This window comes from Ranitomeya imitator, chromosome 6 (genome assembly GCF_032444005.1).
Source record: "Ranitomeya imitator isolate aRanImi1 chromosome 6, aRanImi1.pri, whole genome shotgun sequence".
NCBI classification, from domain to species: domain Eukaryota; kingdom Metazoa; phylum Chordata; class Amphibia; order Anura; family Dendrobatidae; genus Ranitomeya; species Ranitomeya imitator.
In genome coordinates this window covers 230643693-230715781 of record NC_091287.1, presented here as the reverse complement: position 1 = coordinate 230715781, position 72089 = coordinate 230643693, and positions in this window count along the sequence as shown.

The following is a 72089-nucleotide window of genomic DNA, read 5'->3' as shown; positions in this document are numbered from 1 at the left end:
ACTATCTGACTGATATACAACCACCTAGATAACTAGCTAAAGTCTTGCAGCTAACAGTGTCAGCATCAGAAGCAGCCTCACTGTGCTGTTACAGTGTCAAAATGGTGCTTAAACCCTTAGTGATGGACCCAATTTGCAGCTTAATGACCAGGCCAATTTTTACAATTCTGACCACTGTCATTTTATGAGGTTATAACTATGGAATTCTTCAACAGATCCTGCTAATTCTTAATTTTTTTGGCAACATATTGTGCTTCATGTTAGTGGTAAAATTTGTGCTATATTACTTGTGTTTATTTATAAAAAATGGAAATACGGTGAAATTTTTTTAAATTTTGCAATTTTCAAATTTTGAATTTTTATGCCCTTAAATCAGAGAGTCATGTCGCACAAAATAGTTAATAAATAACATTTCCCACATATCTACTTTACATCAGCACAATTTTGGAAACAATTTTTTTTTTTTATAGGAAGCTATAATGGTTTAAATTGAACAGCGATTTCTCATTTTTACAACAAAATTTACAAAACCATTTTTTTGGGGACCATCTAACATTTAAAGGCATTTTGAGGGGTGTAAAAGGCCAGAAATAGCCAAAAAGTGACGCCATTCTAAAAACTACACCCCTCATGGAGCTCAAAACCACATTCAAGAAGTTTATTAACCCTTTACGTGCTTCACAGGAACTGAAGCAATGTGGAAGGAAAAAAATTACCATTTTACTTTTTTTTACAAACATTTTAATTAAGAACCAATTTTTTTTATTTCAAGTGTAAAAAAAGAAAATAAACCAGAAAATTTGTTGTACAAATTCTCCTGAATACGCTGATATTCCATATGTGGGGGTAACCCACTGTTTGGGCGCACGGCAGAGCTTGGAAGAGAAGGAGTGCCATTTTACTTTTTCAATGCAGAATAGGCTGGAATTGAGATCGGACGCCATGTCGCTTTTAGGGAGCCCCTGATATGCCTAAACAGTGGAAACTCCCCACAAGTGACACCATTTTGGAAACTAGAAACCTTAAGGAACTAATCTAGATGTGTGAGTACTTTGAACCCCCAAATGCTTCACCAAAGTTTATAACGTAGATCCTTAAAAATAAAAAAATGTATTTTTTCCACAAAAATGACTTTTTGCCCCCAAATTTTTATTTTCACAAGGGTTACAGGAGAAACCAGACCACCAAAGATATTGTGCAATTTCTCCTGAGTACGTCGATACCCGATATGTGGGGGTAAACCACTGTTTGGGCACATGGAACAGCTCGGAAGGGAAGGAGCACCGTTGAATATTTTCAATGCAGAATTGGCTGGAATTGAGATTGGACGCCATGTCGCTTTTGGGGAGCCACTGATATGCATAAACAGTGGAAACACTCCACAAGTGACATTTTGGAAACTAGAGTCCTTAAGGAACTTATCTAGATGTGTGGTGAGCACTTTGAACAAGGGTAACAGGAGAAATTGGAGCACGAACATTCTTGTGCAGTTTGTACTGAGTACTCCACTGTTTGGGCGTCTTGCAGAGCTCGGAAGGGAACGAGTGCCATTTTGGAATGCAGACTTTGATAGAATGGTCTGTGGGCATCATGTTGCGGTTGCAGAGCCCTTGATGTGCCTTTTAGCCCTCAATTTTTTATTTTCCCAAGGGTAACAGGAGAAATTGGACCCCAAAAGTTGTTGTGCAATTTGTGCTGTGTACGCTGATGCCCCAAATGTGGGAGAAAACTACTGTTTGGGCACACATCGGGTCTCAGAAAGGAAGTAGTGATGTTTTGGAATGCAGACTTTGATGGAATGGTCTGCGGTCATCATGTTGTGTTTACAGAGCCCTTGATGTGTCTAAACAGTAGAAACCCCCACAAGTGACCACATTTTTGAAACTAGATCCTCCCAAGGAGCTTATCTAGATGTGTGGTGAGCACTTTGAACGCCCAAGTGCTTCACAGAAATTTATAACACAGAGTTGTGAAAATAAAAAAATATTTTTTCCACAAAAATGATTTTTTAGCACCCCATTTTTTTATTTTCACAAAGGTAACAGGAGAAACTGGAACCCAGAAGTTGTTGTCCAATTTGTCCTCAGTACCCTGATGCCCCATATATTAGGGTAAACCACTGTTTGGGCGCACGGCAGAGCTTAGAAGGGAAGGAGCACCATTTGAATTTTTGAATGCAAAATTGGCTGGAATCAACACACCCATAACCTAAATCCCAACCCTAACTACAACCCTAATCACAACCCTAACCCCAACACAACCCTAACCCTAATCTCAACCCTAACCATAACCCTAACCCTAACCCCAGAACACCCCTAACCCTAATCCCAACCCTAACTATAACCCTAATCACAACCCTAACTCCAACACACCCCTAACCCTAACCATATCCCTAGCCACAAACCTAACCCTAATCCCAATACACCCCTAACCCTAATTCCAACCCTAACCATAACCCCAATCCCAACCCTACTCATAACCGTAATCCCAAACTTAACCCTAATCCCAAAAGTAACCCTAATCCCAAACCTAACCCTAACCCTAATCCAAATGCAACACTAATCCCAAACTGAACCCTAACCCTAATCCCAACCCTAACCCTAATCCCATTCCTAACCCTAACTTTAGCCACAACCCTAACCATAACTTTAGCCCCAACCATAACCCTAACTTTAACCCAAACTCACTTTAGCCCAACTCTAACCCTAATTGGACAATGGAAATAAATTCATTTTCTTTATTTTATTATTTTTTCCAAACTAATGAGGTGATAAAGGGGGGTATATTTGCTTTTTTTATTTGGATCACTGTGATAGGGTCTATCACAGTGACCAAAATGATTTAGTAGGAAAAGTCTTCCTATTGTTGCCGGATGCCGACCGGCAAATCTCGGCGGGCGCACTGCGCATGCGCCCACCATTTTCTTCCTGAAAAAAGATGGCGGTGCCCATGGGAGGAAGAAGGAGGGTCGAGGAGCACCGAGAGACACTGGTAAGTATCGGGAGGTGATCAAGGACCCTATTTATCTGTCCTCTGATACCTCTGATGTGCGATCATATTGGAGGCAAGAGAAATTAAATGGCACCTTGGACTTTTTGTTGTTGTTGTTGATGTTGCCGGTATACGGTTAGTACCAGCGATCGCAACCCTGGCAGCTGAGACTCTGAGACCTGCCGGCAGATATCAGTGGGTGCACTGCGTGTGCGCCTGCCATTTTCTTCCCAGATGAAGATGACGACGCCCATGGGGGGAAACATGAGGAGCTCCTGGAGGTACTGGGAGACACAGCAGACTTTTTTTATGCGGTCGCCAGTAAACATCCCGAATCATGGTCTCTGGAGTCTCGGCTACCCCCAGCAGCTGAGATCCTGGAGAAAATCCGACTCTGGGGGGCTCTATACACTTTTTCCACAGCATTGGTAATTAACAGCGCTGTGGTTTATGTACCCTTAATTGCCGCCGTTAAAAGGCATATCGGCAGTCGTTAAGGGGTTATAAAGATGTCCGCAATTTATATGGAGAGGGACATGTGATTTCAGCAGCCAATGACATAAGCCTTTGTGTCACGACATTGTGGGTGCTTCCTACACTCTGATTGGCTACCCTCATTGTGCTCACATAAAGTTATGAAAAAAAATTACTGTTTACAAGAACAATTCACCTGTGAGTTCTGCAAAACCCCTACCCTCATCAAACACGTGCCAAGCGCTCATGATACACACTATTATAATTGCTAAAGTGCTGAACATACTCTTGTGGCAATGCAAATATTTTCCCGCAGTTTTAACAAATGTTACCGATTTTTTCCAATTTTATAAAATTTTGCTCATGTTTCTGATCACAAATTCGAATGTGCCATGTTTGTGCCGAATTTATGTTTAGCGATCGTTTCCCGAACAAATTTGCTCATCACTATTTATGGAGCATAATATTATCTTATTTTTATTTTGCCCTTCTTACTTAATTACTTATGTGAAGTTTTAACTTTACTTACTAATTTCGTGCTGGACCTCACATGTACTTTTCTCATAATTGGGGATCATCTGGCAGCATATGTGTCTCCATGCAGCATCCTTTCTATTGCGGTCCGCATAATTGGCGTTGCATTGGTCTCCTATATCAGGCCTCTCCTGCACCAGAACAATCAGCATTTCCACATTAATATATCTGGCCATGTTGCTGATATCCATGAAGGCGTGCTCCTGGCTTTTTTATAGTTTGCCAGGAAAATATGCCTGCTATGCTTCCTGTTCTTGGCTGATGCAATTTCCTGTCAGTAGGAAAATGTTTGCGTATTTTTCAAAAGCTACATGGATGCTCTGTGTAGCGTCCAAGTTTTTCTCGCACTCATAGGCTTCCATTGGCAAGTCTCAGATGATATACGCGTACAATCGCAGCATGTTGTGATTTTACCCGCACGTCCAATACGCCTGAGAAAATAAATGGTGATGTGAGCTGCCACATAAAATAGCACTGCTCTGAGTGTCATGTGATGCTTTATTGCATAGCACTCGCCCGTATTCTATGGTACTGTGATGCCGGCTTAAGTCCTCATCTCTGTACAGAGGTTAAAGGATGAAGGTCAGGGCTCCACTGGGATCTGATAGTCGGAGTAACTAATGCAAAAATTTTCTGTACAAATCTTATTTGGAGCTATATGGTGACCTCAAAAAGAGCCATGTTATACACTTTATCTGATTATTAAAAAGATATGTCTGCTAGGCTGTTATGATAAAGCAGCTCATAATATGTAACTCAGAGCACTGTCCAATCGTGTGGTATATGTTATTTCTCCCAAAGAAAGAGAATATGAACTGGAAACATAGGAAACAAACATGTTTAGATAGTGGGACACCTAGGAAGTATGCCAGCACTACTTTTAGCATTATTGCTGTCAGCATTGCTATGAAATTTTATGTTCAACAGTTAAATGGTGAGTGCATAAAATGGTTGGTAATTAGATAGTGCATCGTGTATGTAAGCAAAATACCATTGTGCTTCAGGAAACATTCACATTATCATGGGTTTTACAACAAAAGAGTTCACAGAGAAATCAAATACTTTTTTGTCCTTTACTGCGTAATTAATTTTACATGGCATCTAACAAAGGTAAAAGCGATTACATTAATACAATGTCAGCATTCCTGTGTTTATGCAAAATTCGGAATTAAGACTTCATCTTTTCCTCTTTGTTCTCATAAACTAATGAATGAAAAGGTGAATATTTTAAGATCTGCAAGCGAAAAACTGCTGTGAAGACTTTATTATGCGGTTCTACTGTATCGGATTGTTCTGTAACGCTAACATTATATGTAACTATTCATTTTCATCACTTGCCCTTGATTAATCCAGTCATAAGAGGTAGATGCAGACCCAGCAATCTCACACCAGTTAATTAAATTATCAACACATTTACTTCCCTAGGTTCAAATAACCTTTGTAAAATAAGGTATCACAGACCTTTACTAATATATTTATTTAACAGTGACATCTACATTTTCTGCACAAAGGAAACTGTATATGGTACACCTACTATCCAATACCAATGTTTCTCTTTTTGCTTTTGTCTAAAACTATCAGTGATGCATTTACACTAATGTTTTAATTTTCTTCTTATGGTAAGTTATCAGTTATTATAAACTTGTAAAATTAAGGTTCTATCAGCTACAGCAGCTTCTTACATTTTGCAATTTAGGTTCTGTAATACATTGGGTCCAATCGGAGTAATTATTCCCATAGTTTACTATCATTGTATATATTAATACAAATAGTGTCCAAAATATTTTTTGTAATGGGATGGCACTTCAATTAATAATAATAACTCAATTTTGGGCTAACATAAATTACTGCTGAATGAAGAGGACTATACAAATTTAATAGATCTTTACTAAATACAAAATAAAAACAATATATAATAAAATTATATAGAAAGAGTAACACTAGCAGAGTACTCAGTAGGGGGGTATAACTAATATTTCCAAGAAAAAAATGTATAAGAATATAAAAAAAATAAAGAACTAATAAATATATTGTGCAAAGACTATGCAATACCACTGGTAAACATTTATGACTAATGATTAGTGTTGAGCGATACTTTCCGATATTTGAAAGTATCGGTATCGGATGGTATCGGCCGATACCGGCAAAATATCGGTTACCAATACAAGTCAATGGGACACAAATATCGGAATGTATCCTCGATGGTTCCCAGGGTCTGAAGGAGAGGAAACTCTCCTTCAGGCCCTGGGATCCATATTATTGTAAAAAATAAAGAATAAAAATAAAAAATATGGCTATACTCACCCTTCCGAAGGACCCTGGCTGTCACCGCTGCAAGCGTCCGCCTCCGTTCCTGAGAATTGCAGAGAGTGAAGGACCTTCGATGACGTCGCCGTCCGCTCACGTGACTGCTCACCTGACCGCAACGTCATCGAAGGTCCTTCACTCACTACATTCTCAGGAACGGAGGCGGACGCTCGCAGCGGTGACAGCCAGGGTTCATCGGAGGGGTGAGTATAGCCATATTTTTTTTTTCATTCTTTATTTTTTACATTAATATGGATCCCAGGGCCTGAAGGAGAGTTTCATCTCCTCCAGACCCTTGGAACCAAATGCACCGCACACTCGGATACCGATTTCCAATATCACAAAAATATCGGAACTCGGTATCGGAATTCCGATACAGCAAGTATCGGCCGATACCCGATACTTGCAGTATCGGAATGCTCAACACTACTAATGAGTAAGGATTACATAATCCCAAACAGCTAGCAATAGATCACAATAAATATGTAACTATAATATGCAACTATCATTCAAAAGCTGCTTGGAAAAAATGCATGTAGCAAAGATGGCTGTGAACCAAGTGCTATAAAAGTCCACAGAGTCCACAGATATAAATAATTAAACAAATAAGTAAAGTAGTGGAATAGGAATGCCATAGAAATAATTACCTTAGTAAAAAAAATGTGCTGTAGGTTGGAAAAGAATATCCCACCTTCCACCTCAACTGTTATGGACCTGGTGGTTAGGAGCACCCGAAAAGACCTGATGGTTAAACTAACCAAGGACAAGCTCTGGGAAGTGGGAGCTCTGCTGACCGCAACCCCTAATCCTATCACACACTAGAAATTGCCGTGGAGCGCTCCTGACTCTCCCTAGACGCCTCTTCACAGCCTAAGAGCTAACTAGCCCTAGAGATAGAAAATAAAGCCTATCTTGCCTCAGAGAAATTCCCCAAAGGTAAAGGAAGCCCCCCACATATATTGACTGTGAGTTAAGATGAAAGTCACAAACACAGAAATGAAACAGGTTTCAGCAAAGGGAGGCCAGACTTATTAAACAGACTGAGGATCGGAAAGGTATATTTGTGGTCAGCACAAAAAACTACAAAAAGACCACGCAGAGTGTGCAAAAAGACCTCCGCACCGACTCACGGTACGGAGGTGCCACTCTGCATCCCAGAGCTTCCAGCTAGCAAGGCAAAATCATGATAGCAAGCTGGACAAGAAAACAATGAACAAATAGTAAACTAGCAGGGACTTAGCTTCTGCTGGAGTAGACAGGTCACCAGAAAGATCCAAGACTGAACTGAACCAGTACAAGAACATTGACAGCTGGCATAGAGTAACGATCTGAGTGGAGTTAAATAGAGCAGCCAGCCAAAGAATAAACTAAATCACCTGTGGAAGGAACCTCAGAAGCAGCAGCTCCACTTACAGCCACCAGAGGGAGTCCATGGACAGAACTCGCCGAAGTACCATTCATGACCACAGGAGGGAGTTCGATAACAGAATTCACAACACTCAACACGCGTTTCGCAACACCAGTGTCTTCCGAGGACATCCTCTTTTAATAACAGGAGTACTGTTTCAAAAGTGAATAGGCCGCATTTGCATTAGGCCTCTTTATATTCCTATGTTGTGTGCTCTGAGCTCTAATTCCTACACCGTAAAAGAGTAACATGTTGTTCCTTGGCTGCTCCCTAAGTTTTGTTCTGACTTTGATTGACTGGGCAAGCTCATGTAATGTGATAGTTGATGCAATTTATAGGGATGGCTATGCAGCCACACCTGACATTATTAGCCTGCTCTCTGAGTCTTCAGCATTGTCGAAATGGTGTCAGCAAATGAGTACATATACTGTACATATTTTTTTCTAATTCTCTCTAGTCAAATTGCAAATTGTTTGAATTCATGTAAAAGTGTGAATTTCAGAAAATCCAATCAAACCCCATTCTCCACAGATTGATCCACTCTTTTACATGCACTATTTTCTGTACTTGGAGAATTTTAAGTCTATACAGTAGAATGGATTTTCCATTCCTATTTGTTTTGCTTTTCATAAGGCAATTGTGCTGAGGTCTATGTAGATTTTGAGCTAGACAGTGTGGTATCTCTGGACAGAGCAGGACCAATGGCAGTAAATAATTTGAATGGCTGTAAATGATGAACAAGGACAAACTTACCCAGCCCGATATGTGCAGAAGGCAACAAAAATAACTGCAACCTGAGAATAAGGAGAGCTGTGGTACACAAAGAGATACCATGTTACATGCAGCTGCACTAAAGCAAGGAATGAGTGAGTTAGGTTGGAATCACACACAGCGTATAAAAAAACGGTCCATTTTTCACGGCCGAGATTTGCAGAAATGTTCCCCAACAGTGATCCATATATCATCCGTGTGCAATGCGAGGATGCAATTTTTTTCTCATTAACCCCTTTACCCCCAAGGGTGGTTTGCACGTTAATAACCGGGCCAATTTTTACAATTCTGACCACTGTCCATTTATGAGGTTATAACTCTGGAACACTTCAACGGATTCCAGTGATTCTGACATTGTTTTCTCGTGACATATTGTACTTCATGACAATGGTAAAAATTCTTTGATAGTACTTGCGTTTATTTGTGAAAAAAACGGAAATTTGGCGAAAATTATGAAAATTTCGCAATTTTCCAACTTTGAATTTTTATGCAATTAAATCACAGATATATGTCCCACAAAATACTTAATAAGTAACATTTCCCACATGTTTACTTTACATCAGCACAATTTTGGAACCAAAATTTTTTTTTGTTAGGGAGTTATAAGGGTTAAAAGTTGACCAGCAATTTCTCATTTTTACAACACCATTTTTTTTTAGGGACCACATCTCATTTGAAGTCATTTTGAGGGGTCTATATGATAGAAAATACCCAAGTGTGACACCATTCTAAAAACTGCACCCCTCATGGTGCTAAAAACCATATTCAAGAAGTTTATTAACCCTTCTGGTGCTTCACAGGAATTTTTGGAATGTTTAAATAAAAATGAACATTTAATTTTTTTTCACAAAAAATTTAATTCAGCTCCAATTTGTTTTATTTTACCAAGGGTAACAGGAGAAAATGGACCGCAAAAGTTGTTGTACAATTTGTCCTGAGTACACCGATACCCCATATGTGGGGGTAAACCACTGTTTGGGCACATGACAGAGCTCGGAAGCGAAGGAGCGCCATTTGACTTTTCAATGCAAAATTGACTGGAATCGAGATGGGACACCATGTTGCGTTTGGAGAGCCCCTGATGTGCCTAAACATTGAAACCCCCCACAAGTGACACTATTTTGGAAAGTAGACCCCCTAAGGAACTTATCTAGAGGTGTGGTGAGCACTTTTACCGACCAAGTGCTTCACAGAAGTTTATAATGGAGAACCGTAAAAATAAAAAATCATATTTTTTCACAAAAATTATCTTTTCGCCCCCAATTTTTTATTTTCCCAAGGGTAAGAGAAGAAATTGGACCCCAAAAGTTGTTGTACAATTTGTCCTGAGTACGCTGATATCTCATATGTGGGGGTAAACCACTGTTTGGGCGCATGGGAGAGCTCGGAAGGGAAGGAGCGCCGTTTGACTTTTCAATGCAAAATTGACAGGAATTGAGATGGGACGCCATGTTGCGTTTGGAGAGCCACTGATGTGCCTAAACATTGAAACCCCCCACAAGTGACACCATTTTGGAAAGTAGACCCCCTAAGGAACTTATCTAGATGTGTGGTGAGCGCTTTAACCTACCAAGGGCTTCACAGAAGTTTATAATGCAGAGCCGTAAAAATAAAACAAAAATTTTTTCCCACAAAAATTATTTTTTAGCCCCCAGTTTTGTATTTTCCCGAGGGTAAGAGGAGAAATTCGACCCCAAAAGTTGTTGTCCAATTTGTCCTGAGTACGCTGATACCCCATATGTGGAGGGAACCACCGTTTGGGCGCATGGGAGGGCTCGGAAGGGAAGGAGTGCCATTTGGAATGCAGACTTAGATGGAATAGTCTGCAGGCGTCACATTGCGTTTGCAGAGCCCCTAATGTACCTAAACAGTAGAAACCCCCCACAAGTGACCCCATATTGGAAACTAGACCCCCCAGGGAACTCATCTAGATGTGTTGGGAGAACTTTGAACCCCCAAGTGTTTCACTACAGTTTATAACGCAGAGCCGTGAAAATAAAAAATCTTTTTTTTTTTCCCACAAAAATTATTTTTTAGCCCCTAGTTTGTTTTTTCCCAAGGGTAACAGGAGAAATTGGACCCCAAAAGTTGTTGTCCTATTTGTCCTGAGTACGCTGATACCCCATAAGTTGGGGCAAACCCCTGTTTGGGCACACGGGAGAGCTCGGAAGGGAAGGAGCACTGTTTTACTTTTTCAACGCAGAATTGGCTGGAATTGAGATCGGACGCCATGTCGTGTTTGGAGAGCCCCTGATGTGCCTAAACAGTGGAAACCCTCCAATTATAACTGAAGCCCTAATCCAAACACACCCTTAACCCTAATTCCAACGGTAACCCTAACCACACCCCTAACCCTGACACACCCCTAATCCCAACCCTATTCCCAACTGTAAATGTAATCTAAACCCTAACCCTAACTTTAGCCCCAACCCTAACTGTAGCCCCAACCCTAACTGTAGCCCCAACCCTAACCCTAACCCTAACCCTAGCCCTAGCCCTAACCCTAACCCTAGCCCTAACCCTAGCCCTAACCCTAGCCCTAGCCCTAGCCCCAACCCTAACCCTAGCCCTAACCCTAGCCCTAACCCTAGCCCTAACGGGAAAATGGATATAAATACATTTTTTTAGTTTTTCCCTAACTAAGGGGGTGATGAAGGGGGGTTTGATTTACATTTATAGCAGGTTTTTTAGCGGATTTTTATGATTGGCAACCGTCACACACTGAAAGACGCTTTTTATTGCAAAAAATATTTTTTGCGTTACCACATTTTGAGAGCTATAATTTTTCCATATTTTGGTCCACAGAGTCATGTGAGGTCTTGTTTTTTGCGGGACGAGTTGACAATTTTATTGGTAACATTTTCAGGCACGTGACATTTTTTGATCGCTTTTTATTCTGATTTTTGTGAGGAAGAATGACCAAAAAACAGCTATTCATGAATTTCTTTTGGGGGAGGCGTTTATACCGTTCCGCGTTTGGTAAAATTGATAAAGCAGTTTTATTCTTCGGGCCAGTACGATTACAGCGACATCTCATTTATATCATTTTTTTATGTTTTGGCGCTTTTATACGATAAAAACTATTTTACGGAAAAAATAATTATTTTTGCATCGCTTTATTCTCAGGACTATAACTTTTTTATTTTTTTGCTGATGTTGCTGTATGGCAGATCGTTTTTTGCGGGACAAGATGAGGCTTTCAGCGGTACCATGGTTATTTATATCCATCTTTTTGATCGCGTGTTATTCCACTTTTTGTTCGGCGGTATGATAATAAAGCGTTGTTTTTTGCCTCGTTTTTTTTTTTTTTTTTTTACGGTGTTTACTGAAGGGGTTAACTAGTGGGCCATTTTTATAGGTCGGGCCGTTACGGACGCGGTGATACTAAATATGTGTACTTTTATTGTTTTGTTTTTTTTATTTAGATAAAGAAATGTATTTATGGGAATAATATTTTTTTTTTTTTTTCATTATTTTGGAATATTTTTTTAAATTTTTTTTTACACATTAGAAATTTTTTTTTTAACTTTTTTACTTTGTCCCAGGGGGGGACATCACAGATCGATGATCTGACAGTTTGCACAGCACTCTGTCAGATCACCGATCTGATAGGAGTGCAGGCTGCTTCACAGTGCCTGCTTTGAGCAGGCTCTGTGAAGCCACCTCCCTCCCTGCAGGACCCGGATCCGCGGCCATCTTGGATCCGGGCCTGGAGCAGGGAGGGAGGGAGGTGAGACCCTCGCAGCAACGCGATCACATCGCGTTGCTGCGAGGGGCTCAGGGAAGCCCGCAGGGAGCCCCCTCCCTGCGCGGTGCTTCCCTGCACCGCCGGCACATCGCGATCATCTTTGATCGCGGTGTGCCGGGGGTTAATGTGCCGTGACCGCTCCTGGCACATAGTGCCGGATGTCAGCTGCGATAGGCAGCTGACACCCGGCCGCGATCGGCGGCGCTCCCCCCGTGAGCGCTGCCGATCGCATATGACGTACTATTGCGTCCTTGGGAAGTAAAGCCCACCCCACATGGACGCAATAGTACGTCTTATGGCAGAAAGGGGTTAAAGTATCCGTGTGACATCCATATGTCATCCGTATTGCATCCGTATGGCGAGATTTTCTAGCCGGCTTGCAAAATGGACATATAATGGATCCATGGCATCAAATATTCATGCAAAAATATATATATATATATATATATATATTTATATCACTGAGACAAATATATATATATATATATATATATATATATATATATATACAGTACAGACCAAAAGTTTGGACACACCTTCTCATTTAAAGATTTTTCTGTATCTCCATGACTATGAAAATTGTAAATTCACAAAGAAGGAATCAAAACTATGAATTAACACTTGTGGAATTATATACTTAAAGGGACTCTGTCACCTGAATTTGGAGGGAACAATCTTCAGCCATGGAGGCGGGGTTTTGGGGTTTTTGATTCACCCTTTCCTTACCCGCTGGCTGCATGCTGGCTGCAATATTGGATTGAAGTTCATTCTCTGTCCTCCATAGTACACGCCTGCGCAAGGTAAGATTGCCTTGCGCAGGTGTGTACTATGGAGGACAGAGAATGAACTTCAATCCAATATTGCAGCCAGCATGCAGCCAGCGGGTAAGGAAAGGGTGAATCAAAAACCCCAAAACCCCACCTCCATGGCTGAAGATTGTTCCCTCCAAATTCAGGTGACAGTGTCCCATTAACAAAAAAGTGTGAAACAACTGAAAATATGTCTTATATTCTAGGTTCTTCAAAGTAGCTACATTTTGCTTTGATGTCTGCTTTGCAAACTCTTGGCATTCTCTTGATGAGCTTCAAGAGGTAGTCACCGGGAATGGTCTTCCAACAATCTTGAAGGAGTTCCCAGAGATGCTTAGCACTTGTTGGCCCTTTTGCCTTCACTCTGCGGTCCAGCTCACCCCAAAACATCTCGATTGGGTTCCGGACTGGCCAGGTCATCTGGCGTAGCACCCCATCACTCTCCTTCTTGGTCAAATAGCCCTTACACAGCCTGGAGGTGTGTTTGGGTCATTGTCCTGTTGAAAAATAAATGATGGTCCACCTAAACGCACACGGGATGGAATAGCATGCCACTGCAAGATGTTGTGGTAGCCATGCTGGTTCAGTATGCCTTCAATTTTAAATAAATCCCCAACAGCAAAGCACCCACACACCATTACACCTCCTCCTCCATGCTTCACGGTGGGAACCAGGCATGTAGAGTCCATCCGTTCACCTTTTCTGCGTCACACAAAGACACGGTGGTTGGAACCAAAGATCTCAAATTTGGACTCATCAGACCAAAGCACAGATTTCCACTGGTCTAATGTCCATTCCTTGTGTTCTTTAGCCCAAACAAGTCTCTTCTGCTTGTTGCCTGTCCTTAGCAATGGTTTCCTAGCAGCTATTTTACCATGAAGGCCTGCTGCACAAAGTCTCCTCTTAACAGTTGTTGTAGAGATGCGTCTGCTGCTAGAACTCTGTGTGGCATTGACCTGGTCTCTAATCTGAGCTGCTGTTAACCTGCGATTTCTGAGGCTGGTGACTTTGTAGTGCTTGATGGTTTTTGCAACTGCACTTGGGGACACTTTCAAAGTTTTCCCAATTTTTCGGACTGACTGACCTTCATTTCATAAAGTAATGATGGTCACTCGTTTTTCTTAACTTAGCTGCATTTTTCTTGCCATAATACAAATTCTAACAGTCTATTCAGTAGGACTATCAGCTGTGTATCCACCAGACTCCTGCTCAACACAACTAATGGTCCCAACTCCATTTATAAGGCAAGAAATTCCACTTATCAAACCTGAGAGGGCACACCTGTGAAGTGAAAACCATTCCCGGTGACTACCTCTTGAAGCTCATCAAGACAATGCCAAGAGTGTGCAAAGCAGTCATCAAAGCAAAAGGTGGCTACTTTGAAGAACCTAGAATGTAAGACATATTTTCTGTTGTTTCACACTTTTTTGTTAAGTATATAATTCCACATGTGTTAATTCATAGTTTTGATGCATTCAGTGTGAATTTACAATTATCATAGTCATGAAAATACAGAAAAATCTTTAAATGAGAAGGTGTGTCCAAACTTTTGGTCTGTACTGTATATATATATATATATATATATATATATATATATATATATATCTTTATATTTCATACAGAGCTAGATAGCAGAATAGTCGATAATTCAATTGTTGGCATCCGTGAAATCATTACAGAACCCAACAGGATATGAGACATGGTTTACATACAGTAATAATGACTAATAATGTTAGGTGTGTGTGTGTGTGTTTGTTTGTGTGTGTGTGTGCATGTGTGTAAAGTTTTGGAGCTGTAGGTGTTAAATTAAAGGATTAATTCATGGAAAAATCGTGCGTGGGCTCCCGCATCATTTTCTCCTCCAGAGAGGGAAAGCCAGTGACTGAGGGCAGATATTAATAGCCTAGAGAGGGACCATGGTTATTGGTCCCCTGGCTAAAAAAATCTGCCCCAGCCACCCCAAAAAAGGCACATCTGTAAATACACACCTATTCCGACACTTAGCCTCTCTATTCCCATTGCCCTGTAGTGGTGGCATATGGGGAAATAAGCGGTTAATGGCACCTTGCTATTGGTGACATTAAGCTTGGTTAATAATGGAAAGGTGTCAAAAAGACACCTATCCATTATTAATCCAATAGTATGAAAGGGTTAAAAATAAACACACATTAAGAATAAAGTCTTTTAATGAAATAATGAAACAGACAGGTTGAAAATCTTAATTACACTCCAAGCGAGGCCCTCGTATATACAGTACAGACCAAAAGTTTGGACACACCTTCTCATTTAACCCCTTCATGACCCAGCCTATTTTGACCTTAAAGACCTTGCCGTTTTTTGCAATTCTGACCAGTGTCCCTTTATGAGGTAATAACTCAGGAACGCTTCAACGGATCCTAGCGGTTCTGAGATTGTTTTTTCGTGACATATTGGGCTTCATGTTAGTGGTAAATTTAGGTCAATAAATTCTGCGTTTATTTGTGATAAAAACGGAAATTTGGCGAAAATTTTGAAAATTTCGCAATTTTCACATTTTGAATTTTTATTCTGTTAAACCAGAGAGATATGTGACACAAAATAGTTAATAAATAACATTTCCCACATGTTTACTTTACATCAGCACAATTTTGGAAACAAAATTTTTTTTTGTTAGGAAGTTATAAGGGTTAAAATTTGACCAGCGATTTGTCATTTTTACAACGAAATTTACAAAACCATTTTTTTTAGGGACCACCTCACATTTGAAGTCAGTTTGAGGGGTCTATATGGCTGAAAATACCCAAAAGTGACACCATTCTAAAAACTGCACCCCTCAAGGTACTCAAAACCACCTTCAAGAAGTTTATTAACCCTTCAGGTGCTTCACAGCAGCAGAAGCAACATGGAAGGAAAAAATGAACATTTAACTTTTTAGTCACAAAAATTATCTTTTAGCAACAATTTTTTTATTTTCCCAATGGTAAAAGGAGAAACTGAACCACGAAAGTTGTTGTCCAATTTGTCCTGAGTACGCTGATACCTCATATGTGGGGGTAAACCACTGTTTGGGCGCACGGCAGGGCTTGGAAGGGAAGGAGCGCCATTTGACTTTTTGAATCAAAAATTGGCTCCACTCTTTAGCGGACACCATGTCGCGTTTGGAGAGCCCCCGTGTGCCTAAAAATTGGAGCTCCCCCACAAGTGACCCCATTTTGGAAACTAGACGCCCCAAGGAACTTATCTAGATGCATAGTGAGCACTTTGAACCCCCAGGTGCTTCACAAATTGATCCGTAAAAATGAAAAAGTACTTTTTTTTCACAAAAAAATTCTTTTAGCCTCAATTTTTTCATTTTCACATCGGCAACAGGATAAAATGGATCCTAAAATGTGTTGGGCAATTTCTCCTGAGTACACCAATACCTCACATGTGGGGGTAAACCACTGTTTGGGCACATGGTAAGGCTCGGAAGGGAAGGAGCGCCATTTGACTTTTTGAATGAAAAATTATTTCCATCGTTAGCGGACACCATGTCGCGTTTGGATAGCTCCTGTGTGCCTAAACATTGGCGCTCCCCCACAAGTGACCCCATTTTGGAAACTAGACCCCCCAAGGAACTTATTTAGATGCCTAGTGAGCACTTTAAACCCTCAGGTGCTTCACAAATTGATCTGTAAAAATGAAAAAGTACTTTTTTTTCACAAAAAAATTCTTTTCGCCTCAATTTTTTCATTTTCACATGGACAGTAGGATCAAATGGATCATAAAATTTGTTGGGCAATTTCTCCCCAGTACGTCGATACCTCATATGTGGGGGTAAACCACTGTTTGGGCACTCGGCAGGGCTCGGAAGGGAAGGCGTGCCATTTGACTTTTTGAATGGAAAATTAGCTCCAATTGTTAGCGGACACCATGTTGCGTTTGGAGAGCCCCTGTGTGCCTAAACATTGGAGCTCCCCCACAAGTGACCTCATTTTGGAAACTAGACCCCCCAAGGAACTTATCTAGATGCATATTGAGCACTTTAAACCCCCAGGTGCTTCACAGAAGTTTATAACGCAGAGCCATGAAAATAAAAAATAATTTTTCTTTCCTCAAAAATGATATTTTAGCCTGGAATTTCCTATTTTGCCAAGGATAATAGGAGAAATTGGACCCCATATATTGTTGTCCAGTTTGTCCTGAGTACGCTGATACCCCATATGTGGGGGTAAACCACTGTTTGGGCGCACGGCAGGGCTCGGAAGGGATGGCACGCCATTTGGCTTTTTAAATGGAAAATTAGCTCCAATCATTAGCGGACACCATGTCACGTTTGGAGAGCCCCTGTGTGCCTAAACATTGGAGATCCCCCAGAAATGACACCATTTTGGAAACTAGACCCCCAAAGGAACTAATCTAGATGTGTGGTGAGGACTTTGAACCCCCAAGTGCTTCACAGAAATTTATAACGCAGAGCCATGAAAATAAAAATAAAAAATTATTTTCTCAAAAATGATCTTTTAGCCTGCAATTTTTTATTTTCCCAAGGGTAACAGGAGAAATTTGACCCCAAAAGTTGTTGTCCAGTTTCTCCTGAGTACGCTGATACCCCATATGTGGGGGTAAATCACTGTTTGGGCACATGCCGGGGCTCGGAAGTGAAGTAGTGACGTTTTGAAATGCAGACTTTGATGGAATGCTCTGTGGGCGTCACGTTGCGTTTGCAGAGCCCCTGATGTGGCTTAACAGTAGAAACCCCCCACAAGTGACCCCATTTTGGAAACTAGACCCCCAAAGGAACTTATCTAGATGTGTGGTGAGCACTTTGAACCCCCAAGTGCTTCATAGAAGTTTATAATGCAGAGCCGTGAAAATAATAAATACGTTTTCTTTCCTCAAAAATAATTATTTAGCCCAGAATTTTTTATTTTCCCAAGGGTTACAGAAGAAATTGGACCCCAAAAGTTGTTGTCCAGTTTCTCCTGAGTACGCTGATACCCCATATGTGGGGGTAAACCACTGTTTGGGCACATGCCGATGCTCGGAAGTGAAGTAGTGACGTTTTGAAATGCAGACTTTGATGGAATGCTCTGTGGGCGTCACGTTGCGTTTGCAGAGCCCCTGATGTGGCTTAACAGTAGAAACCCCCCACAAGTGACCACATTTTGGAAACTAGACCCCGAAAGGAACTTATCTAGATGTGTGGTGAGCACTTTGAACCCCCAAGCGCTTCATAGAAGTTTATAATGCAGAGCCGTGAAAATAATAAATACGTTTTCTTTCCTCAAAAATAATTATTTAGCCCATAATTTTTTAATTTTCCCAAGGGTAACAGGAGAAATTTGACCCCAATATTTGTTGTCCAGTTTCTCCTGAGTACGCTGATACCCCATATGTGGGGGTAAATCACTGTTTGGGCACATGCCGGGGCTCGGAGTGAAGTAGTGACGTTTTGAAATGCAGACTTTGATGGAATGCTCTGTGGGCGTCACGTTGCGTTTGCAGAGCCCCTGATGTGGCTTAACAGTAGAAACCCCCCACAAGTGACCCCATTTTGGAAACTAGACCCCCAAAGGAACTTATCTAGATGTGTGGTGAGCACTTTGAACCCCCAAGTGCTTCATAGAAGTTTATAATGCAGAGCCGTGAAAATAATAAATACGTTTTCTTTCCTCAAAAATAATTATTTAGCCCAGAATTTTTTATTTTCCCAAGGGTTACAGAAGAAATTGGACCACAAAAGTTGTTGTCCAGTTTCTCCTGAGTACGCTGATACCCCATATGTGGGGGTAAACCACTGTTTGGGCACATGCCGATGCTCGGAAGTGAAGTAGTGACGTTTTGAAATGCAGACTTTGATGGAATGCTCTGTGGGCGTCACGTTGCGTTTGCAGAGCCCCTGATGTGGCTTAACAGTAGAAACCCCCCACAAGTGACCACATTTTGGAAACTAGACCCCGAAAGGAACTTATCTAGATGTGTGGTGAGCACTTTGAACCCCCAAGCGCTTCATAGAAGTTTATAATGCAGAGCCGTGAAAATAATAAATACGTTTTCTTTCCTCAAAAATAATTATTTAGCCCATAATTTTTTAATTTTCCCAAGGGTAACAGGAGAAATTTGACCCCAATATTTGTTGTCCAGTTTCTCCTGAGTACGGTGATACCCTATATGTGGGTTTAAACTACTGTTTGGGCACATGCCGGGGCTTGGAATTGAAGTAGTGACGTTTTGAAATGCAGACTTTGATGGAATGCTCTGCGGGCGTCACGTTGCGTTTGCAGAGCCCCTGATGTGCCTAAACAGTAGAAACCCCCCACAAGTGACCCCATTTTGGAAACTAGACCCCCAAAGGAACTTATCTAGATGTGTGGTGAGCACTTTGAACCCCCAAGTGCTTCATAGAAGTTTATAATGCAGAGCCGTGAAAATAATAAATACGTTTTCTTTCCTCAAAAATAATTATTTAGCCCAGAATTTTTTATTTTCCCAAGGGTTACAGAAGAAATTGGACCCCAAAAGTTGTTGTCCAGTTTCTCCTGAGTACGCTGATACCCCATATGTGGGGGTAAACCACTGTTTGGGCACATGCCGAGGCTCGGAAGTGAAGTAGTGACGTTTTGAAATGCAGACTTTGATGGAATGCTCTGTGGGCGTCACGTTGCGTTTGCAGAGCCCCTGATGTGGCTTAACAGTAGAAACCCCCCACAAGTGACCGCATTTTGGAAACTAGACCCCGAAAGGAACTTATCTAGATGTGTGGTGAGCACTTTGAACCCCCAAGCGCTTCATAGAAGTTTATAATGCAGAGCCGTGAAAATAATAAATACGTTTTCTTTCCTCAAAAATAATTATTTAACCCATAATTTTTTAATTTTCCCAAGGGTAACAGGAGAAATTTGACCCCAATATTTGTTGTCCAGTTTCTCCTGAGTACGGTGATACCCTATATGTGGGTTTAAACTACTGTTTGGGCACATGCCGGGGCTTGGAATTGAAGTAGTGACGTTTTGAAATGCAGACTTTGATGGAATGCTCTGCGGGCGTCACGTTGCGTTTGCAGAGCCCCTGATGTGCCTAAACAGTAGAAACCCCCCACAAGTGACCCCATTTTGGAAACTAGACCCCGAAAGGAACTTATGTAGATGTGTGGTGAGCACTTTGAACCCCTAAGTGCTTCATAGAAGTTTATAATGCAGAGCCGTGAAAATAATAAATACGTTTTCTTTCCTCAAAAATAATTATTTAGCCCAGAATTTTTTATTTTCCCAAGGGTTACAGGAGAAACTGGACCCCAAAAGTTGTTGTCCAGTTTCTCCTGAGTACGCTGATACCCCATGAGTGGGGGTAAACCACTGTTTGGGCACACGTCGGGGCTCAGAAGGGAAGTAGTGACTTTTGAAATGCAGACTTTGATGGAATGGTCTGCGGGTGTCACGTTGCGTTTGCAGAGCCCCTGGTGTGCCTAAACAGTAGAAACCCCCACAAGTGACCCCATTTTAGAAACTAGACCCCCCAAGGAACTTATCTAGATATGTGGTGAGCACTTTGAACCCCCAAGTGCTTCACAGACGTTTACAACGCAGAGCCGTGAAAATAAAAAATCATTTTTCTTTCCTCAAAAATTATGTTTTAGCAAGCATTTTTTTTGATTCACAAGGGTAACAGGAGAAATTGGACCCCAGTAATTGTTGCGCAGTTTGTCCTGAGTATGCTGATACCCCATATGTGGGGGTAAACTACTGTTTGGGCACACGTCGGGGCTCGGAAGTGAGGGAGCACCATTTGACTTTTTGAATACGAGATTGGCTGGAATCAATGGTGGCGCCATGTTGCGTTTGGAGACCCCTGATGTGCCTAAACAGTGGTAACCCCTCAATTCTAACTCCAACACTAACCTCAACACACCCCTAACCCTAATCCCAACTGTAGCCATAACCCTAATCACAACCCTAACCACAACCCTAATTCCAACCCTAACCCTAAGGCTATGTGCCCACGTTGCGGATTCGTGTGAGATATTTCCGCACCATTTTTGAAAAATCGGCGGGTAAAAGGCACTGCGTTTTACCTGCGGATTTTCCGCGGATTTCCAGTGTTTTTTGTGCGGATTTCACCTGCGGATTCCTATTGAGGAACAGGTGTAAAACGCTGCGGAATCCACACAAAGAATTGACATGCTGCGGAAAATACAACGCAGCGTTTCCGCGCGGTATTTTCCGCACCATGGGCACAGCGGATTTGGTTTTTCATATGTTTACATGGTACTGTAAACCTGATGGAACACTGCTGCGAATCCGCAGCGGCCAATCCGCAGCCAAATCCGCACAGTGTGCACATAGCCTAATTCTAAAGGTATGTGCACACGCTGCGGAAAACGCTGCGGATCCGCAGCAGTTTCCCATGAGTTTACAGTTCAATGTAAACCTACGGGAAACAAAAATCGCTGTGCCCATGCTGCGGAAAAACTGCACGGAAACGCAGCGGTTTACATTCCACAGCATGTCACTTCTTTGTGCGGATTCCGAAGTGGTTTTACAACTGCTCCAATAGAAAATCGCAGTTGTAAAACCGCAGTGAAATGCGCAGAAAAACCGCGGTAAATCCGCCATAAATCCGCAGCGGTTTAGCACTGCGGATTTATCAAATCCGCAGCGGAAAAATCCGCAGAGGACCAGAATACGTGTGCACATACCGAGACCCTAACCCTAGCCCTAACCCTACCCCTAGCCCTAACCCTACCCCTAACCCTACCCCTAACCCTACCCCTAACCCTAACCCTACCCCTAACCCTAACCCTACCCCTAACCCTAACCCTAACCCTATTCTAACATTAGTGGGAAAAAAAAATTTCTTTATTTTTATATTGTCCCTACCTATGGGGGTGACAAAGGGGGGGGTCATTTATTATTTTTTTTATTTTGATCACTGAGATATAATCTATCTCAGTGATCAAAATGCACTTTGGAGCGAATCTGCCGGCCGGCAGATTCGGCGGGCGCACTGCGCATGCGCCCGCCATTTTGGAAGATGGCGGCGCCCAGGGAGAAGACGGACGGTACCCCGGCTGGATCGGTAAGTATGATGGGGTGGGGGGGGACCACGGGGGGGGGATCGGAGCACGGGGGGGGAATCGGAGCGCCGGAGGGGTGGAACGGAGCACGGGGGGCGTGGAACGGAGCACGGGGGGCTGGAATGGAGCACGGGGGGGTGGAACGGAGCACCGGGGGGGTGGATCGGAGTGCAGGGGGGGTAATTGGAGCACGGGGGGGGTGATTGGAGCACGGGGGGAGCGGACAAGAGCACGGGGGGAGCGGAGCACTGGACGGAGGGGAGCCGGAGCAGTGTACCGGCCAGATCGGAGGGCTGGGGGGGCGATCGGTGGGGTGGGGTGGGGGCACATTAGTATTTCCAGCCATGGCCGATGATATTTCAGCATCGGCCATGGCTGGATTGTAATATTTCACCCGTTATAATAGGTGAAATATTACAAATCGCTCTGATTGGCAGTTTCACTTTCAACAGCCAATCAGAGCGATCGTAGCCACGAGGGGGTGAAGCCACCTCCCCTGGGCTAAACTACCACTCCCCCTGTCCCTGCAGATCGGGTGAAATGAGAGTTAACCCTTTCACCGGATCTGCAGGGACGCGATCTTTCCATGACGCCACATAGGCTTTTCCCTCTCCTAGTGTATCCTCACCCACCCCCTGCAGACTGTGAGCCCTCGCGGGCAGGGTCCTCCCTCCTTATGTACTTGTGTGCCTTGTTATCTGCTCATGTTTAATGTATTTGTCTATATTTGCCCCGTATTCACATGTAAAGCGCCATGGAATAAATGGCGCTATAAAAATGTATAATAATAATAATAATAAATAGGCGTCATGGGTCGGATTGGCACCGACTTTCATGACGCCTACGTGGCGTCATGGGTCGGGAAGGGGTTAAAGATTTTTCTGTATTTTCATGACTATGAAAATTGTACATTCACACTGAAGTCATCAAAACTATGAATTAATACATGTGGAATTATAAACTTAACAATAATGTGTGAAACAACTGTAATTATGTCTTATATTCTAGGTTCTTCAAAGTAGCCACCTTTTGCTTTTATGACTGCTTTGCACACTCTTGGTTTCCAAACAACCTGTCCACTGATTGTCCCAAGTCCATACAATTCAAAAAAACAGACAGCACTCCATATCCTTTGAATAATGTGCAGGATTTTTTCAGACCCACATGTCTGGGCAACGTTTCAGCTCCGAATGAGCCTTTCTCAAGCAATGGGTGTATCTCCATAGTGTATATATATATAGGTAATTCAACATTCCTTAATTACAGCCAATCATAAAAATACAATATAAATACAATGATTTCATGTGCAATAATTCCATGTGCATTACAAGTTATTTTCCCTTACTGCGGTTTTTATAAAGTGCATAAGTGCCAATGGTGTCCTGTGTTCATGCGCTCACATAAAAACTAAACTCTTTTATCATACTGATTACTGTCCATCTGTTCATTAAGTTATTAATATACTTTTTCCTTACCCCCAGAGAGGCATGCTGTTAATGGAGGACAATATAATCGCTTCTTGGCATTCTAATGCATCTACTGCGCATGTCGAAGCGCATTATAGTCATGTGTTGGATTGGAGGCCAATCAGAAGCCTTGTGTGGCATCCATAACCGGACGCATGCGCATAAGCGCTGCATATCACCATCTTTGTGTGGCATAATAGTTTACTGCGCTTGTCTAGGCGCGTCATCACTAAGTGATGATAAAAGGAAAAAACACATGCATTGTGTAGCAAACTGTTGTGGATTCTGTTTTTGGGCTCCCTCTGGTGGTTACAGATGGTACTGGGTGACTTGTGTTCTCTGCGGTCTCTGGTGTCCACCTGTTCTATCAGGATATGGGAGTTTCCTATTTAACCTGGCTTTCTTGTCATTTCCTCGCCGGCTATCAATGTAATCAGTGTGTCTTGTTACCTCTGCTTTCCGCTTCTGTAATCTTCAGGACAAGCTAAGTTTTTGATTTTCCTGTTCCACGTTTTGCTTTATTTTTGTTTTAGTCCAGCTTGCAGATATGTGATTCCTTGTTGCTGGTTGCTCTAGTGGGCTGATATTACTCCTCATGTTCCATGAGTTGGCACATGAGTTCAAGTAATTTCAGGATGGTTTTTTGTAGGGTTTTTCGCTGACCGCGCAGTTCACTTTTGTATCCTCTGCTATCTAGCTTTAGCGGGCCTCATTTTGCTGAATCTGTTTTCATAACTACGTATGTGCTTTCCTCTCATTTCACCGTCATTACATGTGGGGGGCTGCTATTTCTGTGGGGTGTTTCTCTGGAGGCAAGAGAGGTCTGTGTTTCTTCTAATAGGGGAAGTTAGTCCTTCGGCTGGCGCGAGACGTCTAGGAATCATCGTAGGCACGTTCCCCGGCTACTGTTAGTTGTGTGAATTAGGTTCAGGATCGCGGTCAACTCAGTTTCCATCACCCTAGAGCTCGTTTTGTTTTTTGTGCTTGTCCTTTTGTGATCCCCTGCCATTGGGATCATGACAGTATAGCCGGACCAAAAAGTGGTAATCATATTGGCTGAAGTAGGAGGAAAAGTAGTCTGACGAAGTTTTTTTTTTTTTTTTTTTTTTTTTTTTTTCTCCCCTCAGAGTTTGCTGCCTAGCCTTAATTTCAGCCTGGCTGCATCTTACCTCCTCTTAATCCTTGAATGGCTCTGACCTCAGCTGTTTATCATGGACGTCCAGAGTTTGGCTTCCAGCCTGAATAATCTTGCTGCTAAGGTTCAAAATATACAAGATTTTGTTGTACATGCTCCTATGTCTGAACCTAGAATTCCTATCCCAGAGTTTTTTTCTGGAGATAGATCTAGTTTTCTGAATTTTAGGAACAATTGCAAGTTGTTTCTTTCTTTGAAATCTCGCTCCTCTGGAGACCCTGCTCAGCAAGTCAAGATTGTTATATCTTTCCTGCGGGGTGACCCTCAGAATTGGGCATTTGCATTGGCACCAGGGAATCCTGCGTTGCTCAATGTAGATGCGTTTTTTCTGGCATTGGGTTTGCTCTATGAGGAACCTAACCTAGAGATTCAGGCTGAAAAAGCTTTATTGGCTCTCTCTCAGGGGCAAGATGAAGCAGAAATATATTGTCAGAAATTTCGGAAATGGTCGGTGCTTACTCAGTGGAATGAGTGCGCCCTGGCTGCAAAATTCAGAGATGGCCTTTCTGAGGCCATTAAAGATGTTATGGTGGGGTTCCCTGCGCCTAAAGGTCTGAATGAGTCTATGACTATGGCTATTCAGATTGATCGGCGTTTACGGGAGCGCAAACCTGTGCACCATTTGGCGGTGTCTTCTGAACAGGCACCTGAGACAATGCAATGTGATAGAATTCAGTCCAGAAGTGAACGGCAAAACTATAGGCGGAAAAATGGGTTGTGTTTTTATTGTGGTGATTCAGCTCATGTTATATCAGCATGCTCTAAACGCACAAAAAAGGTTGATAAGTCTGTTGCCATTAGTACTTTACAGTCTAAGTTCATTCTGTCTGTGACTCTGATTTGTTCATTATCAGCCATTTCCGTCGATGCCTATATGGATTCAGGCGCTGCCCTGAGTCTTATGGATTGGTCATTTGCCAACCGCTGTGGGTTTAGTCTGGAGCCTCTGGAAGTCCCTATTCCTTTGAAAGGAATTGACTCTACACCTTTGCCTATGAATAAACCTCAGTACTGGACACAAGTGACCATGCGTATGACTCCCGTTCATCAGGAGGTGATTCGCTTCCTGGTACTGTATAATTTACATGATGTCTTAGTGCTTGGTCTGCCATGGTTACAAACTCATAACCCAGTCTTGGACTGGAAAACGATGTCTGTGTTAAGCTGGGGATGTCAGGGGGTTCATGATGATGCACCTCCGATTTCTATCGCTTCATCTACTCCTTCTGAAGTTCCTGTATTTTTGTCTGATTATCGGGATGTTTTTGAGGAGCCTAAGCTCAATTCGCTTCCTCCTCACAGGGATTGCGATTGTGCTATAGATTTGATTCCTGGCAGTAAATTTCCTAAAGGTCATTTGTTCAATCTGTCAGTGCCAGAGCATACTGCTATGCGGGATTATGTTAAGGAGTCCTTGGAAAAGGGACATATCCGTCCATCTTCGTCTCCTTTGGGAGCAGGTTTTTTTTCGTGGCCAAAAAAGATGGTTCCTTGAGGCCTTGTATAGATTACCGTCTTTTGAATAAGATTACGGTCAAATATCAGTATCCTTTGCCATTGTTGACTGATTTGTTCGCTCGCATTAAGGGGGCTAAATGGTTCACTAAGATTGATCTTCGGGGTGCGTATAATCTTGTGCGGATAAAGCAGGGTAATGAGTGGAAAACCGCATTTAATACGCCTGAGGGCCATTTTGAGTATTTGGTGATGCCTTTTGGACTTTCTAATGCTCCTTCTGTCTTCTAGTCCTTTATGCACGATATTTTCCGTGAATATCTGGATAAATTTATGATTGTGTATTTGGATGATGTTTTGGTTTTTTCTGATGACTGGGAGTCCCATGTTCAGCAGGTCAGGAAGGTGTTTCAGGTCCTGCGGGCCAATTCTTTGTTTGTAAAAGGTTCAAAGTGTCTCTTTGGAGTCCAGAAGATTTCTTTTTTGGGGTATATTTTTTCCCCTTCTACTATTGAGATGGATCCCGTCAAGGTTCAGGCTATTTGTGACTGGACGCAGCCTACATCTCTTAAGAGTCTACAGAAGTTCTTGGGCTTTGCTAATTTTTATCGTCGTTTCATAACTAATTTTTCTAGTGTTGTTAAGCCTTTGACGGATCTGACTAAGAAGGGTGCTGATGTTGCTGATTGGTCTCCTGCGGCTGTGGAGGCCTTTCAGGAACTTAAGCGCCGGTTTTCTTCTGCTCCTGTGTTGCGTCAGGCAGATGTTTCGCTTCCTTTTCGCTTGATGCTTCCGAGATTGGAGCGGGGGCGGTTTTGTCACAGAGAAGCTCCGATTGCTCAGTGATGTAGCCATGTGCGTTCTTTTCTAGAAAGTTTTCGCCCACTGAGCGGAATTATGATGTTGGTAATCGGGAGCTTTTGGCCATGAAGTGGGCATTTGAGGAGTGGCGTCATTGGCTTGAGGGTGCTAGACATCGTGTGGTGGTCTTTACTGATCACAAAAATCTGATTTTCCTTGAGTCTGCCAAGCGTCTGAATCCTAGACAGGCTCGTTGGTCACTGTTTTTCTCCCGTTTCGATTTTGTGGTTTCATACCTGCCAGGTTCAAAGAATGTGAAGGCGGATGCTCTTTCTAGGAGTTTTGTGCCTGACTCCCCTGGAAATTCTGAGCCCACTGGTGTCCTTAGGGATGGGGTGATTTTGTCGGCTGTCTTCCCAGACTTGCGACGTGCTTTGCAGGAGTTTCAGGCGGATAAACCTGATCGTTGTCCGCCTGAAAGACTGTTTGTTCCGGATAATTGGACCAGTAGAGTCATCTCCGAGGTCCATTCTTCTGCGTTGGCAGGTCATCCTGGAATATTTGGTACTAGAGACTTGGTGGCCAGGTCTTTTTGGTGGCCTTCCTTGTCGAGGGATGTGCGTTCTTTTGTGCAGTCTTGTGAAGTTTGCGCTCGGGCTAAGCCTTGCTGTTCTCGGGCCAGTGGATTGTTGTCACCTTTGCCTATCCCGAAGAGGCCTTGGACTCACATTTACATGGACTTTATTTCGGATCTCCCTGTCTCTCAAAAAATGTCCGTCATCTGGGTTGTGTGTGACCGCTTTTCTAAGATGGTTCATCTGGTACCCTTGCCTAAGTTACCTTCCTCCTCTGAGTTGGTCCCTCTGTTTTTTCAGAACGTGGTTCGTTTGCATGGGATTCCGGAGAACATCGTTTCTGACAGGGGATCCCAGTTTGTGTCTAGATTTTGGCGGACGTTCTGTGCTAAGATGGGCATTGATTTGTCCTTTTCGTCTGCATTCCATCCTCAGACGAATGGCCAGACGGAACGAACTAATCAGACCTTGGAAACTTATTTAAGGTGTTTTGTTTCTGCTGATCAAGATGACTGGGTTACCTTTTTGCCGCTTGCCGAATTTGCCCTTAATAATCGGGCTAGTTCTGCTACCTTGGTTTCTCCTTTCTTTTGTAATTCGGGGTTTCATCCTCGTTTTTCCTCTGGTCAGGTGGAGCCTTCTGATTGTCCTGGAGTGGACATGGTGGTGGATAGGTTGCATCAGATTTGGAGTCATGTGGTGGACAATTTGAAGTTGTCCCAGGAGAGGGCTCAGCAGTTTGCTAATCGCCGTCGCCGCGTGGGTCCTCGACTTCGTGTTGGGGACTTGGTGTGGTTGTCTTCTCGTTTTGTTCCTATGAAGGTCTCTTCTCCTAAGTTCAAGCCTCGGTTCATCGGTCCCTATAGGATCTTGGAAATTCTTAACCCTGTGTCGTTTCGTTTGGATCTCCCGGCATCGTTTGCTATTCATAAAGTGTTCCATCGGTCGTTGTTGCGGAGGTATGAGGTACCTGTTGTTCCTTCGCTTGAGCCTCCTGCTCCGGTGCTGGTGGAGGGAGAATTGGAGTATGTTGTGGACAAGATCTTGGATTCTCGTGTTTCCAGACGGAAACTTCAATATTTGGTCAAGTGGAAGGGTTATGGTCAGGAGGATAATTCTTGGGTGGTTGCCTCTGATGTTCATGCTGCTGATTTGGTCCGTGCATTTCATAGGGCTCATCCTGGTCGCCCTGGTGGTTCTCGTGAGGGTTCGGTGACCCCTCCTCAAGGGGGGGGTACTGTTGTGGATTCTGTTTTTGGGCTCCCTCTGGTGGTTACAGATGGTACTGGGTGACTTGTGTTCTCTGCGGTCTCTGGTGTCCACCTGTTCTATCAGGATATGGGAGTTTCCTATTTAACCTGGCTTTCTTGTCATTTCCTCGCCGGCTATCAATGTAATCAGTGTGTCTTGTTACCTCTGCTTTCCGCTTCTGTAATCTTCAGGACAAGCTAAGTTTTTGATTTTCCTGTTCCACGTTTTGCTTTATTTTTGTTTTAGTCCAGCTTGCAGATATGTGATTCCTTGTTGCTGGTTGCTCTAGTGGGCTGATATTACTCCTCATGTTCCATGAGTTGGCACATGAGTTCAAGTAATTTCAGGATGGTTTTTTGTAGGGTTTTTCGCTGACCGCGCAGTTCACTTTTGTATCCTCTGCTATCTAGCTTTAGTCGGCCTCATTTTGCTGAATCTGTTTTCATAACTACGTATGTGCTTTCCTCTCATTTCACCGTCATTACATGTGGGGGGCTGCTATTTCTGTGGGGTGTTTCTCTGGAGGCAAGAGAGGTCTGTGTTTCTTCTAATAGGGGAAGTTAGTCCTTCGGCTGGCGCGAGACGTCTAGGAATCATCGTAGGCACGTTCCCCGGCTACTGCTAGTTGTGTGAATTAGGTTCAGGATCGCGGTCAGCTCAGTTTCCATCACCCTAGAGCTCGTTTTGTTTTTTGTGCTTGTCCTTTTGTGATCCCCTGCCATTGGGATCATGACAGCAAACACAGAGGGGCGCAAGCGTACTAACACCACACGTCACCATCTTTAATCTAACATACTGATTTGACTCTTATCTTGTAGCGCATACTACCTCTGCCTTGTTCAACCTAAAGCCGCTCTGGGCTGTAAATTTTGTGGAGACTTGGAGGAAACTAAAAGGAATAATTGGAGTAGGGATACTGGAGATTATGAAACTGGTAATGTGTATTCTCGGCAAACTGATAATATAAAAATGCCATGGAAGAAAAGAGGTCAATTTGAAACAGGAGAGTCTAATGTGGGGAATAATGACTGTTTAAATAATAATAAGTTTGTTCATTTCAGATCCAATCAAAGGACTAGAGGAAGGAAGAGGAAGAGGCGATGAGGCAGGCGCGACCACCGGAGGCAGAAAGAAATCAGAAAAAGCCAAACCACAATCACAAAAAACACCGAACCTCAGGAAGAGGGAACAGAACTTGTAGTAAATATTTCACAACAGATAATAACAAATATGCAGATTTCAGTGTTTTGCGTTTTTTCGCTATAAAAACGTGATAAAAACGCAAAAAAAAGCCAACATATGCCTCCTATCATTTGCAGGGTATTCCGCATTTTTTGTGCAAATGTTGCATTTTTTTCAGCAAAAAAATCGCATCGCGGAAAAAAAAGCAACATGTTCATTAAATATGCGGGGATTCCGCACACCTAGGAATGCATTGATCTGCATACTTTCCGCATGGGGCTATGCACACCATGCGGGAAGTAAGCAGATTATGTGCGGTTGGTACCCATGGTGGAGGAGAGGAGACTCTGCTCCACGGACTGGGCACCATATAATTGGTAAAAAAAAAAGAATTAAAATAAAAAATAGTGATATACTCACCCTCTGATGGCCCAAGGAGTGTTCCCGCCTCTCCGGTGCATGCTGCCGGTTCCGTTCCTTTAGATGGTCTGTGTGAAGGACCTGCGATGACGTCGCGGTCTTGTGATTGGTCACGTGACCGCTCATGTGACCGCTCACGCGACCAATCAAAAGCTGCGACGTCATCGAAGGTCCTTCACACACAAACCATCTATAGGAACGGACGCCGCCGAGGAGATCGGCTGTCTGCAGGTAAGTATAACCATTTTTTTCATTTTTTTTATTATTTTTAAACATTTTATCTTTTACTATTGATGCTGCATAGGCAGCATCTATAGTAAAAAGTTGGTCACACTTGTCAACCACTTTGTTTGACAAGTGTGACCAACCTGTCAGTCAGTTTTCCAAGCGATGATACAGATCGCTTGGAAAACTTTAGCATTCTGCAAGCTAATTACGCTTGCAGAATGCTAAAAAAAACGCGAAAAAAACGGAAAAAAAAAACGCAAAAAAAAAATGCGGATTTCTTGCAGAAAATTTCCGGTTTTCTTCAGGAAATTTCTGCAAGAAATCCGGATGTGTGCATATACCCTAAAGGATTGAGTTTTAGCCCTTGCAGCCATGTGAACTGGTTTGAGTTACAGTTAGACCTTGAACGCTTTTTAGACTGATAAAACTCAGGGATTGGTTTAATGATAAGGACATTACTAAGAAGGCTAAAATAAGTGAGTTTGATTTAAATGTAGTGGAATTGAGAAAAAGCAGTAAATTTGTGCCACCAGTGAACTCAGCAGTAATTGAAGCATTTGAAAAAGCTGTTAGAATGGATATTGAACAATTAAGAAATAATGCTACAAAAGGGTATAAGCATCCCAAAATTATGAAAGAAGAATTTGAGGCTTTGCAGGAGCTTGTCCATGACATTATTATAAAACCTGCAGATAAGGGGGGAGCGGTCGTCGTCATGGACAGGCAAATGTATATTACCGAGATAATGAGACAATTAAGTGATAAAAATGTGTACTGTAAAATGGATGGGGATCCAAGATTCAATATAAGTAGAGAAATCAAAACATACTTGAAAGAAGCATTGGATGCATATGTTATAGATCAAGATTTATATGATTTTCTATTTGAAGAGAGCCCACGCACTCCGGTGCTGTATATAATTCCAAAAATCCACAAGACTTTGGTCAACCCTCCTGGGAATAGTCTCAGGTGTAGGTTCAATTTTTAACCAAACTGGTATTTTTCTTGATAAAATATTTAATCATATAGTAAAAAAATGTACATCTTTTGTAAAGGACACAACAGATTTCTTAAAGAAACTAGAGACACTACATTTGGAGGGTAAGGTATTACTTGCATCCTTCGATGTAGTGTCACTGTACACATCCATTGTTCATGAACGTGGTTTGAGTTCTATTGAAAGAATGTTGGACCCAGCAAAGTACGCAGTAGAAGGAAAAATATTCCTATTAAAATTGTTGGAGATTATACTAAAACGTAACTACTTTTTGTTTGGTGACACATTTTACATGCAGAAGCAAGGAACAGCTATGGGGGCCAATATGGCCCGTTCATATGCTAATTTAGTCATGAAAATCCTGGAGGAGGACCTCATCTATGTATCCCACCACTTCCGACATGTATTGGCGTGGTGGAGTTTCATAGATGATGTCTTCCTCCTATGGACACAGAATGAATTAAAAGAATTCCATGAATTCCTTAATACAATTGATCAAACGATTAAGTTCACATTGGTTATGTCCAAAGCAAATATTCAATTCCTTGATGTATTGGTTGGGTTGAGGAAGGGTGAGCTCACCACCACATTGTTTGTAAAAAACACAGACAAGAATAGTTCACTCTTATGTGATAGCCAACATCCATGAAATATGGTGAAGTCCATCCATTTGAGCCAGTTGCTTAGGGTGAGGCGTATAGTTAAGGAGGAAGAGGAAACAGACATAGTGATAGCCTCACTTGTAAAAAATTTTTTGGAAAGAGGGTATCCTAGGAGGCTGTTGGAAACAACTAAAAAGAAAGTGTTGAAACAAAAAAGGATAGAACTAACTAATAAGGAATCAAATGGTAAAAAATCTTTAACCCCTTCCCGACCCATGACGCCACGTAGGCGTCATGAAAGTCGGTGCCAATCCGACCCATGACGCCTATGTGGCGTCATGGAAAGATCGCGTCCCTGCAGATCGGGTGAAAGGGTTAACTCCCATTTCACCCGATCTGCAGGGACAGGGGGAGTGGTAGTTTAGCCCGGGGGGGGTGGCTTCACCCCCCCCGTGGCTACGATCGCTCTGATTGGCTATTGAAAGTGAAACTGCCAATCAGAGCGATTTGTAATATTTCACCTATTATAACGGGTGAAATATTACAATCCAGCCATGGCCGACGCTGCAATATCATCGGCCATGGCTGGAAATACTAATGTGCCCCCACCCCACCCCACCGATCGCCCCCCCAGCCCTCCGATCTGTCCGGTACACTGCCCCGCTCCCCTCCGTCCTGTGCTCCGCTCCCCCCCGTGCTCTTGTCCGCTCACCCCCGTGCTCCAATCACCCCCCCCCGTGCTCAAATCACCCCCCCTGCACTCCGATCCACCCCCCCCGGGCTCCGTTCCACCCCCCGTGCTCCGTTCCACCCCCCCATGCTCCGTTCCACCCCCCGTGCTCTGTTCCACCCCTCCCGCGTTCCGATCCACCCCCCATGCTCCGATCCCCCCCCGTGCTCCCCCCACCCCGTCATACTTACCGATCCTGCCGGGGTCCATCCGTCTTCTCCCTGGGCGCCGCCATCTTCCAAAATGGCGGGCGCATGCGCAGTGCGCCCGCCGAATCTGCCGGCTGGCAGATTCGTTCAAAGTGCATTTTGATCACTGAGATATAATCTATCCCAGTGATCAAAATAAAAAAATGATAAATGACCCCCCCCTTTGTCACCCCCATAGGTAGGGACAATAAAAAAATAAACAATTTTTTTTCCCACTAATGTTAGAATAGGGCTAGGGTTAGGAGTAGGGGTAGGGTTAGGGGTAGGGTTAGGGCTAGGGTTAGGGCTAGGGTTAGGGTTAGGGCTAGGGTTAGGGCTAGGGTTAGGGTTAGGGGTAGGGTTAGGGTTAGGGCTAGGGTTAGGGCTAGGGTTAGGGCTAGGGTTAGGGTTAGGGGTAGGGTTAGGGCTATGGTTAGGGCTAGGGTTAGGGCTAGGGTTAGGGCTAGGGTTAGGGCTAGGGTTAGGGTTAAAGCTAGGGTTAGGGTTAGGGCTAGGGTTAGGGTTTTGGTATGTGCACACGTATTCTGGTCATCTGCGGATTTTTCCGCTGTGGATTTGATAAATCCGCAGTGCTAAACCGCTGCGGATTTATGGCGGATTTACCGTGTTTTTTCTGCGCATTTCACTGCGGTTTTACAACTGCGGTTTTCTATTGGAGCAGTTGTAAAACTGCTGCGGAATCCGCAGAAAGAAGAGACATGCTGCGGAATGTAAACCCCTGCGTTTCCGTGCAGTTTTTCTGCAGCATGTGTACAGCGATTTTTGTTTCCCATAGGTTTACATTGAACTGTAAACTCATGGGAAACTGCTGCGGATCCGCAGCGTTTTCCGCAGCGTGTGCACATACCTTTAGAATTAGGCTATGTGCACACGGTGCGGATTTGGCTGCGGATCCGCAGCGGATTGGCCGCTGCGGATTCGCAGCAGTGTTCCATCAGGTTTACAGTACCAAGTAAACCTATGGAAAACCAAATCCGCTGTGCCCATGGTGCGGAAAATACCATGCGGAATCCGCAGATGAAATCCGCACAAAAAACACTGGAAATCCGCGGAAAATCCGCGGGTAAAACGCAGTGCCTTTTACCCGCGGATTTTTCAAAAATGATGCTGAAAAATCTCACACGAATCCGCAACGTGGGCACATAGCCTTAGGGTTAGGGTTGGAATTAGGATTGTGGTTAGGGTTGTGATTAGTGTTATGGCTACAGTTTGGATTAGGGTTAGGGGTGTGGGGGGTTTAGTGTTGGAGGTAGAATTGAGGGGTTTCCACTGTTTAGGCACATCAGGGGTCTCCAAACGCAACATGGCGCCACCATTGATTCCAGCCAATCTTGTATTCAAAAAGTCAAATGATGCTCCCTCAATTCCAAGCCCCGACGTGTGCCCAAACAGTGGTTTACCCCCACATATGGGGTACCAGCATACTCAGGATAAACTGCGCAACAATTACTGGGGTCCAATTTCTCCTGTTACCCTTGTGAAAATAAAAAAATGCTTGCTAAAACATCATTTTTGAGGAAAGAAAAATGATTTTTTATTTTCACGGCTCTGCGTTGTAAACGTCTGTGAAGCACTTGGGGGTTCAAAGTGCTCAACACATATCTAGATAAGTTCCTTGGGGGGTCTAGTTTCTAAAATGGGGTCACTTGTGGGGGGTTTCTACTGTTTAGGCACACCAGGGGCTCTGCAAACGCAACGTGACGCCCGCAGACCATTCCATCAAAGTCTGCATTTCAAAAGTCACTACTTCCCTTCTGAGCCCCGACGTGTGCCCAAACAGTGGTTTACCCCCACACATAGGGTATCAGCGTACTCAGGAGAAACTGGACAACAACTTTTGCGGTCCAATTTCTCCTGTTATTCTTGGGAAAATAAAAAATTCTGGGCTAAATAATTATTTTTGAGGAAAGAAAACGTATTTATTATTTTCATGGCTCTGCATTATAAACTTCTGTGAAGCACTTGGTGGTTCAAAGTGCTCACCACACATCTAGATAAGTTCCTTTCGGGGTCTAGTTTCCAAAATGGGGTCACTTGTGGGGGGTTTCTACTGTTTAGCCACATCATGGGCTCTGCAAACGCAACGTGACGCCCGCAGAGCATTCCATCAAAATCTGCATTTCAAAACGTCACTACTTCACTTCCGAGCCCCGGCGTGGCCCAAACAGTGGTTTACCCCCACATATGGGGTATCAGCGTACTCAGGAGAAACTGGACAACAAATTTTGGGGTCAAATTTCTCCTGTTACCCTTGGGAAAATAAAAAATTGCAGGCTAAAAGATCATTTTTGAGAAAAATAATTTTTATTTTTTATTTTCATGGCTCTGCGTTATAAACTTCTGTGAAGCACTTGGGGGTTCAAAGTCCTCACCACACATCTAGATAAGTTCCTTTCGGGGTCTAGTTTCCAAAATGGGGTCACTTGTGGGGGGTTTCTACTGTTTAGCCACATCAGGGGCTCTGCAAATGTAACGTGACGCTCACTGTTGTGAATTCTGTGGTCAAGCTCCCTCCTGTGGTCATGAGTGGTACTTCGGCTGGTTCTGTCCATGGGCTTCCTTTGGTGGATGTGAGTGGGGCTGCGGCTTCTCAGTTACCTTCCTCAGGTGACGAGGTTAAGTCGTTAGGTGCTGCTCTATTTAACTCCACCTAGTTCTTTGCTCCTTGCCTCCAGTCAATGTTCCAGTATTGGTCTTGCTCTCTCCTGGATCGTTCTTGTGGCCTGTCTTCCCTGCATAAGCTAAGTTCTGCTTGTGTTTCTTTGTTTGCTATTTTTTGTCCAGCTTGCTATTTTTGGTTTGTCTTGCTTGCTGGAAGCTCTGGGACGCAGAGGAAGCACCTCCGTACCGTTAGTCGGTGCGGAGGGTCTTTTTGCGCCCTCTGCGTGGTTGTTTGTAGGTTTTTGTGCTGACCGCAAAGATATCTTTCCTATCCTCGGTCTATTCAGTAAGTCGGGCCTCACTTTGCTAAAATCTATTTCATCTCTGTGTTTGTATTTTCATCTTTACTCACAGTCATTATATGTGGGGGGCTGCCTTTTCCTTTGGGGAATTTCTCTGAGGCAAGGTAGGCTTATTTTTCTATCTTCAGGGCTAGCTAGTTTCTTAGGCTGTGCCGAGGCGCCTAGGTCTGGTCAGGAGCGCTCCGCGGCTACTTCTAGTGTGGTGTGATAGGATTAGGGATTGTGGTCAGCAGAGTTCTAACGTCTCAGAGCTCGTCCTATGTTATTAGTAACTATCAGGTCATTTTCTGTGCTCTTAACCACCAGGTCCATTGTGGTTCTAAATCACCAGTTCATAACAGTACTGGAGGCCAAAAGTACTAATGCTTCTCAATAGAGGGAAAAGAGAAGTTCTGAGACCATTTTTTTTTCTCTGCACTGTGTTTTGTCTTTCTTTTCCCCTAGACATTTGGGTGGTTCAGGACACAGGTGTAGTGATGGACATTAAAGGTCTGTCTTCTTGTGTGGAGCATCTCACTGCAAGAGTACAAAATATTCAAGACTTTGTGGTTCAGAATTCTATGTTAGAACCTAGAATTCCTATTCCTGATTTGTTTTCTGGAGATAGAGCTAAGTTTCTGAGTTTCAAAAATAATTGTAAACTGTTTCTGGCTTTGAAACCCCGCTCCTCTGGTAACCCAGTTCAACAAGTGAAGATCATTATTTCTTTATTACGTGGCGACCCTCAAGACTGGGCATTTTCCCTTGCGCCAGGAGATCCTGCATTATGTGATATTGATGTGTTTTTTCTGGCGCTCGGATTGCTCTATGATGAACCTAATTCAGTGGATCAGGCAGAGAAAATCTTGCTGGCTCTGTGTCAGGGTCAGGATGAGGTAGAGATATATTGTCAGAAGTTTAGGAAGTGGTCTGTGCTCACTCAATGGAATGAATGTGCTCTGGCAGCAATTTTCAGAAAGGGTCTCTCTGAAGCCCTTAAGGATGTCATGGTGGGATTTCCTATGCCTGCTGGTCTGAATGAGTCTATGTCTTTGGCCATTCAGATCGATCAACGCTTATGTGAGTGTAAAACTGAGCACCATTTGGCGGCATTATCTGAGCATAAACCTGAGCCTATGCAATGTGATAGGACTTTGACCAGAGCTGAACGGCAAGAACACAGACGTCGGAATGGGCTATGTTTTTACTGTGGTGATTCCACTCATGCTATCTCCGATTGTCCTAAGCGCACCAGGCGTTTCGCTAGGTCTGCCACCATTGGTACGGTACAGTCGAAATTTCTTTTGTCCGTTACTTTGATCTGCTCTTTGTCATCCTATTCTGTCATGGCATTTGTGGATTCAGGCGCTGCCCTGAATTTGATGGACTTGGAGTTTGCTAGGCGCTGTGGGTTTTTCTTGGAGCCCTTGCAGTATCCTATTCCATTGAGAGGAATTGATGCTACGCCTTTGGCCAAGAATAAGCCTCAGTACTGGACCCAACTGACCATGTGCATGGCTCCTGCGCATCAGGAGGATATTCGCTTTTTGGTGTTACATAATCTGCACGATGTGGTCGTGTTGGGGTTGAAATGGCTACAGGTCCATAACCCAGTATTGGATTGGAAATCTATGTCTGTGTCCAGCTTGGGTTGTCAGGGGGTACATGGTGATGTTCCATTTCTGTCTATTTCATCATCCACCCCTTCTGAGGTCCCAGAGTTCTTGTCGGATTACCGGGATGTATTTGATGAGCCCAAATCCAGTGCCCTACCTCCGCATAGGGATTGCGATTGTGCTATCAATTTGATTCCTGGTAGTAAATTTCCTAAAGGTCGACTGTTTAATTTGTCTGTGCCTGAGCACGCCGCTATGCAGAGTTATGTAAAGGAATCCTTGGAGAAGGGTCATATTCGCCCGTCGTCGTCGCCTTTGGGAGCGGGGTTCTTTTTTGTGGCCAAGAAGGATGGTTCGTTGAGACCTTGTATTGATTACCGCCTTCTTAATAAAATTACTGTCAAATTTCAGTATCCTTTGCCGTTGCTGTCCGACTTGTTTGCTCGTATTAAGGGGGCTAGTTGGTTCACCAAGATAGATCTTCGTGGTGCGTATAATCTTGTGCGTAGTAAACAGGGCGATGAATGGAAAACAGCATTTAATACGCCCGAGGGCCATTTTGAGTACATGGTTATGCCATTCGGGCTTTCCAATGCTCCATCAGTATTTCAGTCCTTTATGCATGACATCTTCTGAGAGTACCTGGATAAATTCCTGATTGTATACTTGGATGATATTTTGGTCTTCTCGGATGATTGGGAGTCTCACGTGAAGCAGATCAGAATGGTGTTCCAGGTCCTGCGTGCGAAATCTTTGTTTGTGAAGGGGTCAAAGTGTCTCTTTGGTGTTCAGAAGGTTTCATTTTTGGGTTTCATTTTTTCCCCTTCTACTATCGAGATGGACCCTGTTAAAGTTCAGGCCATTTATGATTGGACTCAGCCGACATCTCTGAAGAGTCTGCAAAAGTTCCTGGGCTTTGCTAATTTTTATCGTCGCTTCATCAATAATTTTTCTACTATTTATAACCCGTTGACTGATTTAACCAAGAAGGGTGCTGATGTGGTCAATTGGTCTTCTGCTGCTGTGGAAGCTTTTCAGGAGTTGAAGCGTCATTTTTCTTCTGCCCCTGTGTTGTGCCAGCCAGATGTTTCGCTCCCGTTCCAGGTCGAGGTTGATGCTTCTGAGATTGGAGCAGGGGCTGTTTTGTCGCAAAGAAGTTCTGATGGCTCGGTGATGAAACCATGTGCCTTCTTTTCCAGGAAGTTTTCGCCTGCTGAGCGTAATTATGATGTTGGCAATCGAGAGTTGCTGGCCATGAAGTGGGCATTCGAGGAGTGGCGTCATTGGCTTGAAGGAGCTAAGCATCGCGTGGTGGTCTTGACTGATCACAAGAATTTGACCTATCTCGAGTCTGCCAAACGGTTGAACCCTAGACAGACTCGTTGGTCGCTGTTTTTCTCCCGTTTTGACTTTGTGGTTTCGTACCTTCTGGGCTCTAAGAATGTGAAGGCGGATGCCCTGTCTAGGAGTTTTGTGCCCGACTCTCCGGGTTTGCCTGAGCCGGCGGGTATTCTCAAAGAGGGGGTAATTTTGTCTGCCATCTCCCCTGATTTGCGGCGTTGGGATGGACTGCCCCTTGTTTTTATCATATACCCATCCTGTAGCAGAGCTACATGCGGCTTAGGTCGCGGAATCGCAGTAATGGCTCCTCCGTTTAATCAATCATCAATCAAGACTGCGCCTCTGAGAGGAGGGTTTTGGTCCAGATATGCGCAGCCGCAGATAAGACTATCTGGGCTGCGCATCGGTCTTTGCACACGCCCACTTTATATCTGAGATCCGGGCGACACGTAGCTTAAGCTGCGCAATCGTAGAAAATCATCTCCGTCCAACCAATCAGGACGGCACTTTGGAGAGGAGGTTGTCCTATAGGTGCGCGCAGCCGCAGCAAGGCAAAAGGGCGGTGTTTTTTGCCGTTGTATACGCCCACTCTTGATCAGAGCTCAAACTGGTATGTACGAGCTGCGTAACTGCAGCAATGTTTTTTACGGTCCACCAATCAGGATTGCGCCCCTCAGGGGAGCGCAGGCGCAGGTGACGATACACTTATTGCCAGTATTTGGTACGAGGTGACACGCATATTGCGGTCCACGGTGCGCAACCGCAGAGACAGTTCCCTGCTTCACCAATCAGAGCCGAGCATCCATTCTGCTTCCGGATTTACACAGGAAGTGGAGGGTGGCGCGGTTTTCCGGCGGACTTTGTTTAAAACTGAGGTAATATTCATCAGAACCCTTTAGACATCTTTGCACCATCGAGACACATGATAAGAAATCGGGCCTCCTGATGAGCCAGCGAGGCGAAACGCGTTGAGGCTATTAGGAACAGTGGGCTGACGGCGCAGAATGTTATGATGAGTATCGCTATATATATATGCCTGTATTTGTCAATGGATTTTGGGGCATGAGGCATGATATGTTCATCTGCATTTGTTATGGTGGGGTGGAGTTTTGCAGTGGCATGCCCCCCACAGGTTTGATTGAAGCACAGGCAGTATCATCTGCGCAAGTGTGTGTATTTGTCGCCACATAGGTCACACATCATACGTGAGGGTGGCAACATGCGACTGTTAATAGCCCTCTGCATGTTCTCTTATTGTTTTTAATTCACAGGTGTGGGGTTTGAGGCTTCCCTAGATATAGTTGTTATATGTCTAGCTTCGAGGGGTACCTTCAGTACACCATTGTGTGGGTAGAGGGACCCTTTGGGGATCATTAGGGTTTATCAGGGACCCTAGGGTTCAGCCGACGCGGAGCGGGGGCGCCACATCGTTCCCCATAGGGTGCCAACCCCCGCTGTTAGGTAGGCGTGACCTAGGTATATTCTAGGGATTTGTCTTTTTTCCCCTCCCTAGTTTTTTTCACGGTGTTTTTGTGTTTTTTTGATTTTTCTTGGTGCAGCCACAGGTTGGTGGCATTTTTAATCAAGTTTAATAAAGATTTTTTTCTGGGTCTATATGATTCCTATATTCATAGAAGCCCATTTACATATATTTTTTTGAGAATTTATGTACTTTGGAATTGGGTAGCATGGCTAGCTTTTTGGCAGGCCCAATAAATCAGGAGTTTTGGTTGGAGGATGCTATCCAGGCATTTAATATTGATGGGACACAGGAACAAAATACAGGGACAATCACATTAAAAAACACCTTTAATGAGGTATATGTGGGATACAAGGCTTTTCTTAAATCTTGGTGGGAGATTAGAACCCTGGAGAACTATATTAAAAATAGAATCATCCCAAGAGGTCTCAGAATTAATATAACTCCCTCCCCACGAACAGCCTCTCCAGAATTTCTGGACATCTGGTTAAAAGAGTCAATCGACTCATCAATACAATTCATGCAATTATTATTGGCAGAGGAGAATAAATTTCTTGAAAAATCAACTAGTAATTTGAATAGCCTCATAGAAAAAGTGCTTAAGTTTAAATCAGATCCAGACTTCAATAGGAGAGAGGGACTTTTGCAGACATCGGTCGAGAAATATCAGGCCTTATTGAAAGAAAGGAAACAGATACAGTTCCAGAAGGATCTAAAAAACTTTGCAGATAATAAGGCGTTCGATATTCAGGGAGGAAAATCAGGAGAAATTTCCTCCTCTGATATCGACACCTCAGATACGGAGAGGACAGAAACAGGAGGGAGAGGAGGTTTCTTTAGTAGGGGACAATCTTTCAGACAATCAAAATGGCAACAGGGACGAGTAAGGTATGGAAAGAAGGGGAGGGGGTATCACAAGTACGGAGAGGGTCCATCAAAGACCACATATGCAACTCCAAAAGATACCCCGATGCCTGGCTCCTCGTCTGCTCCATCCTCCTCTTTTTTGGAACAAGGGATGAGAACAGGGTACTTCCTGAGAACAAAGCCCAACTAGAGAGAGGACAAATCATAAACCTATCCACTCATACCCTCACCAGGGAGGAACATCGTATTCTACAGAGAGGCCTCAACTTTGTACCGACCAGTAGCTTTAACTGTTTTGGGTGGGTGAAAGATCTTAACCTTTTCTGTAGAAAGTTAAAGTGGAAAAAATTCTTCCTACATAATGGTAGAGAGGAGTGCCTTCAACAAGTGCTACAGGAAGATGATTTGGATAGCTTTCAAGCTCTAGTTGGGCTTTTAGAGGAGAATGCACAAAGAACAGACACAGGTAAAGGTCCCTTCACAAAGCTAAAAAACAGGAGCGTGAAAATGCCACCACAGAGTGAAACAATGAATATTGATATCTTCTTACAATTGGTTGAGAGGGACCTTAGAAAAATCAAAGCTCATGATGTGAATACTTTGTATAATCTCACCAATATAGAGAGGGAAGCATTGGAGGCTCTCAAAGGGAATGACCAGGTTATAATTAAAGCATCCTATAAGGGTGGTAACCTGGTCATTATGGACCATAAAATATACCGGGAAATGTGCCATAACATCCTACAAGATAGGAGCACGTATGAAATCTTGTGCTCCGATCCAACAGGAGCCTATAAAACGGAATTGAAGGAGATCCTCGATGAGGCCTTGACCAATGGACTTGTGTCTAGATCTGAATTTGATTTTTTGCTCCCTAAGTTTCCCCTACAGGCCACCTTCTATACCCTACCTAAAATACATAAGGGGGTGACCCCCCTGAAGGGACGGCCCATTGTGTCGGGTGTGGACTCCCTTACCCAAAACTGTGGTCTGTATCTGGAGGAGATCCTAAGGCCTTTTGTCACCGCCATTCCCTCATATCTTAGGGACACCACAGATGTATTGCAGAAACTAGAGGGTCTGGAACTTGATGGCAATTTTTTGCTGGGGTCAATTGATGTGGAAGCCCTTTATAGTAGTATCCCACATGAAGTGGGTTTGAGGGGAGTTTCATATTTTCTCCAACAGAGATCGGTGGCCTGTAGGGAACATAACAGCTTTGTGATGTCTCTATTAAAGTACATTCTTACCCACAATGCATTTAAATTTGACGGTAAGTACTACCACCAGCTCAGGGGCACTGCGATGGGGTGCCCCTGTGCCCCGTCGTATGCAAATTTGGCCCTGGGCTAGTGGGAGGAAACTGTCGTCTTCGGGGATGAGAAAAAATGGTGGAATGAATTTGTAGCAATATGGCTCTGATTCATAGACGACGTCTTTGTCATCTGGACGGGCACCATTGATCAGTTCAACAACTTCATCACAGAGCTGAATTGTAATCTGATCAGTCTGAGGTTCACCTCGGAAATTCAAAAAGAGGAATTGGCTTTTTTGGATGTCCTGATAAAGAGGACACCAAATGGAAGTCTAATGACGAGCATATACCGCAAACCAACGAGCACCAATAGTCTGCTGAACTGGAATAGTCATCACCCGATCCCCCTTAAAAAGGGGATCCCTAAGGGCCAGTTCTTTAGACTGAGGCGGAACTGCTCGGAAACTGGGATGTTTCACAGCCAAGCAAAGGATATGTTCAATAGGTTTAGAGAGAAAAATTATCCTCCACATGTGCTGCACACGGCATACACAACCGCGGCTAACATCGATAGACAGAAATTGTTACAAAAAAAGAAAGACCCAATAGAAAACGATATCATCAGGATCATAGGCACCTTCGATTGCCAACATCAGAGGGTGAGAGATGTTCTCAATAAACATTGGGACATCCTGAGAATGGACCCGGACCTGAAGGATCTATTGGGCCCACGTCCAGACATCACCTTTAGGAAGGGGAGATCTTTGAAGGACTCGCTAGTTCATAGCCACTATATGAAACCAAAATTGGGTGGTACATGGCTAGAGAGAAGACCTTGCGGGTTCTATCGGTGTGGTAACTGCCAATTCTGTAAGGTAATGACTCCCAATAAATCCTTTAGTAGTTCCTCCTCAGGGAAGTGCTTCTTTCAACGTGATTTTTCCAACTGCAAATCAACGGGGGTGGTGTACAGGGCTTTGTGCCCTTGCCCCCTGGACTATATCGGGAAAACAAAAAGAGAGTTTCAAAGGCGTGTGGGGGAACATCTGGGGGATGTAAGACATGAGAGGGACACTCCACTGGCTAGACACATGAGATTAAAACATCCACAGGATTTTTTGAATATAAAATTCACTGTAATAGAGGTGGTAAAGCCCAACCCGAGGGGAGGGGACCTCGATAAAATCATTTTACAGAGAGAATGTGAGTGGATTTTTAGGATGGACTCAATTAGCCCAAAAGGCCTTAATGAACAACAATCCTTTGCATGTTTTTTGTAGCACGTCTATGATCTTCTGGTGCCCGCTGTTTGCCTGGATTTGCATTCTTCACAAAAGTATACATTATATATAATTTATTCTGGATAAGGAAAGTATGGGACATTTTCTTTTGCTATAAGTTAGGTGTTTCTCATGTTCTACCCTATTTCTATGCCCCGTGTAGTGGGGGTGGTACACAGATCAGTGTGTGTGATAGTTGGAATAGAAATCCTCAGTTTTTAGCGTTCGCATATTGGAACTAGACCTGTTAGGATTAAATGGAATTTATGTATTTATGTACTTTTTTGATACGCAGAGGTCTCTGAAGAATCCTGTGGGGACCGGGCATTGGGGATGTCCATCCTCTATATGTACTTCAAATGTTCTTGTGGTGGAATGATATGTCCATGTAGGGGGTGTGAGGTTGCTAATCGAGGAGTTGCCTTACACTACTATTTATGGCACCCCACTACATATGACAGAAACTTTTGGATATTGACACAGAGTGCTGGGATCCGGTCTGTATGTATGCAGCAAACGCAGCCTATCTTTAGATATGGATGGACTGCCCCTTGTTTTTATCATATACCCATCCTGTAGCAGAGCTCCGGGTGACACGGAGCATGCGGCTTAGGTCGCGGAATTGCAGTAATGGTTCCTCCGTTTAATCAATCATCAATCAAGACTGCGCCTCTGAGAGGAGGGTTTTGGTCCAGATATGCGCAGCCGCAGATAAGACTATCTGGGCTGCGCGTCGGTCTTTGCACACGCCCACTTTATATCTGAGATCCGGGCGACACGTAGCTTAAGCTGCGCAATCGTAGAAAATCATCTCCGTCCAACCAATCAGGACGGCACTTTGGAGAGGAGGTTGTCCTATAGGTGCGCGCAGCCGCAGCAAGGCAAAAGGGCGGTGTTTTTTGCCGTTGTATACGCCCACTCTTGAACAGAGCTCAAACTGGTATGTAAAAGCTGCGTAACTGCAGCAATGTTTTTCCCGGTCCACCAATCAGGATTGCGCTCCTCAGGGGAGCGCAGGCGCAGGTGACGATACACTTATTGCCAGTATTTGGTATGAGGTGACACGCATATTGCGGTCCACGGTGCGCAACCGCAGAGACAGTTCCCTGCTTCACCAATCAGAGCCGAGCATCCATTCTGCTTCCGGATTTACACAGGAAGTGGAGGGTGGCGCGGTTTTCCGGCGGACTTTGTTTAAAACTGAGGTAATATTCATCAGAACCCTTTAGACATCTTTGCACCATCGAGACACATGATAAGAAATCGGGCCTCCTGATGAGCCAGCGAGGCGAAACGCGTTGAGGCTATTAGGAACAGTGGGCTGACGGCGCAGAATGTTATGATGAGTATCGCTATATATATATGCCTGTATTTGTCAATGGATTTTGGGGCATGAGACATGATATGTTCATCTGCATTTGTTATGGTGGGGTGGAGTTTTGCAGTGGCATGCCCCCCACAGGTTTGATTGAAGCACAGGCAGTATCATCTGCGCAAGTGTGTGTATTTGTCGCCACATAGGTCACACATCATACGTGAGGGTGGCAACATGCGACTGTTAATAGCCCTCTGCATGTTCTCTTATTGTTTTTAATTCACAGGTGTGGGGTTTGAGGCTTCCCTAGATATAGTTCTTATATGTCTAGCTTCGAGGGGTACCTTCAGTACACCATTGTGTGGGTAGAGGGACCCTTTGGGGATCATTAGGGTTTATCAGGGACCCTAGGGTTCAGCCGACGCGGAGCGGGGGCGCCACATCGTTCCCCATAGGGTGCCAACCCCCGCTGTTAGGTAGGCGTGACCTAGGTATATTCTAGGTATTTGTCTTTTTTCCCCTCCCTAGTTTTTTTCACGGTGTTTTTGTGTTTTTTGTTTTTTCTTGGTGCAGCCACAGGTTGGTGGCATTTTTAATCAAGTTTAATAAAGATTTTTTTCTGGGTCTATATGCCTCCATCTCGATAGTAGAAGGGGAAAAAATGAAACCCAAAAATGAAACCTTCTGAACTCCAAAGAGACACTTTGACCCCTTCACAAACAAGGAATTCGCACGAAGGACCTGGAACACCATTCTGACCTGCTTCACATGAGACTCCCAATCATCCGAAAAGACCAAAATGTCATCCAAATATACAATCATGAATCTATCCAGGTACTCTCGGAAGATGTCATGCATAAAGGACTGAAACACAGATGGAGCATTAGAAAGCCCGAATGGCATAACCATGTACTCAAAATGGCCCTCGGGCGTATCAAATGCTGTTTTCCATTCATCGCCCTGTTTAATTCGCACAAGATTATATGCCCCTCGAAGATCTATCTTGGTGAACCAACTAGCCCCCTTAATCCGAGCAAACAAATCAGACGGCAGCGGCAAAGGATACTGAAATTTGACTGTGATCTTATTGAGAAGGCGGTAATCAATACAAGGTCTCAATGAGCCATCCTTCTTGGCCACAAAAAAGAACCTTACATAGTAACATAGTAACATAGTTAGTAAGGCCGAAAAAAGACATTTGTCCATCCAGTTCAGCCTATATTCCATCATAATAAATCCCCAGATCTACGTCCTTCTACAGAACCTAATAATTGTATGATACAATATTGTTCTGCTCCAGGAAGACATCCAGGCCTCTCTTGAACCCCTCGACTGAGTTCGCCATCACCACCTCCTCAGGCAAGCAATTCCAGATTCTCACTGCCCTAACAGTAAAGAATCCTCTTCTATGTTGGTGGAAAAACCTTCTCTCCTCCAGACGCAAAGAATGCCCCCTTGTGCCCGTCACCTTCCTTGGTATAAACAGATCCTCAGCGAGATATTTGTATTGTCCCCTTATATACTTATACATGGTTATTAGATCGCCCCTCAGTCGTCTTTTTTCTAGACTAAATAATCCTAATTTCGCTAATCTATCTGGGTATTGTAGTTCTCCCATCCCCTTTATTAATTTTGTTGCCCTCCTTTGTACTCTCTCTAGTTCCATTATATCCTTCCTGAGCACCGGTGCCCAAAACTGGACACAGTACTCCATGTGCGGTCTAACTAGGGATTTGTACAGAGGCAGTATAATGCTCTCATCATGTGTATCCAGACCTCTTTTAATGCACCCCATGATCCTGTTTGCCTTGGCAGCTGCTGCCTGGCACTGGCTGCTCCAGGTAAGTTTATCATTAACTAGGATCCCCAAGTCCTTCTCCCTGTCAGATTTACCCAGTGGTTTCCCATTCAGTGTGTAATGGTGATATTTATTCCTTCTTCCCATGTGTATAACCTTACATTTATCATTGTTAAACCTCATCTGCCACCTTTCAGCCCAAGTTTCCAACTTATCCAGATCCATCTGTAGCAGAATACTATCTTCTCTTGTATTAACTGCTTTACATAGTTTTGTATCATCTGCAAATATCGATATTTTACTGTGTAAACCTTCTACCAGATCATTAATGAATATGTTGAAGAGAACAGGTCCCAATACTGACCCCTGCGGTACCCCACTGGTCACAGCGACCCAGTTAGAGACTATACCATTTATAACCACCCTCTGCTTTCTATCACTAAGCCAGTTACTAACCCATTTGCACACATTTTCCCCCAGACCAAGCATTCTCATTTTGTGTACCAAACTCCTGTGCGGCACTGTATCAAGCGCTTTGGAAAAATCGAGATATACCACGTCCAATGACTCACCGTGGTCCAGCCTATAGCTTACCTCTTCATAAAAACTGATTAGATTGGTTTGACAGGAGCGATTTCTCATAAACCCATGCTGATATGGAGTTAAACAGTTATTCTCATTGAGATAATCCAGAATAACATCCCTCAGAAACCCTTCAAATAATTTACCAACAATAGAGGTTAGAGTTACTGGCCTATAATTTCCAGGTTCACTTTTAGAGCCCTTTTTGAATATTGGCACCACATTTGCTATGCGCCAGTCCTGCGGAACAGACCCTGTCGCTATAGAGTCCCTAAAAATAAGAAATAATGGTTTATCTATTACATTACTTAGTTCTCTTAGTACTCGTGGGTGTATGCCATCCGGACCCGGAGATTTATCTATTTTAATCTTATTTAGCCGGTTTCGCACCTCTTCTTGGGTTAGATTGGTGACCCTTAATATAGGGTTTTCATTGTTTCTTGGGATTTCACCTGGCATTTCATTTTCCACCGTGAATACCGTGGAGAAGAAGGTCTTTAATATGTTAGCTTTTTCCTCGTCATCTACAACCATTCTTTCCTCACTATTTTTTAAGGGGCCTACATTTTCAGTTTTTATTCTTTTACTATTGATATAGTTGAAGAACAGTTTGGGATTAGTTTTACTCTCCTTAGCAATGTGCTTCTCTGTTTCCTTTTTGGCAGCTTTAATTAGTTTTTTAGATAAAGTATTTTTCTCCCTATAGTTTTTTAGAGCTTCAATTGTGCCATCCTGCTTTAGTAGTGCAAATGCTTTCTTTTTACTGTTAATTGCCCGTCTTACTTCTTTGTTTAGCCACATTGGGTTTTTCCTATTTCTAGTCCTTTTATTCCCACAAGGTATAAACCGCTTACAGTGCCTATTTAGGATGTTCTTAAACATTTCCCATTTATTATCTGTATTCTTATTTCTGAGGATATTGTCCTCAGGATATTGTCCTGCTCCCAATGGTGACGACGACGGGCGAATATGACCCTTCTCCAAGGAATCCTTTATATACTGTAACTCCGCATAGCGGCGTGCTCTGGCACAGATAAATTAAACAGTCGGCCCTTAGGAAACTTACTACCAGGAATCAAATTAATAGCACAATCGCATTCCCTATGAGGAGGTAGGGCACCGGATTTGGGCTCTTCAAATACATCCCAGTAATCTTATAAAAACTCAGGGACCTCAGAAGGAGTGGAAGGTGAAATTGACAACAATGGAACATCACCATGTACCCCCTGACATCCCCAGCCGGACACAGACATAGATCTCCAATCCAACACTGGATTATGGACCTGTAGCCATGGCAACCCCAAAACGACCACATCATGCAGATTATGCAACACCAAAAAGCGAATATCCTCCTGATGTGCAGGAGCCATGCACATGGTCAATTGAGTCCAATACTGAGGCTTATTCTTGGCCAAAGGCGTAGCATCAATTCCTCTCAATGGAATAGGATACTGTAAGGGCTTCAAGAAAAAACCACAGCGCCTGGCAAACTCCAAGTCCATCAAATTCAGGGCAGCGCCTGAATCCACAAATGCCGTAACAGAATAGGACGACAGAGAGCAAATCAGAGTAACGGACAAAAGAAATTTAGACTGTACCGTACCAATGGTGGCAGACCTAGCGAACCGCTTAGTGCGCTTAGGACAATCGGATATAGCATGAGTGGATTCACCGCAGTGTAAACACAGCCCATTCCGACGTCTGTGTTCTTGCCGTTCAGCTCTGGTCAAAGTCCTATCACACTGCATAGGCTCAGGCCCATGCTCAGAGAATACCGCCAAATGGTGCACAGCTTAGCACACACGCAAGCGCCGATCGATCTGAATGGCCAAGGACATAGACTCATTCAGACCAGCAGGCGTGGGAAATCCCACCATGACATCCTTAAGGGCTTCAGAAAGACCCTTTCTAAAAATTGCCGCCAGGGCACACTCATTCCACTGAGTAAGCACAGACCACTTTCTAAATTTCTGACAGTACACCTCCGCTTCATCCTGGCCCTGACACAAAGCCAGCAAGATTTTCTCTGCCTGATCCACTGAATTTGGTTCATCATAAAGCAATCCAAGCGCCAGAAAAAACGCATCAACATCACGCAATGCAGGATCTCCTGGCGCAAGGGAAAATGCCCAGTCTTGAGGGTCATCATGCAACAAAGAAATAATGATTTTTACTTGTTGAACGGGGTCACCAGAGGAGCGGGGTTTCAAAGCTAGAAACAGTTTACAATTATTTTTGAAATTCAAGAACTTAGATCTATACCCAGAAAATAAATCAGGAATAGGAATTCTAGGCTCTAACATCGGATTCTGAACCACAAAATCTTGAATGTTTTGTACCCTTGCAGTGAGATGATCCACACAAGAGGACAGACCTTGAATGTCCATATCTACACCTGTGTCCTGAGCCACCCAAATGTTTAGGGGAAAAGAAAGACAAAACACAGTGCAAAGGAAAAAAAATGGTCTCAGAACTTCTCTTATCCCTCTATTGAGATGCATTAATACTTTGGGCCAGCTGTACTGTTATGGACCTGGTGGTTAGGAGCACCCCGCACGACCTGATAGTTAAACTGACACAGGACAAGCTCTGGGATGTGGGAGCTCTGCTGACCGCAACCCCTAATCCTATCACAACAACTAGAAATAGCCGTGGAGCGTTCCTGACTCTCCCTAGACGCCTCTTCACAGCCTAAGAGCTAGCTAGCCCTAGAGATAGAAAATAAAGCCTACCTTGCCTCAGAGAAATTCCCCAAAGGAAAAGGCAGCCCCCCACATATATTGACTGTGAGTAAAGATGAAAGTCACAAATGCAGAAATGAAACAGGTTTCAGCAAAGGGAGGCCAGACTTACTAAACAGACAGAGGATAGGAAAGGTATCTTTGCGGACAGCACAAAAAACTACAAAAGACCACGCAGAGTGTGCAAAAAGACCTCCGCACCGTCTAACGGTGCGGAGATGCCACTCTGCATCCCAGAGCTTCCAGCTAGTAAGGCAAAATCATGATATCCAGCTGGACAAGGCAACAATGAACAAATAATAACTGGCAGGAACTTAGCTTCTGCTGGAGTAGACAGGTCACCAGAAAGATCCAAGAGCGAACTGAACAAATGCAGGAACATTGACAGCTGGCATGGAGTAACGATCTGAGTGGAGTTAAATAGCGCAGCCAACCAAAGGATAAATCACGTCACCTGTGGAAGGAACCTCAGAAGCAGCAGCTCCACTCACAGCCACCAGAGGGAGTCCATGGACAGAACTCGCCGAAGTACCATTCACGACCACAGGAGGGAGTTCGACAACAGAATTCACAACAAGTAACTCTTAGCACAGAGTCAGACTGAGCTAGACGCTGGGATCGACGTCTCTGCTGAGCAGGTTCCACTGCGGCGGGACAAGAATGGGAGACCGCAGCGGAGATGGCCCGAGATTCCCCCTGTGCAGAGGCAGGAACTGGACCCCTAACAACTTTATTTCGAGGACTATAACTTTTTTATTTTTTGCTGATGACGCTGTATGGTGGCTCGTTTTTTGCGGGACAAGATGACATTTTCAGCTGTACCATGGTTATTTTTATCCTTTTTTTTGCAAAGCACTGTATCAGATCAGCGATCCGACAGGCAGTGCTCCTGGCTTACCAGTGCCTGCTCTCAGCACGCGCTGGTAAGCCAGGAGCACTGCCTGTCGGATCGCTGATCTGATACAGTGATACAGTCTCAGCAGGCGCAGGTAGGCCTCCTTCCTGCAGGACTCAAAATCGTATGAAAAAACCTCAGTTTAAAAAGGTATAATTTTATTAGTAAAAGCAAGGCAGACAGACACGCCTACAAAACCCAACACAAAAATACAACCAAAAAACGTGAACAAATGTGTAACAAATAAATAAAAAACTAATGGGAAAATCTAGATCACCCTACCTAGGCCACTATTATGCCCCTGCCTATCTGCGGAGGTAGGCACCCTAGGGGAGAGCGTTATGGCGGCCACGCTCCTCGATGACTGTCCCTAGGAGCCCTATAAGACCCTTCGGCCACTAGTGTAAACCACTACCCACACACTAAAGGGTCCTGTAGCGCTAGACAGAAAGATACTCTTCTAGGGATGACCTAGTTCCCACTAGTTAAACGCTATATACACACACACATATGGCAATATAAATATCATAGTGGTATAGTACACGTTTTTTGGTTGTATTTTTGTGTTGGGTTTTGTAGGCGTGTCTGTCTGCCTTGCTTTTACTAATAAAATTATACCTTTTTAAACTGAGGTTTTTTCATATGATTTTGAGGACTTTTACCTCGAGTTTTTTGGATCGTTTTTGAGAATAAGGTTGATACTCCTTCCTGCAGGACCCAGAAGCAGTCCCGTGGCCATTTTGGATCTGGGGCCTGCAGGGAGAAGGAGGCAGGAGACCCTCGGTGCAACGCGATCACATTGCGTTGCTCCGAGGGTCTCAGGGAAGCACGCAGGGAGCCCCTCCCTGTGCGATGCTTCCCTATGCCACCGGAATGCTGTGATCATGTTTGATCACAGTGTTCCGGCAGTTAATGTGCCAGGAGCGGTCCGTGAGCACTTCTTGCACATAGTGCCGGATGTCAGCTGTGATAGTCAGCTGACACCTGGCCGCGATCTGCCACGCTCCTCCCATATGATGCACTATCCTGTTGCTGGGCATACGGGCCCACCCCACCTCGACAGGATAGCACATCAGATGTCAGAAAGGGGTTAAGCAAAAAGACCAAAGAGTTTATTTGGATAAAAAATATATATTTTCTTACATAATTAAATACATAACACATAATTAAATACATAACACATCTATGAACAACCTCTTGAATAACTATTTTGTATAGCATTATTATTACTTTGTGAGTAAAAGTTTCAAATATTATTTTTTGATTCAGATAAATTAGCACCTTGTTGTCTGCTGGCGAACATTTGGGTGTATACACACCTACAGTGTGTGTGTATTAGTTTGCTTGTTGACAGATTTTAATATTATTATTTCATATCAATTTAGCTTCATTTTTTTTCTTTTTTGTTTTATTATTATTATATTTTTATTTTTTATTTATTTTTTCATTTTTTTCACTTTATTATTAATTTTTATGTTCATGTTTTATTTTTTTATTTTATTATATTATTTTTATTTCTGTTGTTTAATTGCACTTGAATTTATTTATATGTTATTAATAGTCACTTTATAATATTATTATATGATTCACTATCATTATTGATTATCACTGTGTATTCTGTATTGAGATATATGTATGAACAATTATTATGATTTTATTATTTTAGGTTTTCCTAGCTTCATCCAATCTTGGTTGGTATAGGGTCCAATTATTGGAGTGATGGACCATGCCGTTTTATAGTTTTGCTATATATATGGCTATTTCCATACCTTTTGTCCCTCATTTGTCGCTGAATTCTATATTTAGTCCTCCTGGGTCTCGTGTGCATGCCCGGAACTGAAGATATCTGGCCCTTCCTGATGCACTCCACAAGATTTACATGCAGCCTTGGTTGCTGTGCAACCTGGTCGCGTGCGTTCTGGGAGCGCAAGAGGAAGTGACCTCTTTTGAGCCCGGTCTGCTTCCGTGCATGCGCCATATAAGACCCAGCCCTTTGTTTACTTGTGACATTCATCATTGGACGAATGCCCCTATTTATATCTATACCGGAGCTAGTATAAGCCATGCCTCCTGACGAAGTTGCGATGAAACACGCGTAGGGGCAGCGGGCTTGGGCGAACTCCCTGCCGTTTATATATGTAAGTAAAGGGTCCACTGTTCTATGGTTGTCACAGGACTATACATGTTTATTAGGCACTAATTGCACTTTATTGGTACTCTACCTTTGATGCCCATGAGCTCTTACACTGCACCATGCTATTCATTTGAATTACCTTTTATGGGATCATTAGGTTACTAGCTTATGGTGCTTATTTGCCCATAAAGGGAGTGGTTGGTAGACAGCATATTGCACCAATTGATCTGTTCAATTTTATATACAGTGACCTTTGTGAGCATAATTGAGTAACAATTGTTACAATTTTTCCCCTTGAGAGTTTTTTCGCCTGCTTAGGCTGGTTTCACACTAGCGTTTTTGAACGCATGCGTTTTTTTTAAAAAACGCATGGTACAAAAACGCATGTAAACGCGTGTAAACGCTGCGTTTTTTTGACGCACGCGTTAAACGCGTGCGTCAAAAAAACGCAGCGTTTACACGCGTTTACATGCGTTTTTGCATGCGTTTGCGTTTTTTGTGCATTTTTGGGAAAAAAAAAAAAAAAAAAAAAAAGGTTACAATAACCAACCAATGAGAATAGAGTGGGCTAGAGAGGGCGTACATGATTGGGACTCAATATATAGACCCTAGGGGTACATAAAGTTTCAGAGCTTGCTACTGTTTTCGGTGTCACGATGGATCTTTCAATAGCGAACTTTAATTTCCAACTGGAGTTCAGCTTCAAGATTTTCCTTGCCTGTGTTTTTGCTTGGGAGCAAGACCGAAACCGCCAAAGATGGAGAAGGAGACAGCGTCGGCGTTTTTGGAGGCACCCCATCATTGAAGTGCGTGAGACCCGCGGAGCATATCACACCCTGTATGCGGAGCTGAATGCCAACCCGGAGAAATTCCAGGATTACACCAGAATGTCGCAAGATTCTTTCCGTGAATTACTGTCTCGTGTCGAAGGTTCCATACGGCGACAGGACACACGGCTCCGTAGAGCAATTCCACCCGAGGAACGTCTGTTGGTGACATTACGGTACGTTCCAAAAATAAACCAATGATAGTCAAATTTTGGGGTTATGACATGTATTTTTGGTTGTTTTTTTAAAATTTTTCTTATTGAAAAACAACATAAAATAAGAGCCGTTTTATAATGTTTTTTTTGGTTTCTTTTCCTTCTAGATTTCTGGCCACAGGAGAGAGTTTATCTTCCCTGCACTTCCAATACCGCCTTGGAATCTCAACCCTGTCCGGAATTGTTGTGGACACCTGTCGTGCGTTATGGAATGTACTCCGTGAGGAGTTTATACCCGTACCCACCGTGGACATGTGGCGGGAAATATCCAAAACATTTTTGAACGTGTGTGATTTTCCAAACTGTTTAGGGGCGGTGGATGGGAAGCACATCCGCATTGTTAAACCTGCAAGAACCGGATCTGAGTTTTTTAATTATAAAAAATATTTTTCGATAGTGCTCATGGCAATAGCGGATGCGGAGTGTCGCTTCATCGCCGTGGACGTTGGAGCTTTTGGCCGTGGCAATGATTCCCAGACCTTCAAGAGCTCTGATATGGGCCGCCGTGTGTATGGCAACAATTTTAATTTCCCACCTCCACAGCCTCTCCCCAACACTCAAGGGTCACCGCTGCCATTTGTTATGGTTGGGGATGAGGCCTTCCAGATGTGTGAAAATCTCCTGAAGCCATATTCTAGTAGGGACTTGGACCATACTCGCAGAATATTCAACTACAGACTGACAAGGGCAAGAAGAACCGTAGAGTGCAGCTTTGGCATTCTGGTTGCAAAATGGCGCATTCTCGCAACAGCCATCAATCTAAAAGTGGAAACAGTGGACGAGGTGGTCAAAGCCTGTGTGGTTCTACACAATTATATAATGGCTAAGGAGCGACCCCACATTGAACTTGATGAACCAATTTCACACCCATTGCCCGATTTTCATCATCACCCGATGAGGTCAACTGCAGCCGTTGGTCTTATGCGTGACCAATTTGCGGCCTATTTTGTGTCCGATATTGGACGGGTTTCATGGCAGGACAATGTTGTTTAAATGTCCTGTTGTATGTTAATGTTTACCAAATATTAAATACTGATACCAATTTTTCAAATTAATAAACTTTTTTGTGTTCACCAGGTCTCCTGTCTTTTTCCCCTCTAAAGGTTGAACAAAGATGGGCAGTAGTAGTATATCATAATTTGTAATCCAAAACAAGGAGTGGGTGAGTTGATGAGGTAATAATTTGATTTTTTTAATCATAATTGACCTCTGTTGCACTCCCTATTTTGGTTTACAAACAATGATATAAACACGCATACTTATAATGTAACCAGATTTAAATTTCTTTATTGGTAATCTTCTTGACGTCATTGCGTCACGACTGGCACGCTCTCTATTCCCGTCAAGTCAAGTGTAAGAAATAATGAATTCATGATGAACATAAACATGATCATGAATTCAAAATTTCTTACACCTGCCAAGGTGAGGATAGATAGTTAGCGTGTGCCAACCATTGTCCCATCAGTTTGACAAACATTGTCACATAATGTGCTATATAGAATATGGTGAATATACAAGTCAGTAATCAACTAAACAGGTCAGGTGTCTATTTTGACATCTGACCGGTTCAGTTGAGTTCTGAACTTGATTTACACCATTTTCTCTTTGTACAGTGACACTACACCAGTTAAAAATTAAAAATAAGAGTATGGAAATAACTACTATTTTTTTGGCCAACTCATATCTGTATACTAAAGAAACACATATAGATGTTGTCTGGTATTTTATACTACTGGAGATATGTGTAGGCCAAAAGAATAAAAGTGTGTAAACGCAGTTTATTGGTGTGTATTTAGAGCGGTGAAAGACACAATAAACCAAACATAATTGTTGAAAATAAACTTTTTTTTATTGGGGAAAAACACAAATTTATTTTTTTTTACCGCGCCGGGTTGAACCACGCCGGCTTGGGGTTGAGTGCCGTAACTGGGGGGTATTTAGAACTGAAGCCTGGCTCACCGTGGAGGAGGCAGAGGTTGCAGGAGAATGGGCAACAAAACTTGAAGGGTCTGGAAGTTCGGGGATGGGGCTTAAAACATGAGGGGCTTGAGACAAACTGCACGGTTGAGACACATCGGAAGGTGATGGGGGAGGAATAAACAAAGTTTTCTGTTTCTTATGGGTTTTGCCAGTTTTCTGTGTTTTCCGGGTTGGGGGAAGTCTTTTGGGGCTAGGGTGTAAACTTTGGGTGGGAGACACGTCAGGACCCGGCTCCACAATTTCACAGTCAGTCTCCATTGTGGAGCGCTCGGCAATCTCTGAGTCCAATGGGGGGAAAGATAAAGTCCCGCCTGGGTCCTGGTGCCTCGTTGGGGGGGGGAAACAAAAACCCTCCCAGGATCCTGGTGCCTCGTTGGGGGGGGGGGGGAAATTAACACCCTCCCAGGGTCCTGGGGCATCGTTGGGGTGGGGGAAACAAATCCCATACCAGCGTCCTGCTGCATTGCTGGTGGGGGGGAACATAAAGCCATGGATGGTTCTTGGTGCATCGGGGTGGGTCCTGCCCGGAAACGTATGGCTTGGTCATGCATCATGGGGTGCCCGGTGCGATACGCCATGGATGTGTCCTGCTGCATCGGGGGGTTTCCTGCCCGGAAAGCAACGCCTCGGTCCTGCTGCATCGGGGTTGGTCCGGTCCGATATGCCAGGCCTCGGTCCTCCTGCATCGGGGTGGGTCCGGTCAGATATGCCAGGCCTCTGTCCTGCTGCATCGGGGGTGGGCCGGTCCGATATTGCATGGATGGGTCCTGCTGCATCGGGGGTGGGCCGGTCCGATATTGCATGGATTGGTCCTGCTGCATCGGGAGGTTGCCGGGCCGATAAGCCACGCCAGGGTCCTGCGTCATAGAGGTGTCAGCGGAGGAGGTCCAAGCCGGAGCAGCGATCGTCACGGTGGTGGCGGTGGGATGTCCAACAGCACTCGTCATCGTGTTGGCGCTGTACTGGAGAACACCTGTTGAGGGAATAGAGGTGGCCGTGCAGTGGTATGCAGCAGAGGTAGGAATGGTGTTTACTTCGGACAGTGACGGCACAGTTGGATATGCCGCCACATTACGACTCTGACTCTGCTGCATAGCCTGCCCCAAAGAAACATTGCAGGCCTGCATCACACTCAGCTGGAGATCAGGGTTAAGGTGTTCCGACATGCTCTGGTGGATTTTATTAAAAAAATGATGAGCTGGCTTCTGGAGGTCGGCTTTAACTTGATCAAGGCTTTTAGCGACATCCTGGATGCGGCACTGTAACAGGTTATGGGACACATCCATTTTGTCACTTAAAGCCTTGATAGCTTCGTGTAAAACCGAGCTCAAGTGCAAAAACTCGGGCATGAGGGACCTATCCGAAGCCCTCTGTCGCTGCCGGGATGAGCCCGCAAAAATGGGTGCAGCGAAAGAGGACTGCGAAAGGGGAAGACCTGATGGGCCAGCTCCCTGGTCTCCAGTGACTGTGGAAGACCCACCTGGTGCTGCGCTGCTGGATGGCTGGGACGGGTCCGTGGCTGTCGGCTGAAGGACCGCTCCAGAACCTGTGGCGACAGTCGTGCAAGTGTGTGCTGTGAAAAAATAAAACAGAAAATTAATACCAAACGATAACAAGACGGTACATCCTATGGAATTAAAAATGACAGATTATGTCAATGCAATACAACCGGAGGCATGTGACAAATACTTACGTTCTCAAGAGAAGGACCGGTCTCAGGAAGGCCAGCACACGGTGGTACTTGTACAGCCGGTGCCTTGCTCCGGAACCACTAGCTGCACTCTTCTCTGCACGCAGGTCCTTGTTGAAGCGGTCCTTCATGGAACGCCAACGTGTTCTTACTTTGTCCACTGTGAAATAACAATAAAATATAATGGTCAGAATCAGGACTTTTGGCCATGCTCTCGTGACTGTGTGTGATGACAGAAACTACGAAAAGTTTCTGTCATCACACACAGTCAAGAGAGCATGGCCAAGGTCTGTTTCTTCACACTATCGTGCAATACTTACCAAATGCATTACAGACCCGTGGCGTTGAATTCTCCCAGCCATCCCACAACGCTTGGGCCACCTCACTCCACAAACGACGGATAACACTATTGACGGAGTGCTGTTGATCCCGGCTGTCCCACAACGGGACTCGCTCCTGTACCAGAGTGATTAGCAGGTCATTATCGATGTGGTCATCGTCCCGTTGTGAAACCTAAAATTTAATTAAAAAAAATTAAGTTTGCTCAACCACATTTAAAAAAAAAAAAATGAGAAAGGGCAGAAATATGAAAGACAACTTAAATAAGGACAGTCTGCCTGGTATACATACCCGCTGCCGTCTTCCACCTGGACCTTGACTCCGCTGCTCCGTACCTCTCTGTCCCTCAGTTGAAGTGCTCTATAGAATAAAAAAAATATAATTGCCTCGTGTCGATGTGACAGTCAATACTTACCAAGCTGACGGAACAAAAAATTACCTCGCTCACGTGATCCACTTCTGATTGCCGTGGCTGGAATTCATCATCAGGCGAAGAAACCGGAGAAGACATTCTGATGCGTGTTGAAAGAAAAACATTGAAAAAATTAGGACATGTAGATCCAAAAAATTGAAGAATAATGCATTGGGAAGGATATACTCACATTGCTCTGTGTCTTGTCCAACAATGCGTCCGGGCAGGGTGCTGTCTTCCTTGGAGTCTGATGAGAAGTGACCAGAAACTTCCCCCAGCCTTCCTTTTATAACCCTTCAGCTATGGGGGAGCCTTATCAGTGTCTAGACAACCTTATCTTAACTATGGTGCCAAAAAAAACGCATGCTTCAAAAAAACGCATGCGTCAAAAAAAACGCATGCAAACGCATGTCCAAAAAAACGCATGCGTCTCCATTGACTCCAATGCAATTTTTTTCCAAAAAAAAACGCATGTAAACGCATGCGTTTTTTTGGAAAAAAAAAACGCTTTGCAAAATACTACATGTTGCATTTTAGAAAGTGAACGCATGCAGTTAAAAAACGCATGCGTTCAAAAACGCGGACAAACGCGGACATCAAAAAACGCACGCGTTTTTAATGTTAAATATAGGGAAAAAAACGCATGCGTTTTTTTTTGTATAAACGCATGCGTTCAAAAACGCTAGTGTGAAACCAGCCTTAGTGAGTGCTGCTCTGAATGTTAACTGTATTATGCATTTAATTATGTAATAAAATATCTTTATTTTATCCAAATTTACTCTTTGGTCCTTTTGCTTAAAATAGCGTGTAAGGAATTTTTTGATGCAAACGTACAAACAGCTAAGTCATACTGCCTGAACGATGGACAGCTGTCATGCATTTATTATAACACTAGATGGAGGCCCGATGCTATCGCTTTGGGAGAGCAATAATGTCACGATGGGGGCAGGCTTTGCAGCATTGAGAATCTCTCCCCAATGTGCTCACCCTTCTATCCACTTTCTCTTTCCCTATGTGCCGAATTTCCCCCATCTGTGCTCTCTTCTTTGACCTGTCTACCCCATGTGCTATGCACTCCTGTACAAAGATGGCAGTGGCCAATGAATCATTTGGCTGATCCCAGCGACGGCGTGTTCATGATGGTGTACTGCTGGTGGTACCGCACAAGAGGCTGCATATGGCGTATACAGTGTCTGTGTGTGTGGTGCGTATGGCTTATACAGTGTGTGTGTTTGTGTGTGTAGTGGTGCGTACGGCATATACAGTGTGTTTGTGTGTGTGTGTTGTGCATACGGCATATACAGTGTCTGTGTGTGTGTGTGGTGCGACAGTGTTCCGCTGGTGGTATCGTGCAAGAGGCTGGTACCACCAGCAGTTTCCATATTGAGACACCCATCGCTTGGGTGTCCCAATATGGAGGTCGGTGAACTTCTGCTTGGAATTCTGAGATCTGGACACATCTGGACGGAACAGGATGTGAAGACATTACAAGGTAAGTATATATTAAGATTATCACCTGCTCACTCCATTTTTTGTGTGCTTAAAAGCCATCATGAATGCTGTAGACACCTTTACTGTGCAATTGCAGTCCTTGTTTTTGGAGGTGGCAATCATCAAGCGGCAACAACAGAATGAGGTATCCACTCCTACACAGGTTCTAATCCACCCAAAACAGTCATCTGAGCCTAAAGTAAATTTGGTTAAAATTGTTTCAATAAAGTTGCTGTTGCTGAGTCAATGATTCTCATCTAGATTCAGGGAAATCATAAAGTGGAGGACTACTGCTCTCAGCTCAGTTGGCTTCAGCGTTCTTCTGCTCAGGGTCCAGCGAGCACTGTAATAAGGTGCTCTCCCCAATTCCTTCCACCCCGTATAGTTAGGAACCATACAGTTTCTGATGCATGGTGGGGAGAACACCTTATTGCTGTGCACACTAGAGGTCACTGTAATGGAAATAGCAGTGACTCACCAGCATCTTGGCAGAAAAGCACTGTGGTCAGTACCCATAGAAGGGCACAATAGGTACGCATAATCACACTACTGCAGGGTGCAGGCATGGTATTTTAGGGCCACCATTACATGTCACAGGGCAGCATGATGCTGTTACGAGGGGTTTGGTACACAAATAAAGACAGGAGGCACAAATTTCTTCAAGTTACCACATGTCCCTGAGCGTGAAAGAAATCATTAGCATAGAGAAGTAAAAGACGATTTTTCAACAACAAGACCACAGACATGAAACATATAGATTTTTACATTTCTATCATCTATATGTGCATGTTAATAAGTTATATTCATCCTGGGAGGTGAAAGATTCCCTTTAAAGCTTTACCAGAGGTTATTAGGTTTTTCAAATTATTATCGTAAGTTCATTAAGATCTTGTCTGTCAAACCTCTTATTGACCAAGCAGGGTGCTGACTTGTGCTCTTGGTCTACTGAGGTATAAATACTGTTGATGCTTTTGCTGGCCTCAAGACAGCATTTTCTTAAGCTCCTGTCCTCAGTCAACCTGATGTTGATTTGTCTTTTGTGGATGAGATAGACAACTCTACTGTGGGGCTGGGTTCTTTCACAGCTGAAGAATGGTTACCTTCATCCTTGTGCTTTTTATACTTGGAAATTCTCACAATCCGAGTCCAATTGTAATGTAGGCAACTAGGAGCTCAGCTGTTAAGAAGAATGGACCAATTAGTTCGTGGCTAGGCATAGAGTAGCTTTATTGTTCAAAAATGTACTGTATGTTAATGCCACTAAGTGCTTTAATGCTAAACAGGCCAGGTTGGCCCTATTTTTCACTCTGTTTAATTCCTCTGTGACATATTTCTGTGGTAATAAGAATTTTAAGGCAGATACTTTATCACATAGTTTTCCTTTGGAGTTGAGGGATGAAAATCCAGTCAAAATTCTTAGTGAAGGGGTGATGGTAGATGCTCTGGGGATTCATCTCAGACGGCAAATTGTGGAAGCTCAAGCTTGTGCACCGGAGAACTTGTCACTTGGCAAGCTTTTTCTGCCATCCTCGCTTTGCACTGATCTTCTTAATAAAGTTCATGATTCTGTGTTGGCCGGTCATTCTGGTTCCTGGAGAGAAGTTTCCAGGTTCTTTTGATAGCAGAGTGGTCGAAAAGATTTTGATGAGTGCGTTGTAAATGTTCAGATTTCTCCAGGTTTAAAGCCTCTTTCCAGGCACCAACAAGGTTTCTTTTGCCTTATCAGGTTTCACTTCAACCTTGGACTTATTTTCCATGGGTTTCCTCATGTATTTGCCTAATTCCAGTGGCAATATTATGGTATGGGTGGTGGTGAACTGTTTCTATAATATCTTTCACTTAGATCCTCTGTGAAAATTGCCTACCAATGAGAGTTTATCTACATTGTTTACCTTTCATGTCCTTAGACAACATGGTGAATGAACCAAGAATTAGAACAATATTTAAGATGCTTTGTTTCATCTTATCAAGAGGACTGGGTGGATTTTCTTCTATTGATTTAGTTAGCTCTCAAAAGCAGCACCTCTACTGTTGTGAATTCTGTGGCAGAGCTCCCTCTTGTGGTCACAAGTGGTACTTCGGCTGATTCTCTCTGTGAGCTTCCGTTGGTGGAGGAAAGTGGTACTGCGGCTTCTGAGTTTCCTTCTTCAGGTGATATGGTGAAGTCGTTAGGTGCTACCCTATTTAACTCCACCTGGTGCTTTGATCCTGGCTTCCAGTCAATGTTCTAGTGTTGGACCTGTTTCCTCCTGGATCGTTCCTGTGGCCTGCTGCTCTGCATAGCTAAGTTCTTCTTTGCTATTTTGTTTGCTGTCTTTTTCTGTCCAGCTTGTCAATTTGTTTTTTCTGCTTGCTGGAAGCTCTGGGACGCAGAGGGTGTACCTCCGTGCCGTTAGTTCGGTACGGAGGGTCTTTTTGCCCCCTTTGCGTGGTTTTTGTAGGGTTTTGTGTTGACCGCAAAGTTACCTTTCCTATCCTCGCTCTGTTCAGAAAGTTGGGCCTCACTTTGCTAAGTCTATTTCATCTCTACGTTTGTCTTTTCATCTTAACTCACAGTCATTATATGTGGGGGCTGCCTTTTCCTTTGGGGTATTTCTCTGAGGCAAGGTAGGCTAATTTTCCATCTTCAGGCTAGCTAGTTTCTCAGGCCGTGCCGAGTTGCATAGGCAGCATTAGGCGCAATCCACGGCTGCCTCTAGTGTGGTTTGAGAGGATCAGGGATTGCGGTCAACAGAGTTCCCATGTCTCAGAGCTCGTTCTTATTTTTTGGGTTATTGCCAGGTCACTGTATGTGCACTGACCTCTATGTCCATTGTGGTACTGAATTACCTTTCATAACACTCTACTGCTGCTGGTACACCCTTTATTTGTTCTTGGGGTTTTCATCCAGTTATTGAAAATTTTCCTGGTTATCTGTCTGCGGTTCCAGAGGAGGAATATATTCTCCTCATTTGATTAAGGTTTGGAAAGAAGTTGAAAAATGTTTTTTGATAACTTGCAATTGGACCAAGAAAACTGCGAACCACAGATGTTGAAGGTTCCCTGTCTTTAAAGTGGGAGATTGTGTTTTGTCTATCTTCAAAAAATCTTCATCTTAAAGTTCCATCAAGGAAATTTACTCCTGAATGTTTTGGTCCCTCTAAGGTAATTAAGATCATAACCCTGTGATGGTCAAGCTCCAGCTCCCAGCTGCATGGAGGATTTTTTTCTTAAAAGGTTTGAGGGAATGCCAGGTCCTCATGATATCACTGAGGTTGACTTGGAAAAGGACAAAGAATATGAGGTAGAATGACTTTTAGTTTTCAGATGTGTCTGATTTTGACTGCAATATTTTATTAATAATTCCTGGATTGAAGCAGACTTGCTTATGGATAGCCTAGTGAGGGAGTTCTTTCAGTGGTGTCAGCAGTAGAGGATCTCAGTGGGTCCAGAGGCCCCTTGTAGAAGGGGAGTGCTGTCATGTGTCTGGGTTCAAACTATTGAGCCTGTGCTTTGTGGTTGGCTTTTTTGTTCATTGAGCCACAGCAGATGCACCTTTTCTCCTGGTGTTTAGTTTCTGCTATCCCTGCTTCAGTGATTTTAGGGTAACAGGTGTTTTTATTTACACATTTATTTTCCCTATTAACTTTAGGGTGCAGCTTTATATGCTTTTCCCCTGCTGGTATTTCTTGCTGCTGATAGTCTCACTTGGATGTCCAGCAATACTGCATATGTTTAAGCCTGTCAGTGAAAGATCAGCAAGGGTTTTTTCTCTGCTGTTTATGTTCTTTACCCTGCATCCTTGTTCTGTTTCTTTTTTTATTATTTATTTTGCATCTCACGTTTGGATCCTTTTCTATTTCAGCACACTGTCATTTCTGTAGATAATTTGCCCTCTGCTCTGCCTTAGTAGAAACGTGAAGCACCCAATGGCCTTTCAGGCACCATGCACAAAGGTTGCCATCATATAGTCTGTGGTTAGGGCTGTCTCAGCTCTCTAAGGCACCACTAGGGAAGGTGGGGGTCAGGATCTCTAGTCTGTGCAGGAATCGACAGGGTTAGTCTCAGCTTTAGTGAGTTATTTATTTTCCAGAGTGAGCTGGTTGCTACACTTTCATAACGGCAGCATAAATCAGACACTGGCTTTGTTATTTTCTGTCCTACACTGAAACATTGCAGTGTTTCAGAGAAACCATTCGTTGTCAAGCCAAACTTGGACTTGGCTTTTTGGATATCTAGACTTTTCAGGACCGCAGGTGACTGCTCCCTGCTCTTCTCCCATGTCACTTTCAATACATGCACATATGGAGAGACCTATTAGCAGAGGGAGACACACCATTGATACTTTTATAGCAGAACAAGAGCTCAAAAGGTTAGGGGTTCCACTTCTATTTCCAAAGCAGGCAAAATTGTTTATTATGGTGAACTATGGACTGCAAAGCGCCCAAATACAGTTCTTGCACAAGGACAACTTTTGTGTGTATCCATCCCTGCCTAGGGTCATGGGCTAGGGTCAGGGGCAGCATTTCATAGTAAAACAAACACAGCTGCTACAATGGGCAGCATAAATAAGCTGACAGGTATCCATTAGTTTTCTACTTCCTCAAATGAAACTTTAGAATTATAGTTAAATATGTACATTATTGCTTATATTCTAATTCTTTAATACAGTCTTCCTATTAATTACAAGGCGGTATGCTTACAAATCAATGGATGATTGTAGGTTCTCCATTTTCTCCATTGTGTGTAGGAAAGCAATTTGATGCAATCATGATTATAGGATTTTCATTTAAATGTCTTCATATTAAATATGACATGGATCATCAATCTTCTTAGAGACAAGTTAGGAGGGTAAAATATACATGGTAGATAAAGAAAGAAAATTGAAAGTGATCCTTAATTGACAGCACATTTGTGTACTTTGTATGTACCAGTACAGACATAATGAACCTGTTGGTTAAAGTGAATTTTATTACATAAAATACTTGTGTTTGCTATAAGCAATATTTACCATACTTTTACTTTAAAAATTAAACAAAATAGTCATTTAGAAAATATGGCAGGAATATATGACAATGTAGCTTTCCTCGGGCTAAGTAAGGAATATTACAGACTAAACTACTAAAAATGTACTTAATAATTTCCATTTGTTAGCAATATGCTTTGATAAATTGATATGTTTGGATTGTCATAAAAGCTTTTTATTCTTTCTTTAGTAATATATTGGAATAAAAAATTAACTGTACAGACTCGGTCATTATGTCCATCTACTGTAAAATAGACTATTTCATTTATATTCATTCCTCATGTGACTGTCAGAGATAGCTTAGATATCGGTAATGCAAACGATAGTGGGATAGATATCGGTAATGTAAGCTATAGTCATTCACAAGATCACTCCAGGGTTTGATATAAAAAATACTGACAAAATAATGAAAAGTCAGAACAACAATTAGAATATGTAATGTCCCATAATTTGAGAATCATACAGACAGTATTGCATTATAATTGTGTTGTTATATTGTTCTTTTTAGTTGCTATGCATTAAGGTTTATGCTCTTTAGAAGTTTGACTTTCTTCTCTCTGTCTCTGTCTCTGATGCAGTTCAGATGTCAGTATCACCTCCTTTCATCCCCATTCTTCTTCCTCATTTACTCTATCAGCCATCTTAGAAGCTCATGTATGAGCAGCTCTAGTCAGAAAAAAAGTTTTTTTAGCTATTGTATGTGTGAATATTTACAATAATTCAGCTGGAAAATTGTTAGGGGTCGAACTCCCACTTCTGCACAGGGGATTCTCGGTCCATCTCCGCTGCAGTCTCCCATTCTTCTCCTGCCACAGTGAAGACTGCTCAGCGGAGATGTCGGTCCCAGCATCTTGCTCAGTCTGACTCTGTGTAAAGGTTGCTGCTGTTTTTCCAACTTCTACCATTGTAGCCAGTACTGGGTAGCGGCGAGCAGACGTTTTTGGGACTAAGTGTCCTGCTTTTTCCATTCTGAGCATGCCCAGGGCAAGATCTCAAGTTGGAGATCAAGGGTCACATGCTTAGATACTGCAGCAAATCCTATTGGTCCTCTAGGAAGGTCCTGAAGGTGCTCAACTTCTGTGACAGCCTCAAATTGGTTCTTCTGGGAAGGTCCTGTACTTGCTGCAGCTATAAAAGGTTAGCATGGCCGCACGGCCATGCGCTAGTGTACGTTTGAAAATGTGTGTGTTGATGAGTGCAAGTCGTTCTTTAAACATCCCCTCCCTTGTGTATGACTGTTTGCAAAAGGTGGATGTATGCTGTTGTGATCCGGTGGTTTGGACAAATAATGGACCTGATAGTTACTGATAATAAGGATGAGCTCTGGGACGTGGGAACTCTGCTGACCGCAATCCCTAAACCTATCAAAACACACTAGAAATAGCCGTGGATTGCGCCTAACGCTCCCTATGCAACTCGGCACAGCCTAAGAAACTAGCTAGCCCTGAAGAAAGAAAAATAAAGCCTACCTTGCCTCAGAGAAATTCCCCAAAGGAAAAGGCAGCCCCCCACATAAAATGACTGTGAGTAAAGATGAAAACACAAACACAGAGATGAAATAGATTTAGCATAGTGAGGCCCGACTTACTGAACAGACCGAGGATAGAAAAGGTTACTTTGCGGTCAGCACAAAAACCTACAAAAGACCACGCAGAGAGTGCAGGGAAAAATACCTTCCGCACCGACTCACGGTGCGGGAGGCGCCCCTCTGCGTCCCAGAGCTTCCAGCAAGCAAGGCAACATTGACAAAAGCAAGCTGGACAGAAAAAATAGCAAACAAGCAAAATAGCACAGAGGAACTTAGCTTCTGCTGGAGCAACAGGAACTCAGAACGATCCAGGAGCGAACTAGAGCCATAGTACAACATTGACAGCTGGCATGGGGCAAAGATCTAAGTGGAGTTAAATAGAGCAGCCCACTAATGAATTAGCCTCGTCACCTGTGGAAGGAAACTCAGAAACACCCACAGGCACCAGAGAAAGTCCATGGACAGAACCAGCCGAAGTACCATTCATGACCACAGGAGGGAGCCTGACAACAGAATTCACAACAGTACCCCCCCCTTGAGGAGGGGTCACCGAACCCTCACGAGAGCCCCCAGGCCGACCAGGATGAGCCAAATGAAAGGCACGAACCAGATCGGCCGCATGAACATCAGAGGCAAAAACCCAGGAATTATCCTCCTGACCATAACCCTTCCACTTGACCAAGTACAGGAGTTTCCGTCTCGAAATACGAGAATCCAAAATCTTCTTCACCACATACTCCAACTCCCCCTCAACCAACACCGGAGCAGGAGGGTCAACGGATGAAACCACAGGCGCCACGTATCTCCGCAAATAACGACCTATGGAACACATTATGGATGGCAAAAGAATCTGGAAGGGCCAAACGAAATGACACAGGATTGATAACCTCAGAAATTATATACGGACCAATGAAACAAGGCTTAAACTTAGGAGAGAAAACCTTCATAGGAACATAACGAGATGACAACCAAACTAAATCCCCAACACGAAGTCGGGGACCCACACAGCGTTGGCGGTTAGCGAAACGTTGAGCCTTCTCCTGGGACAATGTCAAATTGTCCACCACATGAGTCCAAATCTGCTGCAACCTATCCACCACAGTATCTACACCAGGACAGTCCGAAGACTCAACCTGCCCTGAAGAGAAACGAGGATGGAAACCAGAATTGCAAAAAAACGGTGAAACCAAAGTAGCCGAGTTGGCCCGATAATTAAGGGCAATCTCAGCCAACGGCAAAAAGGACACCCAATCATCCTGATCAGCAGAAACAAAGCATCTCAGATATGTTTCCAACGTCTGATTAGTTCGTTCGCTTTGGCCATTTGTCTGAGGATGGAAAGCCGAGGAAAAAGACAAATCAATGCCCATCCTAGCACAAAAGGGCCGCCAAAACCTCGAAACAAACTGGGAACCTCTGTCCGAAACGATGTTCTCCGGTATGCCATGCAAACGAACCACATGCTGGAAAAACAATGGCACCAAATCAGAGGAGGAAGGCAATTTAGACAAGGGTACCAAATGGACCATCTTAGAAAAGCGATCACATACCACCCAAATGACTGACATCTTTTGAGAGACGGGGAGATCCGAAATAAAATTCCATAGAAATATGCATCCAGGGCCTCTTCGGGACCGGCAAGGGCAAAAGCAACCCACTAGCACGAGAACAGCAGGGCTTAGCCCGAGCACAAGTCCCACAGGACTGCACAAAAGAACGCACATCCCGTGACAAAGACAGCCACCAAAAGGATCTAGCCACCAAATCTCTGGTACCAAAGATTCCAGGATGCCCAGCCAACACCGAACAATGAAGCTCAGAGATAACTCTATTAGTCCATTTATCAGGGACAAAAAGTTTTTCTGCTGGGCAATGGTCAGGTCTATCAGCCTGAAATTTTTGCAGCACCCGCCGCAAATCAGGGGAGATGGCAGACAAAATTATCCCCTTTTTGAGAATAACTGCCGGCTCAGAAACACCCGGAGAGTCAGGCACAAAACTCCTTGATAGGGCATCAGCCTTCACATTCTTAGAGCCCGGAAGGTACGAAACCACAAAATCAAAACGGGAGAAAAACAACGCCCAGCGAGCCTGTCTCGGATTCAACCGTTTGGCAGACTCAAGATAAGTCAAATTTTTGTGATCTGTCAAGACCACCACGCGATGCTTGGCTCCTTCAAGCCAATGACGCCACTCCTCGAATGCCCACTTCATGGCCAACAATTCACAATTACCAACATCATAATTGCGCTCAGCAAGCGAAAACTTTCTAGAAAAGAAAGCACATGGCTTCATTCCCGAGCCATCAGAACTTTTTTGCGACAAAATAGCCCCTGCCCCAATCTTAGAGGCATCAACCTCAACCTGAAACAGGAGCGAAACATCTGGCTGGCACAACACAGGGGCAGAAGAAAAACGACGCTTCAATTCCTGAAAAGCATCCACGGCCACAGAAGACCAATTGACCACATCAGCACCCTTCTTGGTCAAATCAGTCAACGGTTTAGCAACACTAGAAAAATTAGCGATGAAGCGACGATAAAAATTAGCAAAGCCCAGGAACTTTTGCAGGCTCTTCACAGATGTCGGCTGAGTCCAATCATGAATGGCCTGGACTTTAACAGGGTCCATCTCGACAGTAGAAGGGGAAAAAATGAAACCCAAAAATGAAACCTTCTGAACTCCAAAGAGACACTTTGACCCTTTCACAAACAAGGAATTTGCACGAAGGACCTGGAACACCATTCTGACCTGCTTCACATGAGACTCCCAATCATCCGAAAAGACCAAAATATCATCCAAATACACAATCAGGAATTTATCCAGGTACTCTCGGAAGATGTCATGCATAAAAGACTGAAATACTGATGGAGCATTGGAAAGCCCGAATGGCATCACCAGGTACTCAAAATGGCCCTCGGGCGTATTAAATGCTGTTTTCCATTCATCGCCCTGTTTAATACGCACAAGATTATACGCAGCACGAAGGTCTATCTTGGTAAACCAACTAGCCCCTTTAATACGAGCAAACAAGTCGGACAGCAACGGCAAAGGATACTGAAATTTGACAGTAATTTTATTAAGAAGGCGGTAATCAATACAAGGTCTCAAAGAACCATCCTTCTTGGCCACAAAAAAGAACCCTGCTGCCAACGGTGATGACGATGGGCGAATATGGCCTTTCTCCAAGGATTCCTTTATATAACTCCGCATAGCGGCGTGTCCTGGCACAGATAAATTGAACAATCGGCCCTTAGGAAACTTACTACCAGGAATCAAATTAATTGCACAATCGCAATCCCTATGAGGAGGTAGGGCACTGGCTTTGGGCTCATCAAATACATCCTGATAATCCGACAAAAACTCCGGAACTTCAGAAGGAGTAGAAGACGAAATTGACAAAAATGGAACATCACCATGTACCCCCTGGCAACCCCAGCTGGACACAGACATAGATTTCCAGTCCAATACTGGATTATGGACCTGTAGCCATGGTAACCCTAAAACGACCACATCATGCAGATTATGTAACACCAAAAAACAGATATCCTCCTGATGTGCAGGAGCCATGCACATGGTCAATTGGGTCCAGTACTGAGGCTTATTCTTGGCCAAAGGCGTACCATCAATTCCTCTCAATGGAATAGGATGCTGCAAAGGCTCCAAGAAAAAACCACAGCGCCTAGCATACTCCAAGTCCATCAAATTCAGGGCAGCACCTGAATCCACAAATGCCATAACAGAATAGGACGACAAAGAGCAAATTAGAGTAACGGACAAAAGAAATTTAGACTGTACCGTACCAATGGTGGCAGACTTAGCGAACCGCTTAGTGCGCTTAGGACAATCGGAGATAGCATGAGTGGAGTCACCACAGTAAAAACACAGCCCATTCTGACGTCTGTGTTCCTGCCGTTCAGCTCTGGTCAAAGTCCTATCACACTGCATAGGCTCAGGCCCATGCTCAGATAGTACCGCCAAATGGTGCACAGTTTTACGCTCACGCAAGCGCCGATCGATCTGAATAGCCAAAGACATAGACTCATTCAGACCAGCAGGCATGGGAAATCCCACCATGACATCTTTAAGGGCTTCAGAGAGACCCTTTCTGAAGATTGCTGCCAGGGCATATTCATTCCACTGAGTGAACACAGACCACTTTCTAAACTTCTGACAATATATCTCTGCTTCATCCTGACCCTGACATAGAGCCAGCAAGATTTCTCTGCCTGATCCACTGAATTAGGTTCGTCATAAAGCAATCCGAGCGCCAGGAAAAACGCATCTACATCAGGCAAATGACGGGTCTCCTGGCGCAAGAGAAAATGCCCAGTCTTGAGGGTCGCCACGTAATAAGGAAATAATGATCCTTACCTGTTGAACAGGATCACCAGAGGAGCGAGGTTTCAAAGCTAGAAACAATTTACAATTATTTTTGAAATTCAAGAACTTAGATCTATCACCAAAAAATAAATCAGGAATTGGAATCCTAGGCTCTGACATCGGATTCTGAACCACAAAATCTTGAATGTTTTGTACCCTTGTAGTGAGATTATCCATCCAAGAGGACAGACCTTGAATGTCCATGTCTACACCTGTGTTCTGAACCACCCAGAGGTAAAGGGGAAAAGTGAGACAGAACACGCTGCAAAGAAAAAAAAATGGTCTCAGAGCTTCACTTATCCCTCTATTGAGATGCATCAATACTTTTGGCCAGCTGTACTGTTGTGATCCGGTGGTTTGGACAAATAATGGACCTGATAGTTACTGATAATAAGGACGAGCTCTGGGACGTGGGAACTCTGCTGACCGCAATCCCTAAACCTATCAAAACACACTAGAAATAGCCGTGGATTGCGCCTAACGCTCCCTATGCAACTCGGCACAGCCTAAGAAACTAGCTAGCCCTGAAGATAGAAAAATAAAGCCTACCTTGCCTCAGAGAAATTCCACAAAGGAAAAGGCAACCCCCCACATATAATGACTGTGAGTAAAGATGAAAACACAAACACAGAGATGAAATAGATTTAGCAAAGTGAGGCCCGACTTACTGAACAGACCGAGGATAGAAAAGGTTACTTTGCGGTCAGCACAAAAACCTACAAAAGACCACGCAGAGAGTGCAGGGAAAAATACCTTCCGCACCGACTCATGGTGCGGGAGGTGCCC